Source organism: Rhinolophus ferrumequinum, chromosome 20 (assembly GCF_004115265.2).
Source record: "Rhinolophus ferrumequinum isolate MPI-CBG mRhiFer1 chromosome 20, mRhiFer1_v1.p, whole genome shotgun sequence".
Classification (NCBI taxonomy): Eukaryota; Metazoa; Chordata; class Mammalia; order Chiroptera; family Rhinolophidae; genus Rhinolophus; species Rhinolophus ferrumequinum.
The window spans coordinates 11,457,983-11,527,448 of record NC_046303.1 but is presented as its reverse complement, the minus strand read 5'-3'; the positions used below and the strand labels follow the sequence as shown (position 1 = coordinate 11,527,448).

Below are 69,466 nucleotides of genomic sequence, written 5' to 3'. Positions count from 1 at the left end.
CTCTCAGCACCCTGAAAGAGCTTGGCAGTTTAAAAGGTCCTTTACAGAACTTGACCCTGTGAGATAAATAGTATCATCCATCAGTCACAAGTGACCCTGAGAGTGACTTGCTAGAATCCTGGGGCTGGTGAGTTGTGAATGGGAGAGAGGCTTAAACTCAGATCGCCAGATGTCCGGTCTAGAACAGTGACATCCATTCACTTCTCTTCTGTCTGCATCATTTCCGCTGGCAGGTGTTCAGGTTAGTTCCCGCCGAGGTCTTTCATTTTACTGGTGGTGTATTTTCCTTTTCCCTTTCCCCACCAGGTTCTTTAGAACTCTGCTTTTGCTAAATTTCAACTGTTCCATGCATGCATCAGCTAATTCACGCTAAAGTGTTAATGACTGATAATGGTTCTCAATATAGTCCCGAGGGGGTGGGTGTTTTACATATTTTTAAATTGAGTAATAACAATAACAAAAACTCCTCTTATGGGTCCTGCTCTTGGAGTTTTCAAAAACATCTATTTCCACTGCCTTAGTTCAGCTCAGTCCTTCCTCATCTGTCCTCAGCACTATAGATTTCTAACTGATCTCCTTGCCTCCAACACATGCTCTGTCCTGCTGTCCAAATGATTCTGTTTAACATCCCATGCTTTAAACCCTTCCCTGGCTGTGCGTCTTCCACGAATCAACCTAATCTCTTGGTATAGTTCTTCTTACACCCCATGCTGGGATGTGTCTCTGTGCTGTCAGCTGTCAGTCTCTGTGTTGCCCAGCTTCAGGGAGAATTGCCAAGCTCTCCAAGGAAGTCCCTTCAAGCTCCTCTCACCTGAGGGAGGTGATGGAAAGCACCTGTTCCTACCTGCCTTCCCTTGGGAGCGTCCCCAAATGTATCCTGACTAGTTTCTCTCTTATATCCTGAAGTTGGTTGGGGGATGATATTGGATGAACCGTTTAGAGGCCATCCCTTTGCAAGTCCTACATGGACAATCTCTTCAAACAGTTCTCAAGAGGGTAGAGAATGGGCAGTGCTGCAAATGCATAGGAGTGTTTTTAATGCCACAAAGATTGGGCAATGTCTCTGGCATTTAGAACTGGACTAAGGATGCTAAATGGTTTGTATCGCAAAGGTGAGCCTGGCAATAAAGAGGAAATATCCTAACCCAAATGCCCTCCTTGAGAAATAAGTGTGGGGCTGTGTGGCAGAAATATTGGTTAGAAGCAGGGCTGTGACCCAGATGGAATGCAGGTCTCTCTCCATCACACAGGAGCTCTCCGTACTGCATATTCCCACTTCTCACCAGAAGAAAATGAATCACCGTGGAGAGATTTGGGTGAGGCACTGAACCAGGAAGATTGGTGGGGGAGGAGAGGGTCTTTCTCTGTGACCCTCACATCCTGTGGTCATATGGACAAGTGAGGCTGGTCACACTGCCCCATTGTAGTGTAGCTGGCAGGGCACCCGGAATATGCACTGCGGTTTCCCCCTTCTCTGTCTAGTGATTGTAGCTCTGAAAGGTCTGTGGGTCCGTCTGTCCTTTCTAGACAGGACTCCCTTGGCCTTCCTAGGAGTGAGCGGTGTGTGTGTCAGACGTGTTAAGGGCCTAAGGGAAGCCTCCAGTTCTGCTGTGCAGCCATGTTGGCGGGAAGAAGGCAGCTGTCCGTCTCCCTTGGAGATGCTAAAAAAAGAATCAGGGAGCACACAAAGACTCAGATTTATTGGTTATTGGGATCGTTACAGAGTTCCTCCTCAAAGTAAGGAAAAACAATGACCTATTCCAAGGCGAAGCCAAGACAGTGGGGGGCAGCAACAGAAAGGAGGAAAGGAGTGAAGCTGAGGGAAGAGAAGAAAAGTTGGGAGACCGCAGGGGGTCTGTGGCTGCTGCCAGGCTCCCGGGTGTTCATCAGTATCACCATCGCCATTTGTCAGAATCATCAAGGACCCGCCCAGCTATCCCCACCTTCAGCACCACCAGAACCACCGCCACAGTCACTCACTCAAGTCTCACCACAGTCAGAGCATCTCCACCTCCCGCAGTGTCTTGACTCGGGGTCAAGTTAACCCCTGGTCCACTGACCTCCTTCCAGATTCTCTTTCTATCTTGGAAAGAGCTCAGGGTGGAGCAGAGCCACTTCTGGACAGAAGACCCCTCACCAATGAGACGCAGAGTCAGCTTGCTCTGGGCTTTGAGAGGGAGTTCAGGGCTCCCAGGGCTTTGGAGCTGCGCATTTCCTAAAGCCAGCGTGTCTCAGGGGGCTTTATTTTACCATTTTAAGGAATCCTACTGGCCTTTTGGGTTCTTTGGGGTGAGCCCTACTTTCAGAGACGGATGGGTCATGAAGCATCATTTGGAGCAGTCTGTAGCTGGGATCACGGCTTGGTTTTGGGTTAGGGTGATAGGTTAGAAGTCAGTCTGTGGCCAGGGCAGTGTCTCCTCTGAGACTGCGATTAGGGGCTAATTTGAAACAAGGTCAGAGTTCAGTGTCCAGCCTGGGTCAAAGCCCTGGCTGGGGTTGAAGTAGTGTCAGGTGTCCATTAGTTGAACTTCCATTTTATATCCAAAATTTCTTGCAAAGTACCACACCGGTTTACCCTGGGTCAGCCCATTTTCTTGAGGGATTCCTACACCCTCCAGCCCCCTTGCTACCATCCTCCTTTTAGCCCTTCATGCCCTGGGGGCTCAAAACACAGCCCACAGCCACACTCCTGCTCTGGGGTATGGGCTTCAGAATAAGATGGATGACCTTCTGAATTCAAAGCCCTCTGCAGCTTGAGCCTGCAACTGCAGGAGAGGCCACTGCCAGGCTTGGTGCCCAGCCAGCCCTGGCAGCTGTGTGGCTAGCTATAATGGGATTAGGGCTGGCCATGCCCGCCCCCCCTGCCTGTTACCCAAACCCCTCCCTTTCTACCTCCCCCTGTGTTCTCATTAGCATGCAGGCCTCTGCTCTACCTACCCAGCCAGCCTCATTGTCTAGGCCAGACCCGGTGCCTAGCAACCCTCACTGGGAGCCCTTTCCCACCGCTGTCCTGGCCCCTGGCGCTGCCCCTCCGTGCATGTTGTTATTGCTGCAAAGAAGCCAGTGAAGTGGAGCCAGCTGGTCTCACGAGATTCTCCCAATGACCCGCTTCCAAGAGTGTCTTCTGAAATTCGGGCCCCCTTTCCAAGATTCCTAGGTCCTATCAGTAATTCTCAGATGACATGAGGAGATTCCAGAGTTCCCTTCTGGAATTCTCCAACTTCTGGAGTCTATTCTAGGCATCCATGAATTTTAGAATTCCTGGATTTTATGACACGGGTCTCAGACCGTTTAATTGTATTCTAGAATTTGGTTATCATGTGACAAAGGGGTCTGTGGTTCCAGAAATGAAGTCTGTGGTCGCGAACAGGGGTGACGGAAGTTAGAAGATGATGAGGGCACGGAAGTGGCATGTTTATTTCCTTTAAATTAGAACTTATGAAAGGTTCAGAGAGAAGTGAAACTGCTTTCTGGGAAGAGGGATGGTAGGATATACTGACTGATTCAACAAACACTGTCCAACTCCTCTGGGTGCTGGAAATAGAGCAATGAGCAAAGAAAGACCCTGCCCTCAAGCAGCTTCCATTCTCTTAGGGGAGACAAATACGAAACAAATAGACAAATTATATGCTGCGTGTTAGATTGTGATGGATGCTGTAAAGAAAAAGAGTAAACAAAGGAATAAGTCTGACTTTACTCCTATTGTTTGTATTTACTCACTGTACTCTGTGCTAAACACTGCTCTAAGGCTTTACACATATTAACTGATTTAAATTGTGTAATATGAAAAATGAGCTGCTATTGTGTAGTTCCTCTTTATAGATGAGCAGACTGAGGCACAGAAGGTTAAATAACTTGTCCTGGGGCAGAGCCAGGATTTGAACCCGACAGTCTGGCTCCAAATCTATGCTGGACCACTGTGCTGTAATGCGGGGGAAGGGGGTGGGGAGTGATGGAGTGAGGGGACTGTCACCCAGGGCGGGCAGGGGCATTGGAGCACAGACTTATAGAAAAGGTGAGGGGGTGCTACCTGTGCATATTTGGGGAAGGACATTGCCTCCCGGGATGAGCCAGATGCCAGGGAGGACCTGTGTTCTCTCCGCTCTGAGGCTTCCTCTGGGGAGCGGGTGGGAGGGGCCGGCTCGCAGAGATGCTCCCCTCTGTGATCATAAAAGAGCCCTTTGCCCGCTGCCCGCCCAGCCGGTCTCCTGTGCCCTCTCCTTCCTGGTCATGTGGACGGCTCCCCTCCCTCCTTTGCAGAGACGTGTCCGCAGAACACAAAGGAAAGAACTAAAAGAGACAATCCCCATGTGACAGGACTAATCGGGCTGGCTAATTATGAGTAATTAGAGACACACCCCCCCCTTGTCAGGCCCAGTGTGAAACAGAGTGATGACTTAATCCCCCTGGGAAGGAAGGGGGAGCGGTGGACAGAGGCACAAGGGAAGATGGCCGAGCCTCCTGGACCATCCTGCACTCCTAGCCTCCTGTGGCAACTCCCAGTCTGTCCTTCCTGCAGACAGAGGCAACCCAGCGTAGAAAAGGGAGCCTCAGGCACATGGGGACCAGGCTGAGTCCTGGCACTGTGCTTGTGCTTGTAGTACCTTCAGGCAAGTTACTTCACCTCCCTGAAACTCGGTCTCTTCATCTATACACCCGGGGTCATCGCAATCCCTACTTTATACAGCTTTATGATGATTCGAGGAGCTAGTGAGATATCCCAACGTGGTTCCTGGCATGTAATCTGTGCTCAGTAAATGGCAGTGGTACCACGGTTTTCAACTTCAGTTGTCTGTTGCCTTGGATGACCTGAAACAGTGCTTTCCTTTCTCCAGCCTTGGTTTTCCCACCTGTACAATGGAGGTAGGAGCTGGGGTCTGACTTATTTAAGGAATCAGTAGTTCTTGAGCTTCCTGCCAAGCACTGGGGATGGAATACGACGGTCACAGGCTCTGACTTCAATGGGTTGTCCCCACCCCATCCGTCATCTTCCAGCCTCTAGGTGACAGGGATTGCGAGACAGAATTGTAAGTCCCATAATTCTTGCTCCCTGGAGTACAAGCGCGTACAAGCCCCTCCTCTTGAATGTAGACAGGACCTATAGATATAATGAGATTTGACTTCCCTGGGAGGCTAGTTAGGTGGCAGAGGGGAAGGGGTTAAAGTCCCTAATGAGTTGACTTTAAAGTTGTCGAATTTAAAATTTGCCTGAGAGGGTGTGAGCTAATCAGCTGAGCCCTTTCAATGAGGGTCTGGCCATCAAAGGCATAGAGACAGCAGTGTCTCTGCTGTTGGCCTGGAAGGAGTAAACGGCCACATGGTGGAAAGCTGAGGGCCGCGGCCCAGAACCACGAGCAGCGGACTCTGCAGCTCCACTGGGAGAAGACCCTGAGCCTCCCATGAGACCCCAGGCCTGGCTGACACTCTGATTGCAGTCTTGTGACACACTGAGCAGGGGACCCCCGCCTGCCCGCCTGCTCCGAGGAAACGGAGATAATCAGTGTGTGTTGTTTCAAGCTGCGAGGTTTGTGGTAACTTGTTACACAGCAATTGAAAATGATACACAAGTCCTGCCCCTGAGCGTGTGCAAGGACTCGGACGAGCCCTGTCCCACTGGCTTCAGTTATCTTTCCAGGCCCTTCTCGGGGCCTAGAGGACCCCGTCCCCACCCAGTGCCCCCAGTGAATTCCTCGCCAACAGTGATCCCATCAGCTGTGGCAGAGGATTGTTTCATCAGCTGCCACCTGCTCCCAAAGTTGGTTGTCAAATAACGTTCTATTTGCCCTACTTCTAATATAATTATTAGCCTCGTTTGCATATCACCAAGTCAGGGCTCAGCCTGTCACAGGCCCCGCATTATCCTGAGACGCTTTGTTAGAAATGGCTGTATCCGTGTGCCTCGTGCTTGCTGCCTCCTCCCACATGAATTACCTGTAATTTCCACACCTCCGTGCTGGCTGGGGCCCTGTGTTAAAGCCTGCACTCGGGGCTGAGCACACTGCTGTCTTCAAGGCTTCCAAGACAGGCTCTGAGGAAACCAGAGCAGCCGCACGAGGCCTGGGCCTGACTGTGGGACCCGCCAGGGGGAGGGCAGGGCAGGCAGAGGGGGTGCAGGCATCCACCCCTACAGGAGCTGGAGCCAGATGGAGGGCAGTGAACAAGCCCTGAACGATCAGAGGGCATGTGCAGCATGGCTCTTGAACACACACAAAGTGGCCTGTTTGTAGGATGCCCAAGAGGGATCATTTCTATAGCAGAACACCACACACCATGGTTGTCCAGAGTAGGAGAGGCGGGGAGAGAAAAGACAAGAAAGCCCTGTGGATGAAGAGTTGGGAATGACAATGGAAACAGTGCATTCTCCTTTGACCAGGGACCACTGCAGCGTATCCAGCTCCCTGTAGGGTAAATGACTGAGTCCCTGGGGAGGGGACTATGCAAGGTGGATGGGAAGTGTCACTGTCTGATGAGACTTGCCTAACAGTCCTGAAGCTTTGCCTCTACAGGGAGGCCCACTGCCTCCATGCAATTCTGCAGGAGAGAAAATATCTCTGTCTTGATAGAGAAGACGTACTTTCATACTGCAGAACTGTGGATGGCATCCTTGTGTGTGCACATGTGCGTGTGCGTGCTTGGACCCGGGCCTTCGTATTGGATGGACATGCACGTGTGTATGTGTGCAGAGTACACTCACGTGCAACAATAAGTGTGCCTATCTGGACACGAGGCTGCATTTGAGGATTGATGTACATCGGTCAGGAGACTGAGGGCATTTGGCTCTTCTCAGGTACTTCTCACTTTTACTCCAGGTTGTAAGAGATTACTCCTTTTGCCACCCAATTCCCAATACACCTATGCTTTCCAGCTCCCTGGGAGTGTGTCTTCCCTTCCAAGAGTTATCATGTTTCAGAGCATAGGACTAAAAGTGCAGAGACCTGGTATGTGGCTTCAGCTCTGTCAGAGTTAGCCTGGTCCCTGTGAGCCAATCATTTCTGTTCTCTGAGCCTCATTTGCTTCATCTGTGAAATGGGGTGATAAGCAGTCAAGTGGGCGCTTAGAATTTGGGGTTCCAAATCCCTGATCCCACTCCCCTACTCTGGTCAGTCCTCCCCTTGCTTATCCTTATCTATTGCTATGTCCTGTGGGGGCAGGGCAGAAGGACGCCGGACTCCTCAGGTCCTTGCTCCCAAGCAGTTCTTTAGATGGCTCTCCCTTCTGCGTGTACTCCAGGCTTCTGGTGAGGCATCTGCAAGGATTTCTAGATCTCCTGGAACACAGCTTGAAACCACGGATCTAGGCAGCCTGACATTCACTGCCTTGGTTTCTCAGAGAATCCCCAGGGTCCGGAGGCCCAGTGTCTGCGGTGTTCTAGGTGGCACGGGTTCATTGGATGAGGATGCTGCCCCCTGGATGACAGGGCAGAGGATCAGAGCACATCTGATCTGCAGTACCTGCTTCTGAAGTGGGTGCCCTCCCAGGGGAGCCCAGGCTCTGTCACCTGGAATGTCCCTGCAACCTGTGGATCTGTGGGAGAGGGGACTGATATGGTGCGATGGGTGTGGCTCACACATTTTAGGGACTCAGGATTCCCAAGCCTCCTACTGCTGCCCTGCTGTGTTTCCAGGCCTTCCGGGGGGCGCTCCCTCAGGCACCTCCCTGGTGGTCTGACTCCCGCACAGAGGCAGGAGGTGATCAGAGGGCCTCCTGAATCGAACTTTAGCCAGAGCTGCACAATCTAGGCCTCTGCTTCCCACTGGCTCAAGTGAGAAGTGACCCAGGATCAGCATTTTGCTCCTTCATAGAAAGAAACACTTATTCTATAGCCTGGCATTCAAGGCCCATGACATTTCCCAGATGTGAATGAAATGGGCTAATACATGTACGGCAGTTACTCGTCATCCTTTTTATGTCCCGGAGAAGCTAGATACAAAGATTAGTATAGCTCCTGGGGCAAATAAAACAGGCTGCTTCTGGATGCCCACGGGGCTGACGGACAGTGTCCCAGCACTCCTCCAACGGGTTCTAGACGTTCGAGCCTGTCACCAGCAAAGCATTTAGCAAAGCATTTAGCAGAGGGCCTGCAATAGTGATTCTGAACCTTGACTGCTCATTTCAATCCCCTGGGGAGCTTTAAAAAAACTTTTGCTCAGGCCTCACCACAGACCAAGTGTCTAATAATCTTGGGTGGGGAGGTCTGGGCGTGGGCATGTTTTTTAAGCTCTCCAGGGGTTCTGTAGCACCAGAGGGTGGAGATGCACTGGCCCAAGACAAGCGGAGTGTCCAGCAAATGCCAGCTAATTCCGATAAGAACCCCTAGGTGTCCTGCAACGTGCCGTTCTCCTTGCCTGAGCAGCGTTAGGGCTGTGTGGGGTGCAGGACTGACAGACAGCACTGTTGCTCAGGAGAGATGAATGCTGGGTAGGGCGGCCTGGCATCCATCTCCCTCAGCCACGTCTTAGAAAATTGAATTAAAATCCATATTTTTTAGCTGCTGCCCGCCTGGCTGGCTGGCTTGTGGACAGGAGCTGAAGCACTGGGCACCTTAGGAAAGGGAGAAACTGTTGAGGAGATTCCCAGTCCCCCTCTTTAGGGGACAGAAGGCGATGCAAGGCGTCTTCTGGGAGAAGACCATTCCCAAGGGTGGTCCCTCGGCCTCTAGTCCGCATGCAGCCAGGCAAGTAGGGTGAGAATGGGTGGGCTGGTTTGGACGAAGAGGGAGGTTGAGGTTCTGCCCCTGTCCTTGGGGACGCCCAGTCTGGGGCATCTTTGTTCAAGGAGAACAACGATTGATTGGCGGGACCACACCCACATGCCTGATCAGGCAGAGAATAGCCCAGGACACAAAAATCCAGCCTGAGCCTCCAGCAATGGTGAGGGCAGCCGACCAGGTAGCACAATGCTAAGCTGGGTACCAGGACTCGGGCTTCAGTCCCCAGTCTGATAAACAAGTTACCCCTATGTCCTTGCCCTAGTCTTGTGACCGTTCTGGACTCGCATTTCATTCACAGAGGAGGCGACTGGACAAACCCTTGGATCCCAGCTCTGATGTTCATTCCCATGCGTCCCCCAGGCCACTGCTAGAGGTGGAGCTCACATCTGATCCACCTGCCAGGACTGCTAGCACCTTGTGGAGATCAGAGAGTTTCCCCCTCCAGACTAACTAGGAAAAGTGCTCCCTTTGGGTAGACTCTGCATGCCTGGCAGTGGGCAGAGCTGGAGCTGGATTTCTAATCCCACTTGCCCCTTGGCCAAGTCCCTTTGAGTGGGGCACAAATTGCACAGTGGTACCTGGAGCCCTGACTGTCCCCTGGCTGTGGTCAGCTAGAGGCCCACTCTCTGGCCAGGGGCCTCAAAACAAAGGGAGCCGAGCATAGCTGGGATCCTCCCCTGGCCGGCTGTTGCCCAGGCAGAGAAGAAGGTGCGTCCAAGTTGTGTACCAGGCCATCCTGCTCACTGCCCACAGCATGACACACATCTGGGGCAGAGAACAGGGGCTCCAGAACCCAGAGTGGGACCTGGAGAACTCAGAATATGGAAAAGGAAATAAACCTGGAACTGAATGTAAAACCTCAGAGCCCAGGGGACCTCCTGTAGGGGCCTGGTCATAGGCTTTTCCAGGGGAAGCTGGCCTGCCCCCCTTCCTTACACTCCTGGGCCGCCAATGTCCCTCACTCCCTGCTTCCCTCCTGACTCTGAGGCGAGGCTCCTGACAGCTTTTCCTTCCCTCTAATAACATTTCACAGTTTACAGCGCACTTTCACAAACAGCATCTCATTTGATCTTCACAACTTCCCGGTTGGAGGCAGATGAAGGAAGCAGGCTCCCAGGGGTTAGGGCAACAAGCTAGGAGGGGGTGTAGCTGGGTCCCCAGGGAAGTCCTGTCTGTCTGTCTGTCTGACTCTAGAATGACACCTCTTCAGAGGGGTCTCACTCTTTTATGATAGAGGATTGCTGTTCTTCTCTTCCAGGAAGCTTTCCTGGATTGAAAGGAATGTGAGTCATGTAGACTCACAGTGTGGTATCCCTGTGGGGCCAGTGCTCACTGTTCAGTAACAGGAGACTATCAACTCGCTGTGTGGACCTCGGAAAGTCCTCATTTCTTTCTGGGGCCTCAGAGACGTCTTTAAGTTTCCATTATGGTCTCCCGCTCTGTCTTGCAGTCCTCTTCTCCTCAGTTGGACTGGAATCCCCAAGGAGAGGCTCAAGTCTCTTTCTCGTCCCTCCTCTTCTTTGAGGCTTCCTCAACTAGGTGGCCACACCCAAGATTTGGACCCACAGCGGAGGCTGGACAATAACTGAAGTGAGCAGGGAAGGGCAGAGCCTGGCTGTAGAACAGTGGAGGCAGATGTGGAGGCACCTCTTGGGATGCTGATGTCATAGAGGTGACCAGGGGCAGGTGGCTGCTGCGGGATGGCCGGTGGGGTGCACAGAGGGCACGTGCTTTGCCTGGGAGTGGGTGCTCAGACATGGCTCCACCATGGACTGGGTCCATGACCTTGACCTGTCTGACCCCTGTCAGGAAGCCTCAGTTAATTCATCTGTACTAGGAGCAGGTTCAGCAGGATCACAATGCGAGTAGCTATAGTCATGTATTCATCAGTGAAGAAATAAAATCAGTGAAAAGCTACTGTGGGGTGTTTGTAGCATTTTTACTTAATGCTGCTGTCAAGACAGGTGGAGAAGCTGAGGCTGGGAGAACTCAAGTCATCTGTGGGGTCTGGAGCCCAGAAAGTCTGACTCTGGAGCAGTGTCATTTTAAGTTGCTGTAGGCTCCCTTGGATGCCCCCACCCCATTTCTGGGCATAGAGGTGTTCTCCAGGAGATCACATTTGAAGACATCCAGGCAGGCACCCCAAAGCTGGCTGAGCTTCCCCGGCCAGGACTTTGGGGGTAAAGAAGCCCCAAAGAGAGTGTAGGACTTGCCCGGTAAGGAAGGCTTCGCGGAGCAGGAGAAACAGGCTCTGACAGACAGAGACAGAATCGTGAGGATGTGGGAAGGAGAAAGAACAGGGCTTTCGCGCTCTGGGTATCTTGGGGGAGGGTCGAAAGGAGAGCGTTGAGCCCCGGGGAAGGCCCGACTGGGAGCCCCGAAGCCAGGAGACATAGGTGGGGAGGGGTGGTCGCCTCCGCAGACTTGCTTCCCAGGTGGGCGCTGCAGTTTCTGCTGGTGTCTGCCTCCCGGCAAGGCGAAAGCAGCGGGCTGGTCGGCTCCCCTCTACCGACACCCCCGGCCTAACTCCTCCCCCGGGCGCTCATTGGCCTGCACCCCACCCCCCGGCCTGTGAAGTGCAGGGGGTTGCGGGTGAGTTGGGGGTGGTGGAGGTGGTGGTCTGTCGCCTCCCTCCAGCCCCAGGCCTGGCCTCTTCGCAGAGGCGGCGCCGCCTCTCCGCAGGGCAGACCCGGCTGGGCGGGCGCTGGACCGGGGGAGGGCGAGGGCAGGCGGGGGACGCGGCGCGCGCTCGGCCCCGGGCGTGACTGACAGCCGTGGCTCTAGGCGAGCGCGGATCTTGCGTGCGCACACTCACACGCCGCGGTGCAGGGACCCACGGCCACCAACTGCCGGCGGACAAACGGACGCAGAGACCCGGGCTCGGTGCGCGCTCCTGGGCACACGCGCTCTTCATCCACCCGCGGCGAGGGGTGCAGACTCGCCACCGCGCGCCATCCCCGCCGAGTCTGCTCAGACCGACCTGCAGCCCGAAGCCCCGCGACGAGGCCCCTCCGGGAGCAGGTAAGGGCCACCCCGCAGCCCCTGTCCCTCCCCGCCAGGTCTGTCCTCTCCAGACTCCAGAACCTTTGCCCCTTGGGGACTGCAGACCCTCTCCTCCAGCTCTGCGATGTCCACAAGCCGCGCCATCCACCGACGAAGAGCGGGCCAGGGCTGCTACGGGCCATCCTCCGAATCCGAAATGAAGCCCCCTCCCACAGCTGCTCCCTTTCCGCGCGACAGTCTGACATCCTTTCTCACCAAATGTCCGGGGCGATCGACCCCTGCAGCCCTTAGGGGGTGGGGTTGGCCTAGCTACGTCGCACCCCTTCTGGTGCCGGAAGGGAGGACCAGGGGCTGGGAAGGCGCTACGGCTGGGGGGAGACCCATAGCGACGATCCATAGGGACCTGTCTCCCTACTCCTAAGGCAGATGGAAGCGCCTACGCGAATTGGGAAGGTGACGCTGGAGGGTCCCTGGGGGCTGGTACCGCAGTGTTCAGGGTGTCTGAGGGGTGAGCAGGCCTTGTGCTCCATAGGGTGTGGGGTAGGGGCGGCGTAGAATGCCCCCCTATAGTGACACATTTGGGATTGTTCCAAGGAGCAGCGTCTCTCAATTTCCCCTGCAGCGTGGAAGGGCTGGGGTCTGGATGGCTTTGGTAGTCCTGCGAGGAAACGCCCTCCTCGGGCTTGTGGGAGAAGACACCTGCCTGTGGGACTGAGGTGGGCACGCCGGAGACCCCTGCCAGGTGCCTTAAAGGCACAGGCTCCTGCGACAGCTGACTGAGGGGGCCACATCCTGGCGGGAGTTTGGCAGCTTAGGGAGTCAGAAGGAGCCAGGGCGCCAGTGGTTGGAGCTAGACGCTCAGGAGGGAGCTGGGCCAGAAGCTGATTGCATTTCACATGGAGCTGGGGAGGGGGCTCACACCTTTGGAAGGAGCTCAGGCACCTTTTAGAAGATGCTGGGGGAGGGTGGTAGAGTCCTGATAATTCTCCAGACCATTTCTGTGTTTTCAGTGCAAGTGTGTCAGTTCCCCTTCCTTAACTGCCCCAGCCTCACAGTGGTCCACAAAGCCACCCCTTCTAAAAAACCCCACAGAAACAAAACAAAATAAACTGACAAGCATTGGCTTTCACTGTGGGCAGCCCTGTGTGGGGTAGAGCTGGGGATGGGAGGGGCTACACACAGTTGATGGAGGGCAACTTGCCTTGGAATTGTTGGGCAGAGGCAGACAAACATCCTGAAGGTCAGGATGGGCTTTGGAAGAGGATGAAAAACTATTTATCAGACTTGAGGTGGTGGGTAGCAGTGGCATCTAGATTTTCCCAGGAAACCCCAATCGGAGTTCGGTGCTGGATGCAGGTGGGGTTGGGTTGGCAGAGTCCACACTTCCAAGCTGAATCTGGGGCTACTGCTCTCCATTGACCTTGGGGAGGGCAAGCAGAGGCGCCAGTCTGGACACAAGCCGAAATGTGAACGTACAAATTAGAGACAGAACACACTGGCCAGGCCCTGGGCCAGATCTTCCAACCAATCCATCAACAAGTGTGTGTAGGGTGACCAGGGAGACGGCGGGTCCCTTCCCTCCCCCTCCATGGTCAGTTCATTCGTGCTTCTGTGTCTGGGACAAGACCCGAGAGTCTGTTTGCCCCCGTGCACGAGGGCAGGTGCCCTGAGAAGCCTGTAGAAGAACCTTTTCCTGCCTTCTAAGGACTAATCAGGCTAACGGTTCTGTTTTGTGTAAGGTTCATGCTGGCAGGGGGTTGATTGCAGAAAGCTTCAGAACGCTTTCTGCCATCCTCCTACTTTGGGACACTCCCTGAATTTATGTTGAATAAACAAACACACAAACTGGGTGTTTACAGATCAGTATATGCAACAAAGAGGCTCAGAAAGATAGGCGCTAAGGCCACAAGGTGGCTTTCTTCCTGGGGACGTGGCCTCGGGTTGAGTGTCCCAGGTTTCTGGCCTCCCAGGGAGGAAGGTTTCATTGACCAAGGACTGGCACTGGTGAAGTAGAAGACACTTTTTGCTGTCTTCTGGAGGGTAGAACCAAGGTGTGCCAAAGGCAGAGCATGAGCTCAGCTCAGTGCCATGAAGGCCTTCCTTCTCCGAAAGCCACTCAGCATGGAGCTGACACCTGGGTAATGGGTTTCTTGTCACAGAGGGATGGGAGCAGAGGTCCCATGCCCCAGACTTCGGCTGTGTGAAGGGCTTTCTATGCCGGGAGGGCTAGAGGCCCTGGAAGCCTCGGCCACCTTTGAACAGAGAAATCAGAGTCCAGGGTCTGAATGACTGGGCCTAGTGGTCCAGCTGCCTGGCAACACGCAGGCTGGCAACTCCTCAGCTGCGACGTGTTTGTGCTGAGCTCTGGATGCCGTCAGAGGCACACGGTGACAGCCACCCCCACAGTGACACACAAAGAGGGAGTGACACACAGCTGGGCAGGCATGTAGGCTTCCAATGACACCTGCCAGAGAACTGTGGTAAAACATGCAATCGCTGAAAGACAAACGGACATTGGGACACACACCCTTATACAGATCTGGACATACCTGGGGACTCCGAAGGTTGCCCAAGGAAGGTCACAGAGTCCTTATGAATGAAAGTCCAGATGCATGTGGAATTGAGTGGAAAGTGCATGGACTGCATGAGCCTAGAATGAGGATTGGCAATGTTTCCGTAAAGGACCAGATCGTCGATATTTTAGGCTTTGCCAGCCACACATTGTCGCAGCTACTCAATTCTGCTGTTGTAGCGTAAAAGCAACCACGGACGATACGGAAACGAACAGGCCTGGTATGTGCTGATACACTTTATTTACGGACACTGGTATTTGAATTTCATATAATTTTCATGCGTCATGAAATATGAGTCTTTTAGTTTTTTTCTGACCATTTAAAAATGTAAAAAACCATTCTTGGCACACTGGCTGTACAAAAATAGGTGACAGGCTGGATCTGCTCAGCCAGAAGTGTTTGCCAAGACTTGGCTGTAAGGGGAGAGTAAAGAAGTGGTTGAAGAGGTGGTAGAAGGGAGGGCCTGAGTGCTGAGAGCCGAGCTGCTCTAGGGGGCTTCAGATGCTGCCCTCCACTCGCCTGGAACTCAGCGTGCCCTGCTGTTTAATGGGTCAGTGCCAAGAGAGGCTGCCCTCCTGGACTCAGCACCCCATCCCACCCCACACGGGCCCACCTTGTGTCCACCTGATAAATCTCCCACTCTAAGCAGACACCTGGAGACCACGCTCATGACGGAACATAAAATGACATCACATCACGGGAGCTCACACATAGGTCTCGAGCCCCTTTTCCCATTCACCTTCTCTGCCCAGGGCTGTACCCACCTCCACCAGGAGGGTTTCTATGGGGAAAACTGGACATGCTCCTTGTTTTCAGACGAGACGTGAAACTCCCAATGAGCAGGGTGAAACCTGAAGCAGCCCGGGAAGGATTGAGGGACTCTGTCTGTGGCTGGTGGTTTGCAGAGGAGATTGGGATCTAGTGGAAGCAGGTGCAGCCAAAGTGGGCTTCCTGGAGGTGGTAGTAAGAGGTCGGCTTGGTTTTGAGAAGCACCTAGACACTCATCCCAGCTCCATGCATGGCATTAATTGTCCTTACCTTTCCCCTCTGACAAATGGGCACAGCAGAGGGTTGACTGAGATAAAGACTATATAGCTCCTTTGTAGGCACCTCCGAGTGTCCCAGCTTCTGATAAGGCTGTGCGGGAAGCCAGGTCCTGCCTTTGGTTTCTTCCTATCCCTCCTGTTCCCTCCTCCCATTTCCTTCCTGCCTTTCCTTGGAGGACCAGGGACACTTTCCTCTCCCATTTTCCCAAGTCTCTGGATTCTGTCCCCGACTTTGCATGCCAGGTGCTCTTCCCCACCCAGGTCCCATCCGGATCCTGAATCCAGAAAATGGCCTCAGTTTGCATTTTGGCCTGCACTTGAACCTTCCACTGAGACCCCCTGCCTTCTGAGGATTAGTCTCTAAACAGGAAGCTTACCACTTCACTCCGCTGTTTAACACTCTCCCACGCTCCCAGTTCTGCCCCATGGAAGCGCCGCAGTGTCCTGGCATCTGCAGCCAGCCCTCCACTTTCTTGTGCAGCCCCACGTCCTGATATCTTGCTGTGCCCCTCCACACCTCTAAGTCACCTTCCCAAACCCATCCAGCAGGCACTCTTACTGTTTTCTGGGCCCCCACCATGTGTCCTGCCTGTGCCAGGAGCTGGATGCTTCAGAGCTGGCCCTCCCTTCCAGGGGCTCCCACCCATTCAGAAGGGACTGCTGATTACCAAGGGTCAGGCAGATGGAGGGGTGCCCTCAGGCCAGCTTTCCCTGAGCCACACTCCCTGCCGGTTCATGCTCCGTAAACATCCACGAACAAGTGTCTGCTCCTAGCTTCCTCTCCCCCTGCCTCTGCCCTCTCGTTCCACAATTCCTCCCGCCTTCTATCCTTTCCCTTCCCACCTTTCTCTCTTCCCTTTCTTTTGTCTTCCGCTTCCTCCTTTCCTCTCTTCTCCCCTCTTCCTCTTGCCTGGCCCAGGAAGCTCTCCCTGGCAGATAACTCCCTGACCTCCTGTAGGACAGGAGATATGCCTGGACGATCCAGTGTGGAAGGGCTTTGCCACTTGAGCTTGGGAAAGACTCCTGGTATCCTGGGGCCTCCAGCCCTCGCCAGTGAAATGGGTAACAGTACTAAATGTGCACGTGTGTGTTCTACTCAGCCCTTCCCTGCCCTGAGTCCGGATTCCCCATGTGTAACACGCCGGGCTTGAGAGAGATCATGGCGCCTTCCAGGGACCTGGCTTCTGTCACTGGGGTACAGAGGGCCCCAGTATCCATGCTCTGAAAGGGGAAGGTTTGAACACCAAACTTTCTGCGGTTGTCAGGACGCCCATCACCCGGTGTTGGGCCCTGCCTTTCCTCCGCTCTGACTTGATTGAGCAGGGAAGAGGTTTTGGAGATGTCCTTTTCCTTCCCAGAAGCAAGGGCAATTCCCTCCCTTTTAGGGGTGCACTGGGGTTGGAGGGCAGTGTTGCATCCCTCAGCCTTCACTCCCTGGCCCCCTGCACTGGGAGGGAGAGGAGGAATGGCAGGGTGGCGGTGCTCAGGTTTTATCAGTAAAGGGAGCAGGGGGAGAGCAAGGGAGGCCAGTGATCCACTTCTCCTGGGTCTCGTCTGTCTGGTGTCCAGGCTGGGCACTGCTCGGTGATGGGGAGGGAGGCTGAGCAGCTGGAAGGGTCCACTAGGACATGGCTCAGCCGGCTTCAGCCCCATGAGGGCAGGAGAGGGACCCAGGGCTGTGTGGCTCAAGGGAAAGAGAGGGTGAGGCGCTGACGCCCCGCTGTCGCTGTCGCTGTCAGGGCTTCCCTGAGGCAAAGGATGGCCTGGTGGTACGTGGTGGAAAGACATCAGAGCTTCTCCCCAGGGGGCCTGGGTCAGCTGCTGGAAAGGGGTGAGCGCCCCATCCCGGGATCTGAGCCATCCTCTGCCGGGGAGCTGCACAAAGGGTCCTGCAGGGTGGGGGGCAGGGGGGATGGTTGGAGGGTCCCTGGATCCCCTCCCACTCCATGCGGAAAGTCGGGAGCCCGGTGAGTCACCGCTGGCTCCCGTGTGCTGACTGATGACGCCGGTTTCCTGTGTGCCTGGCGCAGTGGCTCATCGGAGCACAAGGCTGCACCTGTCAGTTCCTGCTCCCGGTCGGTCCGTGGGCTGATGGGGCTGAGGAGGGCAGGCCCTCCTGGGTCTGCAAGGGGGAGCAGACTCCACTGCAGTCCAGGTATCTGTCACACATCCATTCCTGCCAGGCAGGGGTCCGGGACTCTCCACGGTGTGAACTTGGGAGGTGTCGCCCCGCTATAGTCTCAGTTTCCCCACAGCTAGCTCAGTACTACAGGGCCTTTCAAGTCCATTTCGGGTCTGACATGCTGTGTTATAATTTGCTCTTCCTAAGGAGAGTACTTCAGATGTAGAAATACGGGCAGGGGGTAGCAGAAGGAAGGCCTGACCAGTCCCCAAGGGTATGGGAGGGATCACTAATGGGGTCCCAGTGGGTTCTGAGCTGATCTTCCTTTCACTAAGAACAGAGGCTGGCAGAGCCTATGGAGCCGGGAGGCTTGGGTTCACTTCCCAGCTCTACCACATATTTGCTGTGTGATGTTGGGGAAGTTGCTTAGTCTCTCTGTGCCTCAATCACCTCAGCTATAGAATGAGGATAATGCTTGGCACTACTTCCTAGGTTTGGGCAGGTGAAATGAGTTAATGCATATTTATTGCTTGGAAGACTGCCTGACACATACTGTTTAATAAACGTTAGTCATTAGCAAAGAAACGTGCAGCTGGCCTGCCGTTCCCATTTTGAATGGGACACAAGGCTATGGGAATAGAGGTGACAGCAAGATGGTGCACAAACCTGAGCACAAGTGGTAAGATTATACTAGTAGAGAGCACACGTACATCCCTCACTGGGAGCCAGGCTATATGAGGTCCCCTATAGTTTACTTATATAAATTTGTTGATGCGTCACAATAATGTCTGAGAGATAGATATTACTATTGTTCCCATTTTACAGATAAGCAATTTGAAGCACGGAAGAGCTCAGTGGTTTGCTTGAGGCCCCAAGGCTAACAGCTCTAGCAAAATGGTCCCAAGTGCATCACGATAAATGTCAGAAGATAGAGTTTAATTGTCCTCAGATCAGTTGCAAAAGCCGTTTGCCCAGCAGAGCCTGGATCCGAGACAGCCTGGGAATGTTGGTGACCGGGTTATCCTGAGCCACGTGGGTGGCTGGGCTAAAAGTGCCCAGGGTCCATCCTTAGGGAGGGGAGCATCTAACGCCAGGTGGCAGTGGCCAGACCCTGTCCTGTGAGGCAGTCACTGGCAGCTTGGGGAGTCCAGAGGACGGAGGCAGGCAGGATGAGGAGGAGGGGCAGCGGCTGACAGGGCTGGGGGGTGGGGGGCAGACCCAGGTGCGCCTCCCAGGGGCCAGAGGAACCATGCCTGTGGCCCAGAGCAGTACCAGATTTGGAGCTGGTGGCCTAAGACTGTAAACTCGGAGTGCTGTCCAGGAAGGTGCCAGGAGGGCCTCAGGAGATCACCGCCCTGTAGGGCAGGAGGTGATCCCTGAGGTCCCCAGCTCAGGTAGGAGAGTGGGAAGGCCAGGGCCTGGGGGCTCCCAGATTCTAACTCGCTGGTGTGTCTGTGTCAAGTTGGGCAGAGGTGGACTGTAGGGCGGGGAGAGTGAACAAGTGAGGACAGCAGTGGACAAAGAGAAGATATCTTAAAAGTTCTCATCACAAGAAAAAAAAAATTGTACCTATGAGTGGTGATGGATGTTAACCAGACTTGCTGTGGTGATCGTTCTGCCATATGTACAAACATTGAACCACTATGTTGCATGCGCGACACTAATATACTGTTGTATATCAATGATGTCTCACAATAAAGGGAAGGCAAGCATGAGAATCTGCAATTCCGGGTCTGGCTCCATGGGAGGCTGGTGTTGAGAGCAACCCAACGCCTCCACCCTGCCCCTGGGCTGGGACCACACCTCTCTTCTGGCTCGCCACATTGCTAAGCAGCTTGGTGACAAAGCAGAGAGCTGGGGCCTGGCTGGGCAGGGGCCGCCGCTACAGCGTGGTGTCAATCCAGTGCAGCTGTGGCTGCAGAGCTGTCCTTCCGGCGAGCAGGGGTGAACATCCTCATGTGAGCGTGTGTGCGCACGCGTGCACGTGTGCCTGCACGTATGTCTGTGTGAGCACCTGCGCCTGCATCCGATGCCAAATAGATCGAATCGCCTCTGTGTAGCTGAGTGCCTTTGCACAAGGAATGTGTGTGACGGGGATTATGTGTGGATCAGTAATCTGATCAACACACCTGAATATATAAACTGCGGTGTGATTGCGGCTGCAAACATCTTTGTTCTCTGTTCTGTGAGCTGCTTCTGCATTGCTGAGAAGGAGGGAGGGAACGAGGGAGGGAGAGAGAGAAAAAGAGAGAGAGGGAGGAAGAGAGGGAGAGGGAGAGGGAGAAGAACAGGGAGAGGGAGAGAGAGGGAGAGACACTGTCAGCTCCTGAAGGAATCTCTCCCTTTGTGTATTCCACACGTGGCTGTTTGTATCAATACCTTCAAGTGGGTGCCCTGGGGATTAATGTGTCTAATTTGTCTCTGTGGGGTTGACATGTCTTTATGCTCTTCTCTGTGGACCTGTTTCTGTGTGTGTGTGTGTGTGTGTGTGTGTGTGTGTGTGTGTGTGAGAGAGAGAGAGAGAGAGAGAGAGAGAGAAATCAGCCTTCCCTTAAAACAGAAACTCCTTCTCTGCTCGCCCGCAGCCACCGACTTGCCCTCTGTAGCACCCAGAGCTGTGGAAGGCAGTGGCGCTCCTGGGCCAGCTCTCTTGGTTCTAAGAAAGGTTAAACAAGCTTCATGACCCCGCTCTACGTGAGACTTACCTGGAGAGCTTTACACACCACGAGGCCTGGGTCCCAGCCCCAGACAGGCCGACTCAGTTGGGCAGCGGTATTTTCAAATGCCCCTCCGTGGTTCTGAGGGCAGCTCAAGTTAAGCGCCGGGCTGATAAGCGCAACAGGTCTTGGAACCAGGGTCAAGGGGAGGAGGCAGTGAGGCTTCATTTGGGGAAGCCCAGTCCTGAAGGAGGGGTAGGGAGTGCTGTTGCCATCTCAGGATGTAGCTGAGAGCAGGGAGCTCTGACTTCATCTGAGTGTTCGTCCCTTTTCCTAGGCGTCCTCCTCCAGGAAGCTTGCTTGCCCCGTGTCCCAGGGCAGAGGTCTCCCCCAAAAGACAGAAGCAGTGGCTGGCTGAGGTTTCTGGCACCTTGCTGGGAGTACAAGGGTGACAGTCCTTAGGAAGGAGCACTGTGTGTCCACTTGGAGACACAGGCCGTGCCCTCATTGCCCACCTCTGGCTCCTGTCCGGAGTATCTGTGCCTGATGTGGCCCTGAGGTGGGCCAAGGAGGGAGCTGAGAGGAATCCCCTTCCTCTCCCTGTAGAAAACTGACCCCCAGAAGCAAAGGGTCTAGATTGTGGCCCAGAGCCCAGGCCCAGGATGCTGGCTGAGGCTGCTGGCACCTGTGCCAGAGGGGCTGATGGAGGTGCTGCTGGCCCCTGGCAGTGTCCTGGGTGGCGGCCTCCCTGTCTTCACCTCTCACCAGCCTCTGGCCTGACGTTGTCCTGTATGTGGGAGAGTGAGCTCCAGCTCTCGGAGGCCTTCTGCGGCTGAGAGAGGTGGGCAGGCATTCCTCTGTCCCAGCCAGGCAGGTCAGACAGGAGCTCAGACTCCCCAGGGAGAGTGGAAGTGAGTGAGCCCCAGGGCCAGGTAATGCCAGAGGCAGCCTGTGACCTCCAGGGGTGTGGAGGACCCTGGGAGGAGGGGCAGAGACCAAAGCCTGAGTGTCCGGCACAGCCGGTGCCCTCAGGTGCTGGGGCCAGGGCTTCCCCAGCTTGCACAGTCCTTCCTGAACCTCAGGAGAGGCTGAGCCCGCATCCCCTGGCCGCCTGGGCTTCCCAGGACTTCTCTCAGAGATACCTGAGGCCTCTATCAGCATCTCTGAATGGGCCCTGAGCAGAGAGAATGGCAGGTGGGTAAGATGGGGCTCCTTGCATTAAGCCTTCCTGTGGCTGGTTTTCTTTTGCCTTTTTGGGTGCTTTTTTGTCACCCAATTGAGCTTAGAGAAGCCCAGGGAAGTTTGGAGAGGCAAGGAGAGAGGGAGGGAGGTGTGGGTGGAGAGAGAGCCTGGGCACAAAGGCCCCCAGGTAACGGCTGCTCTGCCCACTGGTGCAGGTGTGCGAGGACCAGTGGTCCGGGTGCAGCCCCCTGGCCTCCTGAACCCGGTGCCTATGGCTTAGTGGGGGCCCTGACATGGGCCTGCTCAGTCTTTTAAACCACTGAATAGTAATAAAAATAATTTAAAAGTTACTGTGTAGTATTCCATGGTGCAGCTATGCCAGGGCCCACTAAAGGTGCCTGCCTGATGCTTTGTTGCCCTATTTTTTTTTTTGTTTTTGTTTTTGCTGTTGATGCCATTTTAAATGATGCTGCAGTGAATATCCTTACATATGCTTCTTTTCGTTATTTCTCTGGGACAGAGACCCAGATATGGAACTGTGGGATTGAGGGAAATGTGCGTTAGTGAGGAGTGTTAGAAGCGGACCAGACGCTTCCCCTGGGGATGTGGTCCCATGGTCCCCTCCCTGACCCCCCTCCTGTCATCCCCACTATTGCTGGTCCTCGAGGACCTCCCCTCTTGGAGCTCCCGCCGCTCCCTCCGAGGCCCCGGCACACTCTTCAGCAGCTACTTGTCTGTCGCGGAGGTAAAGGTTTGGTCCTGGTGGCCCAGTGGGCTGAGGCAGGGTGAGAGGATCTGAGTTTGTTAGAGGACCAGGCTGCGCAGCTGAAACACAGCGGCCCTCTCTGAGTGAGCAAGTGAGAAATGTGGTTCTTTCTCACGCGGCGGCCCGGCCCCGTGAGCTCCCTCGGGCATCCTGTGTCCTTTCCGAGTGTTGCTCCCCACACCTCAGGTGTGCTCCTTGCTGCACTGTCCAAGCCAGGTCGGGCCTGGCATTTGGGAGGCCGCAGGACCAGAAGTGGCGAGTGTCCATGCCTTACGGACACGTGGTGCGGAAGTTGCCCACTTCACTGCCACCCTCCTTCCATAGGTGGGAGCTTCCTCACACGCCCTCACCTGAGAGCAAGCGGTGCCGGGAAATGCCCTCTCCAGGTGGGCACACGTGTGACAGCTAAAACTCTGTCACTGTGGAGAGAGATTTGGGGAGAAAGCCATGCAGACCATCCCAGGGGTCCGAGGGGGGCCTGAGCCAGTGTGCTCCCCACTGTATCCCCTGTGCTTAGCACCGAGTAGGTGCTCAGCAGATGTGTGTGGGGCAGAAGAATCCAGAACAGCATGGACCAGAGCACGGCGTGGCTCGCCTTGGAGGCTGAGAGCCTTGCTGCAGGTGCGGGAGGGGTCAGGAGGAAGGGCAGGCTGTCCCTGCCCCCCCCCCCCGCCCCTGGACCCGCAGGATTCATGCCTTGTCTTTCTCTCTAGCCCCTGACACCGTGGGGCTGCTCTGAGTGGGAGGTGAGCAGTGCTGGCCGGAGCCTCCTTCCGGGCTGAGAAGCATCATGGCCAGCGTCGTCGTGCAGGCTGCCCTGGTAGCTCTCCTGCTGCCCATGGTAAGGACCCAGGACTCTCCCCTCCATGACCAGCTGCAGCCCCAGGCTCACCTGAGCCCCCGCCCAGAGCACCTGTGTCTTTTGTGTGCCCTTAGTCAAGCTCAGTTCACTTGGCTGATATCTCTGCCAGCATCTTAGAATTAGAAAGGGTGCCCCTTCTTCAAGTTCCTCCATTGATTTGACCAGAAATTGTTACCCAGTTTACAAATCTATTACGATGGTGACATGTGTGGCACTCTTTAGAGTTGTGCAGTACACAACCTGCTCAACTGTATGCAGGGGCCCTGATCAGGGCTGCAGAAGGCTCTTCTGATCCCAGGCCCCAGCCCACAGTCTCTGCCACGTTAGAGCTCAGAAGCCCACTCTCTGCTCGTGTCTCTCCCGGAGCAAGCAGGGTGAGCGGCCCCTGCCCTTCAAGCTGGGAATTCAGACCAGCAGTGGATGCAGCTGTCGTAAGAGCCCTGGATGTGTGTCCGGCCTCTGCCCTGCCGTACTGTGGGACCGTGCACAGGCCCATCCCTGGAAGCTGCCTGCGCGTCTGTGAACAGTCCGGGCTGGACTGGATCCCTGAACACTGCCCTTGGCAGCCCAGATGGCCTATGCCTGCCGCAACTTGCCCACATCCCCTTAGAGAACAATTCCTGCCATGAAATTTTGAGTGAGTGACAGCATTGGGATGCAGCTGTCATGATAATTCGTGGGCTTTGAAATTATTTGGTCCTGCGGATACTTGAATCCAGTATCTGCCACTAACTGGCTGTGAGACCTTGGGTGGGAGTTTCTTAAGTTCTCTGAGCCTCAGTTTTCTCTGGTAGAAGGGGGCAAGAGCAAATGACAGCGGCTGGTGGGCCCACTGAATGTACCTACCTAGGGTACATCCTGGGGGTGCACCTACCTCCTGGGGGTGCACCTACCTCCTGAGCCCCCAGAGGAGAGAGAGGATGAGCTCTCTCAGCCCCTCCTCTCTCCCACCCTCTGCTTGCTCCCCTAAAGTGCAATAGTAGCTTTGTCGTCTCTGGAGACAGACTGACTGGGTTCGAAACTTGGTTGTACAGTCTACTAAGCTGTGTGACTTTGAACCAGTTACTTAACATCTCTGTGCTTAAATTTCATATCTATACAATGAGAAACGGTAAAAATAGTACCTGTTTTGTACTTATATATATATATATGACAGAATAATGCATGCACATAGGAAAGTGCTATATATATATTTGCTGTTATTTTTATAAGACATGGAAACTAAGACCCAGGAGGGGTTGGGTTCCCCCAAGGCCACAACTTGAGTTGAGGAAGAGCCCTAATGGTATCTAAGACAAAGAGATGTGAGGTGCCTGCGGGCCCTGAAGACCCTCTGTCACCATCCTTTTCCTGCTTCTGCCCCACCCCCACCTCTGCGGCTTAGGGAGCCGCTCTTATAGCTGAATGTCCCTGCTCCCTCCCACCGTGTCCATCCCCTGCTTCCCGTGTCCCCCGCAGATCCCCGCCATGCACTCCGACTGCATCTTCAAGAAGGAGCAAGCCACGTGTCTGGAGAAGATCCAGAGGGCAAATGACCTGATGGGCTTGAACGACTCCTCCCCAGGTGAGCAGGGTGGTGAGGAGGACGTGGCATACCCAGCGTATCAGGCCAGCCTTTAGAACTGGTGTCCCAGCCCCCAGCCTCCTGGTAGAGAACGATGGAGGGTACTGCTCCCGGGGTCCTTCAGAAAGTCCTTTGGGGAGATGGAGTCCTGGATCTGCTCTGAGCAGTGACACTGGGGGTGCCCTCCTGGGGACAGCCTGCCCTGGGTGCCTCACCCTGGAAGGGGCTGGTATGTGTGACTGGATGTGGCCCCCTTCGATCCCGTGGGAGCTGGGATAGAACTGGCATCTGGGCCAGCCAGTGGCTGTCAGAGAGCTCGTTGGCAGGCCGCCTGGGTCTGGTGGCAGCAGGGACACAGCTGTTGCCAGTGCTCAAGCTGGAGGGTACCTGGTCAACTCAAGGCAGGAGGTGTGGGGTCCTTTCCCTCCTCCTCTGCTCACTCCACCAGAAGCCAGAGAACGCCTTGACAGCCACGGGAAGCCCAGTCCGAAGTCCTCTGCTGCAGTGCTTCTTTAGGGGCTGCTGTTAGCATGGGGAGGGGGGCTGCCTCCTTGAGCTGGAGGGGACCAAGCAGTGCAGGCCAGTAAGCAGCCTTAGCTCTCCTCCTCAGGTGCTCATAACACCCCTGATCCCAATGACAACCCAAAACGTCTCGCTGCGTTTCCAAATGTCCCAAGGGAGTGACGTGGCCTCTAGCCGAGAACCAGGGGTCATGTGTAACCCCCTTCTCCTAACTCCCCCATTGTGCAGATGGGACACTGAGGCCCACAGGGAAAGGTAACCTTGGCTTCCTGACCCCCAGTGGGGCCAGGGAGAGGGTCTGTGTGGGAAGTTGGGGATTTGGGCGTGGGGGCATCTCTGGAGGCCGTGCCAGCTTCACTTATGCCTTTGTAGCTAGGGGGTGGGGCTGTCTGCCCAGACTTGAGGAATCCTCTTTTCCCTCCAGACCCTCCTCGTGCACAGGGAGCTCTTCTGAGCACCATCTGTTTAAATACTTGATTCATCTGCAGCCCAGTTATGTGTAACGGTCCCTCCGGGCCAAGCTTCCCGGCCAGTCAATGAACATTAACTGGTAATGGAGCTGCTCCTTGCCATGCTGGCCTTTTCCTCCAGCCGAGCTCTGGCTCAGCCCTAACTGAGGCTGAAAGTGGATTCTAGGCCATACAAGCCAGGGAAACTGAGGCAGGGGGCCCAGATGGGCGACCAGTTGCAGGAAACCAAAACAATGTGTGGTACAAGGTTCTTGCTTACGGGATGGGAAAGTGGAGGCCCGAAGTGGGCCTGGAACCCAGGTGTCCTGCCTCCCAGCCCAGGGCCACTGTGCCTGCATCACAGGTGGCAGATGCATTTGGGGTTGGGCAATAAGAAGCATGGAGGAGGGAAGAGTAGAGATGAGAGGTGGGGTTCATTGCACGGTCGTTCATGGAGCCCGGGGCTCGGAGAGCACAGGAAGGCACGTGCCCCCAGGCGTGTCTTGGCAGACCAGTGAGCGAGACAGAGGTGAGGATGGAAGCCTCCTAGCAGGGGGCAGGCCAGTGCTGGGAGGGGGGGCTCACCCCCAGGCATGCTCAAGAGAGGAAGAAAGGAGTTCTGGGAGATTCAGGGAGAAGCTGGTATTTCAACCAGATCCTTGGTTCTCAAACCTGGCTGCACATCAGGATCGCCAGAAAAATGTCCTCATGCTACAGTCCAAACCAGTTACAGCAGGGCCTCAGTCCGTCATAGTCACTATGAATTTTAGAGACTCCCCAGGCGATTCTGATGAGAAGCTGGGCTCAGAATCCCGGAGCTTAGCCTTAGGGATGAGGAGGCACTTGACAGCAGGTGAGAGCTGAGGGATGGATGGATGGGGAAAATATTAGGCTGAGGGAACCACAGCAGCAAGAGGTGCGGGGGAGGGGAGTGAGTAACTCCCTGTATTTGTAACCCTGAGTTGGAGCGGGTGGGGTGGGCCAGAGAGCAGGTATGGCTGAGGGCCCAGGAGTAGGTATCCGTGTTCCAGATTCATCTCCACTGGAGTTGGAGGTAGGAGGGGATACCAGTGGGTGGTTTCCACTGGGCTGGTATCCCTCCAGTGTCCCCCAGCACCCTACCTGGTCCCCCTCGAGCCCATCCTCAGGTGCCCTGTGAGTCAGGGCCAACCACAGGGCATCCCCCCATTCCCTGCCAAACCTGAACTTGGGTGAGGAACCCCAAGCCTATGGAATAAATTCACTCACCCAGCCACTCATACTCACTCACTCGCTCACTCACTCACTCACTCATTTATCTCTTCCCCCTTAAACTCGCTCATTCAACTCAAGTGACAAGCTGGAATTTTAGGTGTCTGGCCCAGGTGAAGTGAGGGCAAGGCCGCAGGTAGGAATCTACAGAAAGAGAGGTTTGCACTCTCATAGTCCTGATTGCAATTCAGAGACTAGTGCCAGTGGGGAGAGGTGGAGCTGGTGCTGTGGAATCCAGTGAAGGGGAAAAGCCCTTCCTGTTGGGCAGGTTGAGTGTAGGTAGTGAGATCAGGGAGGGCTTCAAGGAGGAAGCGGTATTCAAGCTCAGCATGGAAGACCGCATGGAGTCTTCTGGAGGCAAGAGAATAGTCGTCCTTTAACCCTGAGTGCTCAGAGCAGAGAGGAGGCTGCACCCTCCCGTGGTCTACCCAAAGAGAGGTTCCCCCGCCTCTCGCTTTGCCTCCACTTTGTGTCATAGGGTGTGGCTTTACAGGAAAGAGCTGAGACCTAGTTAAGCAGAGTCAAAAGGCAGCTATCAAGTGGAAAGGAAGATGAGACTGTGGGCCCAGCTAGGCCACCATCTCCTTGGCCCTTTCCTGCTCTGTGCCTCAGAACCTCTGCTGTTACAATGAGGGTGTGAAACAGATCATGTGAATAGCCAGCACTTACACAGACTTACCACGCGCCAGGCACTGACTAGTGCTTTTTCCTCGTACTGCAGAAACCTAGGGGGTAGGCTCTATTATTACCCATTTTACAGGTGAGAAAACTGAGGCACGAGGAGGTTATGTACCTTGCTTAAAGACAGTGCAGCAAGAGGCAGAGGTGGAACTTGTATTCAGGTGGTCTGTGCCCTCGACCACTGGGATGCACGGCCTTAGAAGATGACCCACTCTGAGCCTCAAGTGCAGTTTGGAACAGGCTGGAAAGGCTTTCTGGAAGAGTGAAAGGTCATATGGCAGAGGAAGTTGAAATGAGGCTGGAGAGAGGAGTTGGGAAGGAGGGCCCTAAATGTGCCCCCAGAGGCCTGCACTTTGCTTGGCTATGCAAGTGCCAAAAAGTGTTTGTGTGTCTAAGGGCCAGGAGAGCGTGAGGCTGTGACCCGCTTGGCCGGGTCACCCAGGCCCCAGCTCCAACACAGCGGAAGGAGAGGGGCAGGGCGACAGGAGGCCAAGGAGTGTCCAGCTCTGCTTGCTTCAGGCCCGTGGTCTGCAGGGGCTTTCCACTGAGTCCAGCACTGTCACGTGACACACAGAGGGATGAGGCCAGAGGCTGGGCAGTACCTTTTCAAGGGGACTTCAGAGCAGGTGGCCTCTGGGCACCTTTCCAGTGCTGAAGTTCTGGGAGAGAGTTGGCCATGCTGCCAGCTGCCAGGCGAGGTTTGCTAGGGCCTGAGAGAAGCCTCGGCAGGTCCTTGGGGCATCCTTGAGTTCAGGTTAAACATGCTTGGTCCATCTCATTGTGCTGAGTAGAGCATTAGGGCTCCTGGGGGCATTACGGATGCCCTGCCCTGACAAACAAGGTCAGCGCTGTTGAGGGTACGCGGTAAAAGCCTCCAGATGATTCTAAAGTGTATCCAGGTTTGAGAACCACTGGTCTGGCTGGAGAAGAGCTTCCCCTGGGGAGCCTGTGCTATCTCCAGCCAGAGAGCAGCCCACAGGGCGCAGGTAAACCAGGCTGGGAGCCAAGAGTCAAACTGGAGTGTAACAAAGGATCAGCAGTTGTGCGTTCTGTTAGTAATCTGTGCTTGAGGTGCGTGGAGAGTGGCCAGCCCTCCTGCTGCACCCCTTCTCTGCACCTCCCCTTCCCCTTCTGTCCCCAAGCACACACACTGCGCACAGAACACTAGCCATAGGTCAGCCAATGGCCCTGGAACACACTGGAGAATGAAAAAAGAAAATTTGTTCCAATGACTGCGAGTGTGAGCTCCCAGCAAAGCTTTTATATATTTTTAGGTATTTATATACATTTTGTATATCTCCTGTGATCCTTTAACGTGAATAAAGTGAGTGCGTTGGAATGAGGACGCTGAGCTGTTAGAGATGAGGTGTGTCCACGGCCTGTGGTTGGGGGACGGTCGGGGCTCCCGGGAAGGCACCTGTACCTTTCAGATCCTTGTCCCTCACTGGTGTTGGGACCTCCACCCCTCAGGGAGCATCGAATGGTGATGGGTGTCATGGCTTTCAGAGTGGAAGCCAAGAAGCAGAGGCACAGGAGCTGAGCAGGCAGGAGTTGGGGGCAGAAAATATGGGTAAGGCAGTGGAGAGTGGAGCAAGCTTTCTGACTGGGTAGTTTTGTCTGCAACGCCCTTGGCATGTTTTAAGGATGTTTATTGCGACCGCTGTTGAGGAGAAATATTAATGGTTTGGTCCCTCATTCCAAACTCCTGAATCCTAAATGGGATTTGAGACAGCACCGAGTCCAACTCTGTCACGGGACACACGGAGGGCCGAGCCAGCTCTGGGACAGGACCCAGGTCTGCCACCCCAGTGGGGGCTAGCCTTTGTGCACAAGCGCGCTTGTGTCAGAGAGAAGGAAAAGACTCCTGCGCGTGGGAACCTGAGTCTCCACTCCTGAGGGTCCCCAGGCCCTTGCAAATCACAGGCACCGCCTGCTGGGCGGGCCGTTTTTTCTCTCTGCTCAGTCCAGGTGGCCTGCCTGCCCAGGGTGCGTCCAGCCAGCATCTCCTCTTTGCAGGCTGTGGACTTCCACCAGCCTGGAGGCCTTCCCTGCATTTATGAAGGGCTGGTTCGGTGTGGTCCTCCTTGGGAAGACTCTGGAGAAGATGGAAGAGGGAGGGAGGCCTGTAGCCGCCTTGGCTTGTAAGGAAGATGAGGAAGCCTGCTCATTGCTATTCTGACCCAGCCTCCGAGGCCTGTCCAGGGTGCACAGGGCCTCATCCCAGGCCCCACCTCCACCCTCACCAACACAGGAAAGGCCTGGAAGAGGGGAACCACTGCAGGGCTGGGCTCAGGCTCCCCATCCTTGGAGCGAGATCAGCTTCTTATCTGCGTGTCTGCTGAGACTGAACCAGCACCCAGCATGGGCAAGGAGTGGGGTGCAGGGACGCTCACTCTGAGGGCCTTGCACCCCAAATCTGACTTGAACCTGCATTTGAACTTCCCAAAGGCGTGTTAAGGCATAGATTGCTGGGCCCAGCCCCTGGGTTTCTGACTCAGTGGGTCTGGCTGGGGCCGGGTCATCTGCATTTCTGACAAGTTCCTAGTGGTATTCCTGGTCTGGGGTCCACACTTGGAGAACCACTGACCTCTGAGGGGAGGGCCGCAAAGTGAGCCCCCCTGCCCCCCACGGAGCTCACAGCTCGCCCTCGTTTCACAAATCAGAAACATTGGCTGTAAAGCAAATTTCAGTAAATTGGATCATGTTTTACCCTTGAATTGTATGCTAACACGAGGGGTCTGTTCTAACAGTACCCGGCCTCCTCGGGTGGCTTTCGAAAGGGAGAGCTGCGTCTTTGTCTGATTCCCCTCAGTGCCCCGGTCTCACTGTGGGTTTTGAACACCGAGTGGAACTGCACAAAATCATCACTATGACAACCTGAGATTAGCTCCTTATTTTGTTCCAGTCGAGGCTAATGGCTCTTGCGTTCTGTCTGTTCAGCCTGCCCAAGTGGTCTTTCCCCCTCCTGTTGTTACAAGGTGCTGCCTCTCCAGGGCTGCTTTGTGCAGTGTCTTAGTGGGAGCATAGCCTTCTCCCCCTAACCAGGAATCCCCCCCGTGCCTGAATTCCTCTGACCACGTTCCACGGAGGCTTTTGGTGGGACAGGTTGAGCCAGGAGGGCACAGGCAGACGCAGTGTAGAATTGGGGTACAACCAGAAGGGAATGGGGGGATTGGGGTGTCCAAGTGGAGCGTTCTCCCAGGGATTTCTGATCTCCTCTGCCAGGAGAGGAAGAGGAGGGGAACTTTTTCAACCTCTCAGCAGTGCCGGATGCACTTGACATCTCCCCCTTGAGGCCTGTGTTCCTGGCTGCTGTGCCACGAACCTCTCTCGGTTTTCCTTGTGTTTCTGGACTCCCCTCTTCAGTCTTCTTTGCCAGCTCCTCTTCTGATGTTGGCATTCCTCCTTCTGTTGGGGCCAGGCCCTCTTCTCTTTTCTTCTCCGATCGACGCCTTCTCACTAGACATGTCACCCAGGTGCACGGCGCTACATGGACTTCCTGGGCTGACCACTCCCCATTATCTTTCTCCAGTTCTCACTTCTCCTGTGGACTCCGCGCTTTTATCAAACTGCCTATTTGATATCTAGCTCCTCTCGGCTCTTTGCCCTGTCTCAAACGAAACATATCCCAGACTAAACTCTTGAGTTCTCGCTTGGGTAACTCCCCCCACTGTTTGGCAGAGGTCAGGGGAGGGCGGAAGGGCTCAATTTGGAGCCTTGGCAGCAGAGATGAAAAGCAGTTCCATGTAGGAGAGTCTGGAGGTGAGTCTTAACATATCTTAACATATCAGTCCTGCCCGCTGTGACGAATGGCTCATGCATCCATGCATCCAGCCATCCAGACAGTCAAGCCAGAGCGCAGATGCCATCCTACGTGCCTGTCTCCCCTTCACTGCATTAGCCAGGCAGCGTAGACTGTGCTGCCATAACAGACAAAGCTTCTCATGTCAGAGACTTAGCACGATGACATTTAGTGCTTGCACGTGTCCCAGGCCAGGGTGGTCACCAGAGACGGGAGGTGGAGATGGTCTCCACATGGTCATTCAGAGATCCAGGCTCCATTCATCTCGGAGCACTGCCACCCTCTGGCCTCCGAGGATGCTGCAGCGAGGAGAGAAAGCAAAAGGGTGTGGAGCCTGTTGGGCATGTCCTTGAGACTAATTCATCACTTCCCCCATCTACCGTTGGCGAGAACTCAGTCACGTGAGATAGGGGAGCACCAATAGTCCCTGGCACATTTGTCGCTGTCTCCAGCCAGTCTGTCCCCAGGCCCTGACAGTGCTGCCTCCAGACTCTTCCGTGGAACTCCTTTTCATCTCTGCTGCCCCGGCTCCAAATCGAGCCCTTCTGTCCTCCCCGACCGCTGCCATATCCTAACAGACACGTCCCCATGTGTGCTTTCCTGCTCTTGAAATCGATTGAATCCGATCATGTGACTCCTTGTTTTAAAATGCACCTGTGGGAAGCAGAATACTGCCCCCACAAAACATGCCCCCGTCCTCATCCCCAAGACTGCGAAGTGTCACCGTATGTGGCAAAAGGGATTTGGCAGGTGGGAATAAGTTAAGGGCCTTAAGATGGGAAGAGTATCCTGGATTATTCAGGTAGATTCGGAATAATCACAAGGGTCCTTATAAGTAAAAGAAGGAGGCAGGGAGGTCAGGGAAGAAGAGAGATTTGGGAATGCGAGGCGACTGGCTTTGAAGATGAAGAAAGGGGCCACAAAGCAAGGAATGTGTCCAGCCTCTTGAATCTGGAAAAGACAAAGAAACAGATTCTCCCCTAGAGCTTCTAGAAGAAACACGGTCCTGCTGACACCTTGATTTTAGCCCAGTGAGACCCATTTCAGACTTCTGACATCCAGAAATGTAAGGCCTGTGTCATTTTAAGCCACTAAGTTTGCTTGGTTACAGCAGCCATAGGAAAGTAATACACCATCCAGGGGCTTCTCTTAGCATTTAGCATAAAACCCCAAATCTTTCACATGACTGCCAGACTGTAAGTTCTGTGCAAGTAAGAGAGTGGGGCTGTTTTAGTCACCCCTGTGTTGTTCTGCTGTGTCTGACTTATAATAGGTTCTTAGTATTTCTTGAATAACTAAATGAGTAAGTAAGAGGGAGGGGAAGGGGAAAATGGGAACTTTTACAAAGGGTAAAAAGGAAGAGGAGGAGGAGAAAAGGCATCTTGAAATCTTCCAGGCCCAGCAAAACTAAGCTTTGTCGGGACTGGAGTCTGGAATACATGGGGATAGAGAAAGTGAATGCATTTGGTGGGAGTGGAAGGAGAGTAAGTTGCTGTCCTTAGTTAGAAAAACCCAGGGATCTCTCAGGAGCCCAAATCCTGTCCTTGTCTCCCCAGAAAGGGTCCCTTGGAGGACTCAGCTTCGAGACCCCTGAGACCAGCACAGGTCCCATCAAGAAGGGGAAAGGAGATACAGCCTGCATCTCTTTCCGTCTAGGTCAGGCCGGGAAACAATAACTGCAGGAGACATATGAATGGGGCATTCTGGGAAGCTCTGAGGAGGTGACTTGAGTCTCCTGTGACCCCAGTGATGCAGGCTAGAGGGCTGTGAGCTCCCGAGGGGGTCAGAGACATTGTCCCTAAAAGGAAAACTCGTTCTCTGCTCCCATGTCTGACACCAAATATGCGGGTTTTCCACACCAAGCAATTCTCCAGTTTTCTGCAGACACCAACCAGATGTCCCGACAAATCAATTCAATTCTGACCCAAACCGCCTGGAGTTAGCACGGACCCCACAGGTTACGGGCTCAGCCTCACAAGACGGCCCCTTCCCAACGTCAGTCGTGGGTCTGCCAGTTGCCCACACTTCTGTCTGACTTAGCTACAAATCAGAGATTTTGTGACCTTCTCCGTGAGTTCAGTAATTTGCTGGAATGGTTCACAGAACCCAAAGAAACACACTTGACAGTTTACTATAAAGGATATAAATCAACAGCCCGATGAAGAGGTACACGGAGTGAGGTCCACAAGGGTCCCAAGTTCAAGAGCTTCTGCCTCTGTGGGGTGTGGGGTGTGCCACCCTCCGGCATGCGGATGTGTGCACCAGCGCAGAAGCTTTCCCAACACCGTTGTGGAGAGTTCTTATGGAGATGCCATGGTGGAGGCATGATTGAGTCAATCGCTGGCCATTGGGGATTCACTCAGTTTCCAGCTCCTCTCTTCTCCCTGGAGGTTGAAACCCTCTAATCACATGGTTGGTTCTTCTGGGGACCAGCCCCCTTCCTCCAACAGCCGCTTCGTTAGCAGGTACGGCTGAAAGGGGCTGACGAATAGCAAATGGTGCTCCTCTTACCCTACCACTCAGGAAACGCCGAGGGTTTTAGAAGCTCTGTGTCAAGAACGCGGGACAAATATCAAATGTATAATTCTTATTCTATCACTTTGTCTCAGTCCTCTACACCCAGAAACCGAGATTGGGCCCTGGAGTTGTGGGTTCTAGTTCTAGGCTTCCCATCTGCCCTGTCCCTAGGACCCTTAGTCTGTAGAGGGGACCCAGGCTGGGAACCGAAGCAGGCACCAGGAAGGCTTGCAGTGTGGCAGGCCATGGGGTGGGGTTGGGGCGACCTTGGCAGGTGCCCCTCAGGAAATGTCTGTCCTGTTAGTGGGACCAGGGACGGCAGTCCCAGCCTCCCTGGCGCTCCTCTGGGTACCGGCAGGTCCTGAGTGAATCTCTGTTCCAGATTTGAGCTCTAGTCACTGGAGTTGGGAGTATCCTCAGAGACACCCAGCCTTGGGATACACACAGGGAAACTGAGTCAGGGTGGCGGGGTAGAGACTTGCCAGTCATGCAGTCAGTGAGGTCTTGGCGGAAGTAGACGAACCTCAGGTCGTGTAGTTGCTCTGCAGGTGCTGAGGGGGCCCTCTGGCCCCCCCGTCCCTCTGCCCTCAGACATAAACTCCCCAAATGGAGTTTCTCCACCTGATGGTGAGGGCTCGGGGGGCTCTCAAAATAGGTAAGAAGATGTATCCCTGCCCTGTGTCCACGCCTCTGACCGCCAACCCAGGAGCCCCATGTGCCATCGCCACCCCTTAGCCCCCGTGACTGCTCGCCTCCATGTAAAGTGCCCAGGACCTCAGGATGTCAGGGGACAGTAAGCTGCCTGTGCCGGGGCCGCTGTTCCATGTTAAGGGATCATATGTTAGCGGGGCTCCTGGGACGTGGGCCAGACATAGCCGTACTCCATGGACGTTCCACGGTCAACATGGCCATGACAGCCGAAGATGTGCTGTTTGACCTCTCAAGGACCTGATGTCACAACCAGCCGGATGCAGGCTGGAGTCCTGCTGTGATAGGTGGACGGGATCGTCACTAACTGGCCTGTTGCTGTGACACCTGGGACTCGGCTGCCCTCATGTGGCCCCCAGTGTCCTCACCTTCCCGGTTTGTTGTGCTCAGAGCTTCCTATGCTGTTTCTGGCTCCCAAATCCCATCATTCCAGAAGACGGATGCTACAGGCCACTGTGACTGGGTGAATTCCATCATCTTCAGGTCTGAATTCTGAGAGACAGACCCGTTCTGGTCCAAACAGCACCCAGACGTCAGTCGTGGACCCCAACAGACAGGCTGTGAGCTCCTGAGGCCTGCCCCACTTCCCCTCCCCCGCTAGCGCCCATCCGGGCTCCCTGTGTGCCCTGTTAGCGCCCTCCGCTGGCCTTTCTTCTCACCTTGCTCTGGTTGGTCTTCCGGTCCAGGCCTCCCTCAGAGGAATGATTTCCAGGGACACCTCGCTGAAATCATGACGTTAGTGATGACAACAGCAGGGAGCGTGTGTTGAGGGAGCTCTTCTTCATGCATGAACTTACTTCATGTATGAACTTACACGTATGAGCTCGTTAATCTTCTGCAGCCCCAGGAAGTGGGACGCTGTCGGTCACGCACTGGCTGTCCCTTATCTGAGAGTAAGAGAGTAGCGCTCTTCATAGCCGTGTTTATAGACCCCTCGGCAGGCTACGGGTCCCTCCACCGTCCTCCACCTTTGCCCCTCTGTCAGGACCGCACCACCACAGACACTTCCTCTGCGCACCCCATAAATAGGGGGTCTCCTCCGCGGGATACATACAGGGTTCCCTCCTCCGCGCTCTTCTTGCTTCATGTCCTTTCCCTGGTGAACTCCCATCCCATTGCACTCCCCACACCCGTTATGCTGCAGTTAAAGCAAACGCCGGGCCTTAGGGACCGTGTTAAGGAATGGAGGAGACAGGACTACTGAGAGGTGCTCCCTGCCGGGGCCTGCTCACCGTGGCTCTCTCCCCATAGGCTGCCCCGGGATGTGGGACAACATCACGTGTTGGAAGCCCGCCCACGTGGGCGAGATGGTTCTCGTCAGCTGCCCCGACCTGTTCCGAATCTTCAATCCAGACCAAGGTGGGTTTCTTCCTTTGGGCCCCAGACCTTCCTGGGAGACAAGCACCAAAGACCACCCTCCAGGCAGATAGTCCCTGTTCCAGAGCTCACCAGTGGAGGGGATGGGACCTCAGACCTCATGCACACAGGGACACAGGCTTCCCTCAGACGTGGCTCCCCACGTGGAGGTGTGTCGCTGTGGGAGGGATGAGCCTGGGCTCTCAGACATGGTGTCGGTCACCTACCCAGCTGGGGATCTTGAACAAGGCACTCACCCCTCTGTCCCCTGTTCCCTGTTCTGTCAAATGGGAATGCGGCCTGGTGACTGGGGAACGGAGCGATGCACATGGAGTCCCTTGGATCAGGACTGGGCATGTTTTAAGGTTCCGTGGTAATTGTTAGCGGATGTTATTGTCATTATCACTTATATAGAGATGCTCCGAGGCCCAGAGAGAAACACACATGGGGACACACAGGGAGACGCCCTCAGGCGGCTGGACACAGGCGCTCGCCCACCTCCATGCTCGCACACCCTCGCAGTGGTCAGTGCACACCTGGGTGCTTTACGCAAAGCATGTTCTTGATCCTCGCTGCCCTCGGCCAGCTACGAGGACTCAGGAGAGGAGTTTCTGGGGTTCCTGTCCCTTGGGAGCTCCTGGGCTGTATGTGAGAGGACACGGGACACACAGGAGCCCTGTGACTTGTACATGCTAGCTTGAGTGACTGGCGTGGGATGGCACCCTCCCTGCGAGGGCAGGCTGTGTGGGCACGGTGTGATGAAGAGCTGAGTTTGGATGTGTCTGAGTTTGATGTGGAGTGGCGAGCTATTGAAGGGCTATGGAAATATTCAGGGGCCCCCGGGCCGATGGAGGGATCCTTGGGTTGGGTGGTGGCTAAGCTTTGTGACTCAAGATACAGGGGTGTGGGGCCAGGGAGAGGGCAGTGCTCTGCCCACAGGCACGAGGCCTTAGTGAGCACATCTCCGTGGGGAGGGGTCTAGGGCTGCATCTTTCCTTTGGGTGTGAGGCTGCGTGGCTCCACAGGCCTATTTCCGCCTTCAGCAGAGGCCTTGTGGACTCCCAGCAAAGCTGGAGTCTGGCCACCACACTGCCCCAGGGAAGAGGCTAGAGTCAGACGCTGGTCCTCCACCCTACCCCTGTGAGTGTAAAGGGAAGTAGAGTGGAAAGCCAAGGGCACTGAGCTGGCGCTGGTCGAGGACAGATGCCACCATAAGGCTCCAGGAAGGCAGGCCACCAAGAACCACCCACTGACCACTGAGCCCTGGGTTGGGGCCTTGGTTAAAGGAGGGGTGTCCTGGGTGGCCATGCACAGGTCTCTTGCAGCTTGGGCCTCAGCTGCCTCCTTCACCCACCTATGGCTTCAGCTAATGTCCTTCTAGAAGTGGAAAGTTTCCAAGCTCCACTCCACTATGGTGTCCTGCCTGCCTCCATCCCCTGTCCTGTTTGTGAGAGAGAGAAGGTAGATTCTGTTTTACACCTGGAACTCCACCAATCTTGATTCTACTTGGAGCGGAAGGTGCTTGCAGGAAGTGTGGCCACGGGACACAGTGGCAGTGTATTGGGGTGCCAGGCCCCTATCTCAGGCACCCATCCCAAGATCAGAGAAGACAGGGTTTAGCTGCAGTGTACCCCACCTTCCTCCCCCTACTTCCCCTTCTGGGTTCTTTTAGCCACGCCTCCCACCTCCATACCTCCTGCCAGTGCAGAAGGAGGGTGGCTGTCAAACTCACCCCTCCTGACATCTCGGGGACTGGGTGAGACCACTTCCTGTCCACAACAGGATAGGAAGTGAATTTTTTAAGAAGAGACATACAAGGGAAGAGCTGAGGGAGAAGAGGTACAGAGCGATGGTGGGATGTCAGGATGTGATGAGCTGTGATTCAGCCCAATCTCTAATTCATTCCTATAGAAACCAACTTAATCACTTCCTCCACTCATGTACTCCTTTCATTCATTCATTTATTTAAAGTTTATTGAAAACCTACTCTGGGTCCGGTACCCCAGCAAGACTGTTCTTCTCAACAACAAAAAAGGCAAAGTGAATCAGTGGTAAAATAAGATTTTCTTAAGATAAACTTTCCTTCAGACTCTCTCCCTCCCTCTGGCAATAGCACAATGAGTGTGTTATTCACATCTGATTCTTAATGGTTCATGAAGGCAGAGCCTTTTAGCGTCTCTAATCACAAGTGAGACTTGCCTTAAATCCTTAGAAAGTTGAGAACGGCGGCGTTGCTCCTCCTAGCTCTTGGTTCCCAGGGCTGGATCTCGTGTTCATTGGGATAGCTGTTACTTTGCCGGTTATGGAGACACAGAAGCCCTGCTCTCTCTCCTCCTCTCAAACGCCCTGCTCATGTCTCGTTATCTGTGTCCAGTCCTGGAGGGAGAGGTAGAATCTCCAGTGTCTGGCCAGGCCTCAGCTTGTAGTCCTGAAGGCTCTGGGTCCCCGGCAGAGACTCTCTCCAGAGTTTGGGAGTCGGGACGGCGGGGGGCCGGGGGGTGGGGGGGACGGGAGTGATCCGCAAGCCGGTGAGAGCCCACCCAGCCTCAGTCCCCTTGCTCACCTCTGCGTCCTATCTCTCTTTCTCTGTTTCAGTCTGGGAGACAGCAACCATCGGTAAGAGGAACCCCGGAGAGGACAGACTGCTGATCATTTGTCCATGTGTCCATCCAGCAGGAGCCCAGTTCTGCCTGTCGGGAATGGGTGGGGGTGGAATGAGAGGCTCCTCAGGGACCAGGTTCTCCGCTTCTCATCCCTCTCACCTCCCCCCTTGGCCATCCTAGAGGGTGTGGGGGATACAGGAAGATGGAAGACACAGCCCTTAGTCTCAGGGTGCACCTGGGCTTGTTGTATGGGAGGACGGGACTCCCCCACGGAGGGGTTAGAAAGAAGCCTGAATGTGTGCGTGAGCCCACACAGATACTGCGTCCTCAGGTACCCTCGGAGTTGGAATGTACAGCAAGCATGGGGACAGGAGAGACCTAACGAATTGTATGCAGGCAGAATCATGTAAAGGTCGGGGGAGGCTTCCTGGAGGAGGTGGCATGTCAGCTGGACCTTGGACAAAGGAGGAGTAGAAGGGAAATGGAGTTGATTTTTAGTAGAGGAGTCAGTGTGGGTGGAGGTGGGAATAAAGAGTCAAGAGGGAAAGAGAAAAATGTCTGAGGATGAAGTCTTTGGAGTTTCCTGGTTGCCTTTGATGAGAGCAGTTTGGGGGCTGAGCTGGAGGGGTGAGCACCGAAGAAGAAACCCCAAGCCCAGGCCTCGTGTTGCTGTTCCTTGCCGTTTCCTTGAAGAGGCCCAATCATCCTTTTTCATTGCTCTCCCACGCTGGAGGGCCGCCTGTCATCCTGGCAATACCCCATTTCCACTTCCTGTGGTCCAGGGGGCAGAACTGAGTCATCGGCCATCATTAACATCCCAGAAATACAAAGCAAACGAGATGGGCGTTAGAATGTGCAGTGTGTCAGAAAGGTGCGTGGCTCTGGAGTGAGAGGCTGCCTCTTGGCCGAGACCCCACCCCTTGTCCTCGAGACCAGGGGTCGCCTTGGCCTTCCATCCTGGACAGTCAGCCGTGGACACCCTGGCATGCTGATGGCCAGGAACTCTGACTCATGCCCATGTCTGTGTTTTGCAGGAGAGTTCGGTTTCGTGGACAGTAACTCCTTGGATCTCTCAGGTAAGGGCATCAGCTGGGGTCAACTGTGGGCTGGCTGGAGGGAGGGAACCTGCTGACCTGTGAGCACAGGGACCCCACGTCCAGGCCACATATGCCCCTCTGCCGCTGTGGGATCTTTGGCAGGTCGCTTTCCTTCTCTGATAAAGCTGTGGGTTTTTTCTTTATGGAAACTTGCACTCAAGTTCTCAGATAGAACATCATGTATCCAATTCCAGGGGCGCGCAGATCTCTCGGAGCTCCCCTTGTGGACTCCAAATAAGGTACGGCATTAGGTCGCCCCTGACAGTCTTGAACGCCCAAGTATAGAATGGTGGTTCTCACACTCTTAATTGTGATTGCAGTCACCAGTGGGCTTGTTCAAACTCAGATTCCTGGGCCCCACGCCCACAGCCTCTAATTTATAGGCCTGGGGTGGGGCCTGGGGATGTGTTTGTAGCCAGTCTCCCAGGCGATGCTGATGGCTGGTCTGGGGAGGACGGCCACTTTGGGAACCACTGACCAAAGATCCTACGATCTTTGGGTCCTACGAGGTTGCTGGGGGAAGGAGCCCAGGGAAGACGACACTCACTGCGGGCTCTGACAATCTGGAGAGTGCTCCATCTCCCTCTCAGAACAGGAGAGTGGCACATTCGTGGGCTAGTGCTGAACAAACAGGCTCATGCTTTTCTGTGTTATAAAGAGAAAAAGAGAAAGGAGAATAAAAGGCTTCCCCCTCTAGGACCACGATCCCTGGTGATGGGGGTGTTGGATCCGAAATCTGCGTTTGTGATCCCTGCTCACTGGTCTTTGATAAGTGAAGACACAGGGCCTAGGGAAGGTGCTCAGGCCTTTCCCTGGGAGCATTTGCCAGTTCCGGAAGCTGGGGCGGGGGCATGGCGGTGGATTCAGCCTGGCTCAGTCTCTTCACCCCCGTTAAAAGATCAGCTTGCGCCTTGTCCCCACCCCCACTCACCCCCCTCGTCCGTTGTAAGGGCCGAACTCCAGGGCATTGGCAATCACTCTTTGCCCTCCGACCGTGGAGGATTTCATGAACCTTGACTCGCCAGGCTTCTCAGATGCGCATGTGGGTTTCCAGGAATTCCCACTTAAGAAGTAACTTTTGAATAAGAAATTCAGGACCCCCTTAAATCATTTGCGTGCCTCCCTGAGCTTTCCTTCTGCCGCAGACATGAGGGTGGTGAGTCGGAACTGCACGGAGGACGGCTGGTCAGAGCCGTTCCCTCATTATTTCGATGCCTGTGGATTTGATGACTATGAATCGGAGCCTGGGGACCAGGTGAGTCTGCCGCCACCCAGAGGCTTGGAGGTGGGGCTGAGGAGGCAGGTGGAAGGGTACGGCCACCAGGGGCCTTGACGTCTGATGGGACTACAGGAAGCTGGGGTCCCCAGGCAGCATTCATGAGCACCTGCTGTGTTCCCACGCCTGGCGCTAGACGCAGGAGGACTTTCATTCACTCATTCTAGGCTGAGAAGCAGCTGCGTTGCTGCCTGAGCGCCTCCAGCCCCCACCTGGACCCTTTCCCATGCTAAGGCTGCTGCCTTTTCTCATTGGTCAGTGCTCCTGTTCAACAAGCATTTCCTGAGCGCCTGCAGCCCCTGTGCTCAGGGGAGGAAGCAGCTCAGTGGGGCTGGAGCGTTGGGGAGGCTGCGTGGGAGAGGCAGGCACTGACGGGGCAGTGGAGGAAGAGAAGCGAGGAAGGAGGACGTGGGCAGCGGGCCGAGAGGGGGGCAGGCCCTGGCCTGGGAAACTGGGTGCAGTTCTGCCGGGGGTGGGGGCTGGGCAGGCCCCACCTGGAGCCCTCCATGTCTGTGCCCGCTCCAGGATTATTACTACATGTCGGTGAAGGCCCTGTACACGGTTGGCTACAGCACGTCCCTCGTCACCCTCACCACTGCCATGGTCATCCTGTGTCGCTTCCGGTGAGGTCCCCAGCAGTGTGGGAGTGAGGTCAGCCCACCCCAGCTCAGAGCCCGTGCTCGTCTCCTGGGTGTCAGTCCTGCAGCTCCCTTGGAAGGCATTTCCCCCACCCCAGATAACAGATGGGAAGCTTGACCCCAGAGAGAGCTACTGGCCTGTCCAGGGCCACACAGCACGGCAGACCCTGCCCAGGCAGAAGCCACGCTTGTGTCTTCCTAGTCTTGATAGAGAGGACACAGGAGGGAGAATTCTGGTCTCAGGAATAATGGGGCTTAGTGACAGGGGCTTGAATCAGAGAGGTGGGAGGGAAGAGGTGGTCTAAGTAGGAGGTTCCCCTGAGACAAAGCCGTGCATTTGGCCCAGAGCAGACCTGAGAGGGTCGGGGGGTTGGAATGCTGTGGGTTCCCGGCCTCAAGGCCTCTTCCTCCATGGCCGGCTGGTGTAGGAAGCTGCACTGCACCCGAAACTTCATCCACATGAACCTATTCGTGTCGTTCATGCTGAGGGCCATCTCCGTCTTCATCAAAGACTGGATCCTCTATGCCGAGCAGGACAGCAACCACTGCTTCGTCTCCACTGTGAGTGAGCTGAGCCTGGCCTCGCCGGGAAGGTGCCCTGGCCTGCCAGGACTCCACCTCCCCAGGACACCCAGCCTTCAGGGTGTTTTCCTGTAGGTTCAGGCAGTGTCCCCAGTGAACATGGAAATCCAGGAGTGACCATGAGGCTACTGGTAGCCAGTGATTTCCCAGTATGATGTCACTTCCTGTCCCTAGTCTTGTGTGTGCACTTGGCAGAACTGCTAAGGAAGGTCAGGTGCAAAGGCCAAGTGCCACCTGGCTGAGGAGCACAGGCTCAGAGAGAGAGTTTGCCTGGACCTGGTCGTTTAACGTGCCCCCAGTGGAGCTGGGGGGCTGATTGGCTCGCATTCTTCCCCGACCACCTCCCTGGTTCTCAGACTTGTGGAGGGAAGCAGAGGGGATCGGCTTTGATGGAGCAGGATGGAAAGAACAGTGCAGAGCACAGAGCCTTGACCTGGGAGGGCACACTTAGAGGGGGTCTCTGTGAGATTTCTGGGGGGCCAGGACGATTCCCGCTACCCCGTGATGTCTAAAACCCTCATTTCACCAAGGGGCCTCCTGCGTGGACCTCCCTACTCACCTGGCCTGTGGGAGCCCATGGGAGAGGGGAAGGGACAGGATGATGGGGGAGGCGGAGCCTGGGGAGGGAAGGGCTTTGTGCTCACCCCCCACCCTGTCTTTTCCAACATGGCATTGTTGCCTCCTTGGACAGCTTTGACTCAGAATCATAGGCTGCTACAATTGTAAACTCTTCAAATCCAGGAATGTCAAGTGTTTCAGACCCGTGGGATGTGTGAACCCGAGCATGCCATCGCTGAGGGGCCCCAGGACTCTGTGTGGTCCCGCTGGGCTGGATGTTCAGGGCTCCCATGGGGCCTCACGTCTCCCACACCCTCCCGCGCTCTCTGCAGGTGGAATGCAAGGCCGTGATGGTTTTCTTCCACTACTGCGTCGTGTCCAACTACTTTTGGCTGTTCATCGAGGGCCTGTACCTCTTCACCCTGCTGGTGGAGACCTTCTTCCCTGAGAGGCGATACTTCTACTGGTACACCCTTATTGGCTGGGGTAGGTCACCAGCTGTGGCCTGGACAGGCCCACGCCTCATGGCCAGCTGTGTCCTTGGTGCTGCCGTCAGGGAGTGTCCCGTCAGAGGATGCAAGCACGCTCCTGCCCCTGCTTGTGGCACACACTCCTGGTTCTTGGGCCCTTTCTTGCTCTTCCTGCCCATAGGAAGCCGATTGTCTGAGAAAGGATACGCTCAGGAATCCTTCTGAGAGGCCAGGTCATCCGTGGTCTGGGGGAGACGTGAACCCCTCGGAGGCCTGGTGGTGAGGGACAGTTAGGGTCGCCAGGACTCCAGGTCTGAGAGGGAGACATGCCCTCTCAGAACCCCAGAACCCCATGTCTGTGTGCCAGACATGTGTGCCAGAACCCCATGTCTGAGGAGGGATGATGGCCACCAGGAGCCCCAAGTCTGAGGGGGACATTGGACCTGTTGGGTGTTCCTGTTATCACAGAGCTCCTTTTCCTGCCTTTCCAGGGACCCCAACTGTGTGTGTGTCGGTGTGGGCCATGCTGAGGCTGTACTTTGATGACACAGGGTGAGTATGTGCCCGAGAGCCAGGCTGGAGCTCTGAGGAGGTTCTTACACATGGGTTCTCGGTGGCTGCCCTGACGCCACGTTAGCTGTGCAATGCCGGCCCAGACTGCAGCCCCCGCCCTGGGTACCGGCTGCATCCTGACCCCATCACAGGTGGACGCACCCAGCCACCTGTCAGCCTGCAGGCAGTGAGAGAATGCATGGTTTCAGAGCCCAGCTCTGCTCTTGGGCCCAGCTCTGAGGGGCTCTTTTCCTTGGACGGAGGAGAGGAAGAATGTTCAGGGGAAGGTTTCACCCCAAGAGCCTTTGGTCTGAGGGGGGAGTGTGGCCCTTGCCTAGGAGTCCCTTGATGACTCTGACTCTTGGGCTCCAGTCGCTGCCTAGACAGGGGAGCAGAAAGAAGGACCACAGCACTTGAAGAAGTAGGGCCAGCAGGGTCTGCAGCCTGCCTGAGAGCTCTCCTTCCAGCTGCCCTTCCTCGGGGGCTGCAAGAAACGAAGCACCACCCAGGGGCCAGGGACATTGTACTGCAGGCTTCTGGGCCCCTGAACATAACCTCTGTTCTTTCTCTCTGTCTATCTGTCAGCTGCTGGGATATGAACGACAACACAGCTCTGTGGTGGGTGATCAAAGGTCCTGTGGTTGGTTCCATCATGGTGAGTGTCCTTGGGGGAAGGAACAGGGGAGAGATGGTGGCCTGGGCCATACGGCAACACAGGAGGGGAAATAAGGGGGTCACCACCCACACCAGCCCCTTGTTCGTGGCTGCTACGTGAAACGTTATTTTCTATTCTGCTAGTGTTGGCCATTTGTAATGTCCCTTTTTTCCTCATCACGAAAGATCCTCCTAGGAATGGTTCTGTGCATAGTTTTGAGCACAAGCGACTATTTCTTTAGAATTAATCCTTAGAAGTGAAATTGCTGCATGAAAAAGGGCACCCCAAATCACTGTCTGCACCTGTAATATCCATCATTTAAATTTTTGCACAGTCTTATGGGGGATAATGGTCGCTCATTGTTTTAATGTTCATTTCTTCATGTTGCTAGTGGCACAGAACATTCTTTCCAAACATTTATTGACAATTTGTTTTTATTCTGGTTATTACCTGTTTATTTCTTTTACTTATTTTGGTAACCCGTTTGTTGTTTTTCTTACTGTTTAAAGGGTAGTAGCGTTTCACCTGGTATATATGTTGTGAGTGTATTTCCAAGATGGCAAAACTCTCATAGAGTCAAACCATCAGGCTTTCTCTTCGCAAATTCTGAGCCTTATTTCTTGTTTACAGAGGACTTTCCCAACCTAAGATATAAAAATATGCTTCCCAGTCGTTTCGTAACATTTTTGTGGATTGGGTTATTACATGCTTTAATTCAGCTGAAATTTTATTTCTTTGATCTGAAATAATACCTAACTTTATCTAATTTTATTTTTTTAATGGACAGATGTTCCCCTCTCTCATTTTTTTTTTTTATTGAATAGATCAGCCTCTCGCCATTAGGTTGAAATGTCATTGTAACGTAATTACTCAGTGTACCCTATTTGTATTTAGTTCTAGATTTTCTATTCTGTTACTAATCTATTAGCTTTCTCCATGGCCAGTACTCCATCATGCTAGTTACTGTAACATTGTAGCATGTTTTGATATCTGGTATGCTAATTTCCCCTTCTTTATTCTTTTTTCTTCAAACGTTTCTTGCACATTTGCTTTTTCAAGTAGATTTCTAAATCCCTTGTCAAGTTGCAAAAACAAGGCTAATTAAGATTTTATAGGAATTACATTGAATTTATAAACTAATCTGGAAGACACAGTTGTTCCCCCTTATCTGCAGTTGCGCTTTCTGAGTTCGTATACCTGTTGTTAACCGTGGTCCAAAAATATTAAATGGAAAATTCCAGAAATACACAATTCATAAGTTTTAAACTGCATGTCATTTTTTTGTGTAGTGTGAGGAAATCTCACGCCATCCCATCCAGGACATGAACCATTCCTTTGTCCAATGTATCGTCACTGTATAGGCTACCCATCTGCTAGTCACTTAGCCTCCATCTCGGTTATCAGATTGGTTATCATATTTTGAGAGAGATAGAGAGACCACATTCACATAACTTTTATTACAGTATGCTGTTACCCTTGTTAGGTATTGTTAATCTCTCATGCCTAATTTATAAATTAACTCTATCATAAGTATGTGTGTCTAGGAAAAGAAACATAGTATATATAGGCTTTGGTGCTAGCTGTGGTTTCAGGCATCCATTGTGGGGCTTGGAAAGTATCCCCCATGGATAAGGGGGAACTACTGTGATTGATTTTCTTAAAATATTGAGTCTTCCTCTCCAAGAACGTGGCACAATTCTCCATTTATTCAGTCTTTCTCATAGAGTCATTTTGTACAGTTTTTAGTTGTCTTGTTAAATTTACCTCTAAGATAAATCCAGCCATTCTGTGATTTTATTGTGTCTAGGAATCATTCATTCATTATATTTTCTAGTAGGTTACTACTGGGGTGTAAGAGCTATTCGTTTTGTTTATGTTTTCTTGGTTACCTTTCAAAACTCTCTTATTCTCATCCCCTTTCAATTGTTTCTCGTGGATTTTCTAGGTAGAAAATTACATAATCTTTAAATAAAAATAGTTTATACTCCTTCTTTCTAATGTTTATACCACTGATTCCTTGGTTTTGTTGAGGATGATGTTTGCTGTAGTTTGGGGAAGTTACCCTTCAATTTATTAGGGAAGTTTCTATCCCTGGCTTGTTTCAGTGTGTATTTTTTTTAAAGTTAGGAATAGTCAAACACATTTGAATTTTATCAAATGTGTTTTGGATACATTTATTGAAATCATTATTCCCTAAGGGACAGACATTTCTAGCATTCCGTTTTTCTTCATTATGAACAATACCACAAAGGCTATATTTGTGCCTATCTTTGAGCATATGTGACTATGTCTTTAGAATAAATGTCTAGGGGTAGAATTTCTGGGACAAAGGCTGTGTACATTTACATTTTCATGGATATCAAATTGCCATGCATGAGCAGAGGGGAAGAGTGCTCATTTCCCATGTCTTTGTTGAAGTGACAATTACCGAGCTATTCGCCAATCTTATGGGGATCTCATGGAAAACAAGAGTAAATCTTTGTTTTAATCTGTTAATGTAGCAAATATTAATAGGTTTTTTTTTTTAATTCTTGGTGTAAAACCTTTATAGCTCTGATCTGTTTGTCCATTTAGTACACTGCTAAATTCTATTTGTTCATATTTTTATGGTTTTTGCATTGCTCTTCGTAGATTATCTGGATTTCTATAATCCAGCGGTGTGCCACCGTGTGTGTGTGTGTGTGCGCGCTTTGTAGCAGGGTTTTGTTAGCCTCCTACGTAATTTGGGAGCTTTTCTTTTTATTTGCTTTTAAACAATGAAGTAGTGTGTAAATTACATTTTCCTTAAAGGTGTTCTGAAATTGGTCTGTGAAGTGATCTGGGCCGGGTGCCTTTTCCTGCATACATCTTTGATTACTTTTTAAATGTCTTTTGAGGTCATTGTTCTGCTCAGATTTTCTTCATTTTCATGTTCTGATTTTGTTAATTTATATTTTTCCATTTTGTTTGATTTCTTCTGATGGTTTAAAATATTCTATGCATCTGTTGTTTTATCCTTTCTTTCTGTCTCTTTTTTGTTTGTTTAATTCATTTTCTCTTTTTGGATTGATTAACACATGCAGTTAGCAGTATTTACTGAGTTTAATTCTAGGTACTGATTAAACACTGGGCCAGTAGTGGGAGGCTGACAGACCCCTGCCTCATGGAGAGTGCTTTATCATTCTAATAGATCTGTGAAAGCAAACAAACAAATAAACAAAACAAGACAAAAGTAAAATTTATTTTCATCGATCAAGTCTATTTTTCCCCCCTATTTCTTTATAAGGAATATAAGGAATTTTTATTTTGTTAATTTTCTTCTCGTAGAAATTAAATTTGTGGTACCCTTTTTGTAGTTTTTGATTTGAATGCTTAATTATTTTATCTTCAATATTCATTATTTTTTAATAAGTGTTAGATGCTCCATTTTTTCCCCAAGTGCAGCTTCACCTACGTGTGGAAGATGCTGTGTAGACTTCTCATGGTGGTTTGTTTCTATTTATTTGCTTGCCTCCCTCCCCCTTGCTCACTGTACACACAGCTTCCCACTTTGTTTAGAGAACTTTTGTCCCTCATCTTTTTCTGAAGGTAAATGCCGCTGTTACTATTCCCAGGCAGTCCTTGAGTTGTAATAATAATCCGTATGGTTGTCAATTCCAGTTCCTCATATCCAGTGACTCTGAACTTGGAGTTGCTCCAGAGGACAGCTCTCACCTCTGCAATAGCCTCTTCTCTATCTGTCTGGCATTGTAGTTTTTCCATCATCCTGACTTATTTGCTCTTTCGCTTCCGGAAGTTGCTCCCTTTTCTGGGTCACTCATGATAATCTTTCCCATTTCTAAGTCCTCCTATGGAATTCTTATTCTTCTATCTCTTCCGTCATTTCAACAATACTGTGGGGAGCTGGGGAGACAAACAAGTGCTCTCATGTCGCCATCTTGGGCGACGAGTCTAGATGGGATCGTGACCGGATGGGGCCGGGAAGGCTGTTGGGGGAGCCACAGCCGCTGCAGAGGCAGGGCATGGAAAGCCTTTGCCCAGAATCACTTCCCTCTGCTTCTCCTTTGCTCCTCAGGTGAACTTCGTGCTCTTCATCGGCATCATTGTCATTCTCGTTCAGAAACTTCAATCTCCGGACATGGGAGGCAACGAGTCCAGCATCTACTTGTAAGTACCGCTGTGTGAGTGCCGTCGTCACTTCCGACTGCGGTGTGGGCCCTGCACTCAGGTCACAGGTGGAGAAGGCCCGGATGTTGCTGACAGGGTAATCTAGCCTGGGCATTGACAGGATTTCTTTCTGGTTAAAATGCCTTTAAAATGTCATTGCCCCCCTATCCTTCAGCCAACCCAGGAACTCCAAATCTACATGCTGATTACATGCAAGGGAAAAGAGAGAGAGGGTCACATGAGGAAAATCGAGATGGAAATCACCAGATTCCCTAGAGGAATCTCGGTTAGGGTCTCGGTTATTTAGAAGTCGGATCTCCTTTGGGGTTCCTTGGTTCTTTGGGCAGCTCACGAATGCCACTGGATATACACTGTTTCCTGATATCCCCACCCCCAGCCCAGTGTGTGTGCAAATTGCTCCAGCCCCCACCAGTGACTCACGTGGACATTCTCACTGCTCTGGGTACTAGAAGGGAGATTCTTTCTCATCACCTCCCCTGAGGGTCTGGTCCCCTCCCCCCCATCACTGCCCCCGCAACCCCTTCTCCCTGAGCCGAGGGACATCGGATATGTGTGGGATTGATGGGCTTCAGCCTGTTACCACCGAGTGCAGGGTTTTCTCCACTTCCACAGCCATTTGGTTTGTTGCCTACAAATGGTTTGCAGTCATGTCCCTACCAGCTTCTCCCTGGCTCACTCCGTCCCAGCCCTCTCCCAGCCCTTGACCATTCTGGATCAGATTGAACCCCTTCCATCTCACCCTTCTTACCTCGTGATCAAGAGCACAACCAGCTAGGTGTGTGGGGTGTGGGGACACTTCCGATGCGAGGTAGGAAGGTCAGTCCCCTGTGGTTGGCTGGAGAGGCCAGATGGGCACAGAGGACCCGAGGGCCGTCTCTGGAGTCCACTGGTGGGCAAGGTATCAGCCATATGTGTTGCTTCCTTGGTTTTTCAAGAAGAGAGCAGGTTAGAAGGCGCGGAGGGTCCTCTCGGGCTTTATTCTCATGGCATCCGTTGGGGACTTGGTCCTACCTTCCTCAGAGATACCAACTTGGGATTCAGAACTTTGATAGCTTCCCAGTGGACGAGCGGGATGACAGGGGCTCCCCCCACCCAACCATTCTCCTGGAGAGAGAGAGAGAGATGGCTTGGAGACCCATCCTAGGTCCTTCGCTGAGACTCCTCGGGGATTCTCTTGGGCTGTCTGTTCAGCCTCTGGGGACCTCCCCTGTGGAAGTCCTCCCCATAGGGGTGTGGGGTAAGCACCAGGCCTGGCTTGGTCAGCTTTGTTCTTTTCTGCATGGAGGATGATTCCATTACGTTGAGAAAAAACCCCCCACCCCCATTGGGCTATTCATTCACTGTGGGTTTTTCCCCCCATATTTTTTCAAGTTTTTACCAACCTCTGCTTATATATGTATGTTATGTAGTCAAAAATTGTTCCTCCACGTAAGTCATAAAGCCTCTGAAGCACTGTACTGGGGGGCCAGTGAGGCCTGCTGTCTGCAGCTGACTAACTGCCCTAGAGAGGTCAGTCCTGCCCTCGTCTCAAGGACTCACACAACGCGGCCCTGTCCAGCATCGGAAAGTGTCCTTGTGTGTGGTCCCAGTTTCTGCTGCTCAGCGGTGGGTGGGCTCCCATGCTGACCGCTGTCTCAGACGTCTGAAGTCAATGTGTAGCTGCATCAGCCCCATGTCTCCGCTGAGTTCTAGCAGCCTTGCCTCCCCGGCCCCCTTCTTGGTAGGATCCATTTCTTCTTCTGAGCTCCCCGGGACCTCTTCTCTGAGGGGCTCTCCCAACTTCCCGTTACTCTGTCTGTGCAGTGACATACCCAGGGGTTCAGCTTCGGTCTAAATGATGACACTCTACTGACCTTAGAACCACTTTACCAGCCCAGACATCTTGCCCCAGCCAGCGAGAACCCCCAGGGTCTGGTGGGAGAGAAGTGTGAGGCCAGGGTTTTCAGGTTATCACAGACTGAGAGCTGTAGATTCCTGCCAGGCCTTCCTAATGCATAGATAAGAACCATTTGTAATTAGCACACGGTTTATACAGGCACACGTCAGAGATATTGTGGGTTTTGTTTCAGACCACCACAATAAATATCACAATGAAGAGAGTCACACGACATTTTTGGTTTCCCAGTGCACATAAAAGTGATGTTTGCACACTACAGTAGTCTATTAACTGTACAATAGGATTATGTCTATAAAACTATGTACATACCTTAATTAAAAAAGACTGCATTACCAAACATTGCTAACCGTCATCTGAGCCTTCAGTGAGTCACAATAATCTTTTTGCTGCTGGAGGGTCTCGCCTCCACGTTGAGGGCTGCTGACCGATCAGGGTGGTGGTTGCTGAAGCCTGGGTGGCTGTGGCAATTTCTTAAAACAAGACAACAGTGAAGTTTGCTGCTTCCATTGACTCTTCCTTCCATGAACAATTTCTCTGTGTCATGCGATGCTGTTTGATAGCATTTTCCCACAGTAGAACTTCTTTCGAAATTGGTGTCAATCCTCTCAAATCCCGCCACTGCTTTATCAACTAAATTGTGTAACATTCTCCATCCTTTGTTGTCATTTCAACAGTCTTCACAGCATCCTCACCAGCAGTAGATTCCGTCTCTAGAAACCACTTTCTTTGCTCATCCATGAGCAGCAACTCCTCATCCATTAAAGTTTTATCCTGAGATTGCAGCAAGTCAGTCACGCCTTCAGGCCCCGCTTCTAATTCTAGTTCTCTTGCTGTTTCCACCACATCTGCAGTGACTTCCTCCACTGAAGTCGTGAACCCCTCAAAGTCGTCCATGAGGGTTGGGATCAACTTCTTATGAACTCCTGTTAGTGTTTATATTTTGACCTCTTTCCATGAGTCACAAATGTTCTTAGTGGCATCTAGAATGGTGAATCCTTTCCAGAAGGTTTTCAATTCATTTTGCCCAGATTCGTCAGAGAAATGACGATGGCAGCTGTGGCCTTACGAAATGTATTTCTTCAATAATGAGACTTGAAAGTCAGACCGACTCCTTGATTCTTAGGTTGCAGAATGGATGTTGTTGGCAGGCGTGAAAACAAGATTGATCTCGTTGTCCATCTCCATCAGAGCTCTTGGGTGACCAGGCGCATTGTCAAGTTTTACATCAGAGGGAACTGGGGATTTGTGAAATGCGATGAACCCAGTAGGAGAAGTGAAGCCATAGCTTCACCGTAGGCAGGCCATGGATACCAGGCCTGACTCCACCATCAATCCTGGCCTCCAGGAATTTCCGGACAAGAAGATGGTGTTAAGCGAGTATATAAGCCAGGCATCCTGGGAGAAGAGGCCCCTGTCGGTTCCAGCTTGTATAAAACTGCCCACTGGGTGGTGGAAGGTGTGCTGTGGGGAAGGGGGTACTGCACGGCATTGGAAAGCGCAGGACACGGTGGGAGAGGGAGATGTCAGGACTGTGCCCGAGTCCCCTTGGGCCACCAGAGGTATGTGTTGGGCCGAGAAGCCCTTTAGATCTGCCCACAACAGCTTTTTGATTTTTTTTCCTCTGTTTCCAGAACAAATGTAAGCCTGGGAGTCCCCAAGAAAGCCCGAGAGGACCCCCTGCCTGTGCCCTCAGACCAGCATTCACTCCCTTTCCTGTAGGTTGGTTCCAGCTGCTCAGGTGATAAGGGTTTCTCCTCCATAGACCAAGATGGCACTCCCAACGCAGCCTCAGAAGGACCTGTTGGGGGCTGGCTCCCTGTAGGGTGAAGTGGCACTGACCTACCCAGCCACCCACACTCTGTCACCTGATGCTCCTGGTAGAATGCCTCTGTGGGGTCAGGACTTGGGCGTGGACTGTGGGCCTGGGTCACGGCTTAGGACACGCAGGCTCACCTTGGTCTTGGGCAGGGGTTTAGGGCTCAGCCGGGCAGGGGTCGGGGTTAGCTGGCTTTCCGGTGAGAAGCCGACGGGCTCCGAGAGGGGAGGGGAGGCTCCAGGGCAGACACAGAATGCCCTGAAGGGGGGTGGCTTTATTTCCAGTGGTCTCCTCATTCAAGGCAGGCATGGGAAGCTGCCTCTTCGGCCTGGGCTGGGGGAGGCAAATCCCGTCTGTGTCCCCCTCAGAGAGTGGGTCTCCATAGTCCCTGCCGGTGAAGGAAGGAGAAGGGACCAGGCATAATGTCATCGTTGGCACATCAGGGCTGGGACATACCCAGTGTCGGAAGGATGACATTCAGCTCCAAAGACAGGATTTTTTTCTATGGCCAGGCAGACGTGTAACCAGGAAGTGTTTATGGTGGGAGCTCAGCCACTGCCTGAGGCTTCCAGTTCACCTGGGCTCCATCTTTCATTTTCGAGGCACCCTCTCCCCCGCCTAGGAGCACCCCGTCCTCCCAACTCCTGTTAGGGGTTGGCAGCAGGGATCAGTTACCCCCATTTTGCAGATAGGGAAATTGGGGCCCAGAGAAAGAAAGTGGCACCACCCAAGATCACCCAGCAAGTCAGTGGCCAAACAAGCTTCAGTTCAGGTGCCCCAACCCCCAGGCTGGCCAGGGGGCACAGAAGGCTGGCTCCTCCTTAGTGGCGGGGGAGGAGGTGGAGGGAAGCTCCAAGATGTGCTGAGCTGGCCTTCTGGCTGGGCCACCAGTGTGGTGCGGAGTGCCTCTCTGGGGACTGGGCCGTGTCCTGGGGGTGCTCAGCATCTTAGCTCAGGAGGGACCCTATGGAGAATGTTCAGCTCAGACCACGGCGTTCCCTGGTCCTGCTGAGTGTCCGGCACTGCCCTGGTCACTAGGATAAGAGTGAATAGACAGGAGTCCTGCCCACAAAGGCTTGCCCTCAGGGTTCTCTGGCTAGCGTCCTGTCAGGCATGTCCTGGGGCAACAGCCAGGCAGCCCTGCACACAGAAAGCACAGAAGCATTCATGGAGTGTGGCCTGAGACCAAAGTAGGGGCCTGAAGAAACCACGTTCTACATCCCTGTGTCATATGTGGGAGTGCCGAGACTCAGAAATGGCTTTGACCTTGCTGCAGATACACAGCCTTGGGGTATGGGCTTGGGAGCCAGGGCTCTCTGACTTCCTGCTGGGGGGTCTCCCCTTCTGGCTCTGGCTGATGCTCACAGCAGCCCCCACCCAGCACCCTTGTCTGAGTTTCTTATCCTTCCTTGGATCCAAACCAGGCCTGAGCGCATCCGCCAGCCTAGGTTTATCTCTTCCTCTTGATTAAATCCCTTTTCCCCTTTTCACTGATCGACTTTTCAGAAAATCTGCCATCTCTTTCTCTCTCATGCCTATCTCTGGCTTTCCTGCCACCCTCTTGTGTTTCCTTCCAGCGGGTCCTTTTGCACAGACAGAGTCATTGAAGATTTAGGGAAAAGGGAGAGTTTGGGAAGAAGAGCCCTTACCTTTGTTACCTTTGTCTCTAGATCCTTCTCCTGAGAGCCCTCCCAGGTGCCAGCCCTCCCCACCCCCGGGTTTTGCCCTCCCCCTCTGTCCCCATCAGAGGCCCACATGTTTAGCAGGAGCTTGATTTCCCAGCTAACTTCCCATCAAATAGCCTTGAGCATACTTTGAAAAAATCAAAGGCGTCTGTGTTTACTGTCTTCAGGGTCCAGGAAGGGCAGGGACAATTTGGGAGCTCAAGGAGGAAAGGTCTCAAAGGAGAAAGCTGAGCATGAGGATTCTGCCTGAGGGTTTACGCCCTGTGTAGGAGGCGATGTCTGAGGTTTGGGCTCTTAGGATCCTGAACCCTGATTTTTATGGTTCACCCAGGCCCAGGGGGAGGGATCAGGCCACTGAATGTAAGCGATAGTAGCCAACCTTTTAATCTGGCCAAGGTAGAAAATAAATTTGCAGACTAGGGTGGCTTCCATTCCTCAGTACCCAATTAAGCACTTCTAATTATTGAGAAAAACATACCTCGCTGTGTCCATCTGCCTCTTTGTAGGAGTACAAAATAGACCCTCGACATTTATTGAGGACACATGAAGAAACTTCTTAAATACAAGACTTCCGCACAGCAGTGCTTCTCGAGCTTTGATTTGCATGTGGGTCAGCGAGGGATCTTGTTCAAGTGCAGACTCTGAGCCAGCAGGTCGGGTGGGGGCGGGGGGCACCCAGGATTCTGCCTTTCTACACATCACTCCGGTGGTGCTGATGCTGCTGGTTTAGGGACCCGACTCTGGGTTGCGGAGCATCCTATCGCGTCTGAAAAATGGGCCAGTCAACTCACAGTGCGGTGTGAATTGAAAGGTGCTGTTTACGAAATGAGAACCACAAACCCCACTGAGGCACAGATGGTGGGGCGGGCCTCAGCTTGCTCCATCTTTGACGCGTATGATTCAAATATTTGCCTCCGCAAAATGACATGTCACCACACGCCTAGGGCCTTCAGACTTGCTCTCGAAGAAGAAGAGTTGGAACCATCACTAATGAATCCGTGAAGGCCCAGGGTCTGGTCTCTTCACGTGTCTCTGTTCTCGTTTGCATCAGAACCCCCTAAGGCTGGTCAGTTCTCCGGCAGGAGCTCAGTGCCACATGGTGCCCGAGGAGGGTTTGTGACGTAGGCAGCTCTGTTGCAGTCTGACAAGATGACACAGCTCTCAGGTCATCTCTCACATGTTTGTCAGAGAAGGACAGGAAGTGTCCGCGGCGTGTGCCATCCCAAGCATAAGCAGGACCGAGAAGGGCTTGAGGACATGGAAATTCAGCCTGAGGCCTCTCTGAGGAGCGGCGGATGTTCTGCCTCACACAGTCGAATGTCCAGCTGGACTGGCACCCTGGCCCTGGTGCCTGGCCTCCTTCAGATGACTGGTTTCTGCAGACAGTGAGGCGCTGCCCAAAAGGTGCCCCCTCGGCCTTCAGCCTCTGCCCACTGAACTTCTGTGAAGAAGTCTAGCCTGGCCAGCGCTGTGCAGTAGAACTTGTAGCCGTGATGGAAATGCCCTCAATCTGTGCTGTTCCCCGTGGGCACCGCTGGCCACATGTGGCTGTGGTGCCTTGCAGTGTGGTTAGGGGCCCTGAGGAAGTGGGTTTTTAATTTGATTTCGTTTTAATTCAAATAACCTCAGAGGGATAGTGGCTGTCGTCCTGGAAGTCTACATTAATAGTCTGTTCCGTCCATCCTGCGTATGCTCCCCCTGGGTGCCCACGTCAAGGTGCCTGAGGGCACAGATAGCGGAAGGTGCAGGCGGAAGAGGAGAGGCGTACAGGGGACACCAGTGGACACTAAAGTTGGGCTTCGTAATCGAGCTCAGAACTGGCCTGATTCCAGGCTTGGTCCGCCCAGGCTGGGCAGCACAAGGTGCATGGTGTGAGTGTCCAGCTGTCCACCTCGCTGAGTGACCTCTCTCGAGGCCATGCTCTGAGCCTGGAGCTGACTCTGGAGACAGCCACTAGCTCCCTGTGTGAACCCCAGCCCAGGCCCCACTTTCCAAACACTCGCGATCCCTCCAAACCCCCCTTACCTGTTGGTGGTCGCAGTGAGAACACTCGTGTATCTGTGCACACACGTGGACACGGGTGGGCATGCATTTCTGTGTCCAGAGCTGCCCCTGTCTTGGCCCTCGGCTTCCTCATTCTCCTCCATGTCACTGCCCGGCCCGTCTCCACACCCTCGGCTCCTCTGCCCTCCCTGTGACCCGTGTTGCTCTAAGTCCCGCCTCAGTTTCTTCACCGCCCGATGCCCCCAGCTGACAGAAGTGCTGATCTTGTTACACCCAGCAGCTGCGTGCAGAAATGCTACTGCAAGCCACAGCGGGCTCAGCAGCACTCTTGCAAGATGTCAGAACTGTCCACCATTACTCTGTAAGTGTGCGTGGCGTGGCTGTGGCCCCGTGTCCTGGAGGGGAGGGGGACGCATGCTGCTGCCGCTGCCTGGAGCCTGCGTCCCCTTGCTGGGCTGGAGGAGCGCAGAGAGCAGCCTGTGCCTCCAGCCCTGAGCCCTTTCCTGGCTGTTGCATGTTGACGTCTGTGTGTCTTGTGAGTTCTTTGCAACCTTGTGGCCAGGGGGTGGGAGGGGAGGTTATGGGGACAGAGCTGCAGCCGTTGGGGGAGCAGCTGGGGCTTGGCCGATGCTGAGGAAGGGATCCCGGAGCCTCTGCCACTGTGGCCTCAACGTGTGGTCTCCCCAAATGCCCCACTTCTCCGGACTTGAGTCTTTGGAGCTGCCAAATTATTCCTGATAGTCGTAGAGCTTCAGTTCATATAGACCCTGCCCCTACAGGGGACAGAGACCCTCCGAGCAGTGAGCCTCATTCATGCCTCAGGTGCCCAGTCGTGCTGACCCTCTTAGTCCCCACAAGCACCCTGTGAGGTGGGGCCTTGTATTATGTCCAGTTTAGAGATGGGAAAACTGAAGCACAGAGAGTGAAGTGGCTCCTCCAGGTCACACAACGGGCAGGATGAGGACTTGACCCCAGGGAGTCCTGTCACCGGGCCCCAGGGTTTCTCTGATGGGAGCAGCCACCTCTTTGGACTTCGCGTTAAGTGGGGGAGCCCACTGTCCTTGGGCAGCTCTGACTGTTGGAAGCTCTTCTTGGTATTTTTTTTTAGGACTTTTCCACTATTGATGTGTCCCTGGGGCTGGGGGACCGACGCCAAGGCACTGTGTCACTGTCTCTCCAGGTTAATCAGATCATAGGACGCCTCAAAGAGGCGTCCTGAGGCTCACACCACACGTCGTCCCTATTCCATGGCCTCTGGTCAGCTCTGAAGTATGGAGGCCCCAGAACTTGGCCCTAGTGACCTCCTTGTCTGCCCCCACTGCCCTGTCTGCCAAAGGGGTCTCTGGGAGGCCCTGGGTCCCTGGCAGGAGTCCCTGACCATTGTGGGCTGTCGCAGGGCCACTGGTGGGGAAGGTGCCTCTGGACTGTGCGATGGGATGCCCCCACTGCCACTTGCCACACTCGCCAGGGGCAGGGAAGGGCCGGAACCCAGGCCTGAAAGGTCGCTGTTTCTCGTGCATTGATCCCGTCCCATCCACTGCCACCACGAAAGCTGGAGAGGTTTGACCTTTTGGTTTCCAGAGCACTTTTCAAACTGCAGGGACAAGTCTCTGGAAACAGGCCCATTTGTGGGAGAAGAGGCAGGAGAGAGGAAGGCAGGGACCCCAGGCATGGCCCAGAGCCGTCTTCCCTCCCGAGCCCCTTCAGTGAAGCTGCTTTTGGAAAGTCGCCCCTTTACCCAGGGTGACAGAGGGGCCCCCACAATGTCCCCATGCCTGCATTTCCAGATCACGTTCCTCTTCGTTTCGGACTTTCGTTCTTTAGCCAGCACCCTGCTGCCTTCTGGTGCCAGGCTCCGGGCCCCCGGAGCAGGAGCTGAGCACCCAGGCCCTCTGCAGTTGTAAGGACTCTGAGGCTTTCATACCGGGCCTCTGTGAACCCCCAGATTCCTTCATGGAGGTACTTTCTGAGTGTGAGCTCCGTACCTGCATGCGCTGGCCACGGAAGGTAGCAGAGAGGGAGGTGCCACGCCCGCCTTCAAGGAGCCAAGTCTGAGACAGACCAGACAGAAGAGAGGAAGGGCAGGAGGGGAGCACTCCAGACGGCACCTGGGCTCAGGTCCTGTTGGTGCCAGCCCTGCTCTAGGGACCACAGGTCCAGCAGAACAGGCGCCAGCAGAGGGAGACTGGGTGGGTACCAGGCACTTGAGGGGCTTCTTCCTTCCAGGCATGAGCTGGGTCCACCTGGAGGCCTCCCCAGGCAACGCTTCCCCTTCCTCCATGTCTCCTGGTCTCCTCCTCTTTCTTCCTCTGCCCCCTCTCTCCCTCCTTCCTTCCTTCCTTCTCACTTGACACTGGGACACCAAGGGTAGCACTCAGGCTCCATGGATTTGCTTCTTCTGAGATCTGCTGCCCAGATTCAACAGAACATTCTCTCAGAGAGGCTGGGTTGGGAAAGAGGGAGCGGCACATGGTGAAACTGCCCCAAATCAAATGGCTGCCCCCACGCCTAGCTGTCTACCCTGTGGACCGAGCTCTGCCAGGATATGGGGAGGCTGGACCTCCCACCTGCCCCCTGACTCACCTGCAGGGCAGATCTCCTGAGGAGCCTGAAGGAACCAGTCTGCGGGGTGACTGGAGATGGGCTCTCAGAGAGCCCCTGGGAGCCCCTCTCCTGACAGGGCAGGACCAGAAGTGCATGCACAGTGCATGCTCTTGACGTCTTACTGTGGCTGTCTGTGGCCTTCCCTCAGGACAGAGTCCCACCCCACTGGCCAAGCAGCCAGCTGCAGGCAGAGGGACTCCAGAAGAACTGGCCTCGGGGGGACAGAGGTCCTTTGGGGCCTTTCTTCCATGTCGACTCCACCCCCGAGCAGACAGCTTTCTCTCCCTTTGACTCAGTTTCCTGGGTGGCTGTTTGTCCTGCTTGGATGGGGGTGGTTTATGCCCACAGTCAGTAAGTCCTTCCTAGCCTTCTGCCCGCGTCTCTCCTGTGGTCCTCACCGTGCCCCCACCCCACCTCCCTGTCGTCAGCATCTCCCCGTCACTCTCCACGAGTAACCCTGGCCCGGACTCAGGAACACCAACTACGCTTCCCAGGCACGTGGAGCTTCCTTGCAGAGCAGGATGACGTTTGCTTTGCTTGAGGACCTAGCACATCGCTCAAGCCTTCCACTTCCCATCCTGTATTTTGCCCGGGCTTCACTTCTCCCAAGGGTTTTGCAGCTCCCAGGAGGGCTATCTGTAACTCACATGCTCACATGTGCACGCTTAGTGGTTCTGCAGGATACTGATGAGGTCTGGAGGCATGGGTACCCTGGAGACTAGGGGACGTCCCTCCAGAACCTGCCCGGGACGGGGTTCCCATGCCCTGGGGGAGAACCCTGCAGGTGTCTGTGGACAGGGGCCCAGCTCTCGGGGAGAGGAAAGGGCTGGGCCTGGGGTCTCTGCCCGCCATGGCTCTGGTCCAAGCCCTGGTGGCCCCTGGAGCAGGTGTCTGGCTCTCTCCTGACAGACGGCTGGCCCGCTCCACTCTGCTGCTCATCCCGCTGTTTGGAATCCACTACACAGTGTTTGCCTTCTCCCCGGAGAATGTCAGCAAGAGGGAGAGACTCGTGTTTGAGCTGGGGCTGGGCTCCTTTCAGGTATGTGTGTTGTGGGGGGAGGCGGGGGGACAGGCAGTGTACAGTTACACAGAGCCCTGGCCCTAACCTGCTGGTGGTTCTAGAACCTTCTTTAACCTGAACTGGGGCTCCATGTTTCCGTCTCGGAAGTAAGAGTGCTAAAAAATAGAAGGGAGCTGGGAGAGCCGTTCTGCTGCCTCCGCTCTGGGCTTCTGTGAGGAAACGCACTGATGTCTCCCTGTAGCTGTGTCTGGGTGCCTGAGCCAGGTCTCCCTCGGGCCATCTAAGGCAGCTCACCATCCATCACCAGTGGCCCCAGGTGCCCTCAAGAGACCTCTGTGTCCACGTCCTGACTTCAGTCTGTTGGCTGTGCACCCCATAAGCACTGGAGCTCTGTCTACCCAAGTTGGGGTCCCCAGTACAGGACCTGGTCACAGATCGCTGAGTGAGCTGAACTGGTGGAGGAATACAGATATATAAATAAATGACCCGTGCAGTGAGAGAGTGGGTAGACTAGTGACTTCATGTGTGAAGGAATAAGTGGGTGGGTTGCAAACAAGTGAGTTGGAGCGAGGACGCATAGTGAGTAAATGATTAGAGGGGAGCATAAGTGGGTCGTGAAGGCAAGGCTGGCTCCCTTGAGTGTCCCCAGGATACAGCACCTCTCCCTAACCCAACTGGTTAAATGAGTATTTGACCTTGATGGTCAGAAAGTTCCTCTGTGTATCTGACTTGAGTCTCTCCTTTCCCCCATTTTAATTCTTAGCCTGGTGAGGCTGGATATTGTATAGACAAAGCCCCAGCCTGGGAATCAGAGCCTGGGGTTCCTATCTCAGCACAAGGAATCTACACGCAAAGAATGCGTGTAAAGAACACGTATAGGATCACTGAGCATCCCCTCTGTGCCAGGCACTCACTTACGTGGTGTCTGGGTGTGCCACGCTCAGGAGTGTCAGCCTAGGGAAGTGGAGTGGGGACTGGGTGGGGATAACACAGGTCTGTGCTGTCCTGGAGGGGTGCCGCCCTCAGGAGGCCTGCAGGCTGGCTGGGGAGCCCAGAGAACATTCTGGGGCATTCAGGGCGGTGGGGGAGGGGAAGCCTCCTATAGAAAGAGGGATAGACTTGGCCCTTGGGAATGGCAAGGATCTGACCAAGGAAATGTGAGATCCAAAGCCAGGTTTGTGTCAATGGGAAGGGACTCTCACCAGCCACTTGGCTTCATGGGTGTGGCCATCTTGGTGGAGCAGAACTTGTCCCTTCTTACCCTGGATTCCTGGGCAGGTAACCCCCGTTCAAGTTACCGTATTTTTCTGCCTCCTGGAGTCACTCTCAACTCCCACTGCCTCCCACACACCCCACGTGGAAGGTCTCTTGCTAGCATGCTCAGGTTTCTTTGCTCTCTCTCCCCAGGGTTTCGTGGTGGCTGTTCTCTACTGTTTCCTGAATGGGGAGGTAAGACCCTGGTCCTCTGGCTTCTTAGCAATGGAGGTGGGACTTGGTCAGGAGCAGACAGCGGTGTGGCCTGCTGGCGACACAGGGCTTATTCTCCAGACTGGGAGACTCCCAACACCTGCAGGAGTGGGGCAGCAGCGGCAGCAGGGTGTCCTGACAGCCTCCACCCTGTGCCAGAATCTTTCCCACAAGGCCCAGCCTCTGGAGCGGAGCTCCCCCTGTAAAAGCATCAGCTGCTGAGCGCAGACCCGCCTGGGAGGCTCTCACCGTAAGAACCACCTTAATAAAGAAGAAAGTGAGGAAAGGCAGGCACAAGAGATTGTACCTATGGTTCATGAGGCTGTGCCGGGCAGGGGTGCTGAGCGGGGAGCTGCCCAAGGTCAGCACTGCGCCCAGCAGGCAGCTTGCCTGCCCAAACCCATCCCCTATAGAGAGGGGACTGTGGGGATTTGGTAGAGACCATGGGGAGAGGCCTGGAACCTTCTAGTAATGCTCCGTTTCCAGAGCTATGATCTTGGACGTTCCATTCTAGCCTGTTGGGGCAATGCTTTTGAGCAGAGCCCAGCACAGATAGGAGTTTGCAGGCGGGTGGCTTTGGAGAGTGGGCGGGAGTCATTGCACCAGGGCTTGGGTCTTCACTGTGAGGCCTCAGCCGTATCCTCTTTTTGCATCTGAGAAACAGGAAGACTGGGCTCCGTGATCACCAAAACAACGTACAGAAGGGTCAGATAGGACAAATAAGCAGACAAGGCCCTGCAGGGAGTGGCTGGGAGACACAAGGAGAGGGAGTACATTGGGCTTAACCAGGGCCTGTTGTGGAAGTGGGAGCTAGAACTAGAGGGGGTGGGTGCCAGTACCATGTCCAGTTGTGCAGCATGTGCACTGCACAAAGGTGCTGGACTGAGGGGGCAAACGGAGGCTGCAACTGGGCGTGCCCTGCACACACCATGCTGAAAGCAAATGCTAAACGCACCAGAGGGGTGCGTGGTTTACTGGTTCTCAGCCCTGACTGCGTACTGGAATCCCCTGGGAACCTCACCACGGACATTTTGATGTGATTGTTCCGAGTATGTTCTGGGCATCTGGCTTTTTAAATTTCTCCGGGGAATTCTAACTGTTGGTGGTCACCAAGAATGGAGCTCCTTGCTCTGATCTGTCTGCCCTGAGGGCTGGCTTTTTAAAGATTCCCTGAAAGACCTAATGGGCTAGACTCTGGCTGTGGAACACGAAGGGCTGGGAGCCGAGGCGCACAGACTCCAGGAAGCCAGAGAGGGCCGGGCTCGGGCAGTGACGCGGGCTTGGGGCTGAGGTCAGTTCCTCAGAGCATGCCTTTCCCGCTGGGGACCTCAAGGACCGCCAGCTGCACTTTGGGAATTGGCAGGGTGCTGCTGAGGTAGCAGTGCCCATCGGGCAGGGCCCCAGGTGCCTGAGGTTGAGAAGACGGCCGCCTGGAAGTGACCGCCCACGTTGCTCCCCGCAGGTGCAGGCAGAGGTCAAGCGTAAATGGCGGAGCTGGAAGGTGAACCGCTACTTCGCCGTGGACTTCAAGCAGCGGCACCCATCCCTGGCCAGCAGCGGGGTGAACGGAGGCACCCAGCTCTCCATCCTGAGCAAGAGCAGCTCCCAGATCCGCATGTCTGGCCTCCCAGCGGACAACCTGGCCACCTGAGCTCCCCTCCCCCTCCTCTCCTGCACACACAGGCGGGGCTGCAGGCGGGCACCAGCCCACGCATGTTGCACCTCTTCTCTCCCTTCGGGCAGGCCCTGGGCTGGAAGCTGGGCTCCCCGAGGGGGTAGAAGGAGGCAGGGCGCAGATGGGTGTTTCCCCTCCCCGCTGTTTGCACTGGCCCCACCCACCATGGACCCCTGGGCCCTGCCCCAGACATGTAAATACTCCTCAGATTTGGAAAAGTTGTCTCATCCTGACTGAGTGTCCCCAGTGTCCCTGCTCCCCTCCAGTGGGTCCCCAGTTCCACCCCGCCCTGTCTCCTCAGCCTCTGTCATCATTTGATCCTATGTGTGAGGCTTCGTGAGTGAGGCTGGCGACATTGGCTTGGGGGTTTGGGTGACAGCCTCCCACAGTGTCTGATTCTCAGTGTCGAGTCCTTGAGTCTATTCGCACCCTGGGGCCCTCCTGGGGCCCGGCCGAGGCTCTGAGGCCGGCCAGAGGCCCAGCTTGGATGGCCAGAGTGTCCCTCGGTGCAGGCCAGACGTGAGCTCCCTCGTGCTCCCCAAACATCTTGGTCTCCAGGTGCCCAGCTCCTGGGTATCGGGGCAATGGGACAGCTCCAGGACCCTCAATCAGAGACTTCAGCTGGGTGTGGGGCTAAAGGTCTGGGAAAGTTCTGGTGCTTTTCATTCGGCCCAAGAAGAATTGCTGAGAGCCAGAAAGGTGGATGTGATTGAAAAGGAGATGGAAAGAGTTTAGGTGGACCCATGGAAGAAGAGCTTCACCATCTTCATTATTTTACCCTCAACTCGAGGTGGGCAGGGTTTTGTCTGGTTGCCACCCTTCTGTTCCTCCCACCCAGGCATCCGCTGTAGAAGGTGACGTCACATGGATGCCTCGGAGAACCTACTCTGCAACCATGCCTACCACCCAGGGCCCCTGAACATCCCGTTCTCCATTTCCCCGTAAGTCAAAGCCATGACTAGGACGAACCAGACTCCTTCCTGTGACGTCAGTGAGTCCTGAAGCATCTTACACCTCTGTGTGCCCAAGTCCAGGGCACACTCCCACCCCCACTCCCACCCCAGTGGATGATGAGGGAGCTCCAGCCACCAGCGCTTGGGGCTTGGACTCAGCTACTGAAATCTCGGAGACCTCTGCCAAGACATGTTCCTCAGCTTTTGCCATTGAATCACCACAGAAGGACACTTGGGTGCCCTGGGTATTGAGAGGGGAAGCCACGCCCCCCCACCCCTACGGCTGTTAGCAGAAGCTGCTGATGGAAAGTGTGGGCACCTGTCCTGGTTCCCCACAGTCTAATCATTTAAAATGGGCAGAACCAAGTTTGAGGAAAGTGCTAGAGTGCCATGGCCCCTGTGTGGGGCCTGCTTTGTTCCATGTCAGCTTTTGGTGTTCCTGTCCGTGTGTTTGTGGACTTGTTTTATGATCGTGCTCCGGAATGCTTGCAGCGTTGAGGTGGAGGGGGAATGCTGCTCTGCCAGGTTTTAGAAAGAGGAAGGGGCCTGGGGGCTTGTGGAACTGTTCGTTTCTGGAGAGGCCTTTGAAGTGACTGGAGCGGGGTGTAGCTGCTGGGTTTAGAGCCGAGTCCTGTGTCCTCGGCCAGTGAATCACTGTGGACCCCGGGTCTTCAGCCAAGACGGAGAGAGAAAGGAAGCTACCTGCCGTTTCCTGGGCACATTTGGCGACTCGGGCTGGCCGTGGGGTGCAAAGCGGCCCTCCCGTCCTGCACCTGGGAGACAAGTGCTTTCCCCAGGTGGCTGTCCACTGGCCACCTTGCACTTTGGGCCCCGTTGAGGGGCCTGCAATGCTTGAGAGGAGCCACAGGCTGGGATTCACAGACAGGATCTGGCCCAGTCGGGCTAAGTCCACTGAGACTGGACAGAGCACTCCCGGTCTGGGCCTCAGTTTCCCCTCTTGTGAGATGGGGCAATTTGTAATGCTTCTCTGGGCTCCGTATTTCAGCGATTCTCCAGTTCGAAACTGAGGCAGGTAAAAGGGTGTGTATCATTATTATGCGTGTCATCTAAGGTTTTGAAGTGTATGTCTATGTGTGGAGGGTGGGAGGTGCTGTTTCTACTTAGAAATGAAACATATGTCTCTCCCATTTGGATGCCACAGTGGAGGCTGGTGGGCTGGAGGGAAGGGTCATTCCCAGGACAATTGGACAGGTGCCGTGGGTGCAGACCCAACCCTGTCCCTGGCCTAAGGCAGGGTGCCACGACTGGGTGGGCTTTAGTTACCTCCAGATCTTGGGACTGGGCCCCCCGAGTATGGACCCTGTTTCTTCACCTTTGCCGCCACCAGCAGGTCTGCTTCACTGTGGAAGAAGAGGCTTTGACTTTGTGTAGAGATCATCACAAAACAGCAAAAAGAAAACAAGCCCGGATTCTTTGTGCTGCTGCCTGAGCCCTGGGCCTGCGTCCTCGTAGAGGTTCCAGGTTCCTGCTGGTTTGTGTTGATCTCTGAACGAATTATTGCCAGTCTTGTGAGCAGGTGTGTTCGATGTATTTTGGATGTTCCAGGAGGTTAGGCAGCTGGCCTTCAGGGTCACAGGCAGTGGGAGGGCAGCATGAGGTCTGGATAAAACCCTTCCTTCTCTGACCCTTTGTTTTCAAGTCTGTAAAATGGGCAGTAAGGCTAGACGATCTAGCTAGCTCATTGGATCTCTGGAATTCTCTGTCTAAACACCAGCCATCTATTGGGAATGGACCCCAGGCAAGGATTGTAGATTTGCCTGGTCCAGGAAAGGATAAGAAATCGTGCTCAGTAAGGAGGGGTTGAGGGCTTTGGGAATGGTTAGGTTGTTTCCTGACTCCATGTCTCTAGAGGGTTGTCTCCATGTCTACCAGGAAGGGGTTATTGTTCTGTGCAATCCCAAAGGACCAAACTCATCCAGGGGAGGCTGATTCTCCTTGGGATGAAGAAATCTCATCTTCTGTCATGACTGTCCTGCCATGGCAGTGTCAAGGGACAGGCTCCAGTCCTGGGGAAAATGGGACTCCAAGTCGGGGATACTGAGGCTGTCAGGGACCCTGTGTGGGGTCTGAATGTGGGATTTGGTGGCTCCAGTCCCCTGCATTGCAGGCCTCATGACTCCCCCCATGCCTGAGGCCAGGCCACATTCTGTCTCAGTGGGCAGCTCTGTGACCCTCCTTGACACATCCAGTGGCCTGCAGTGACTCCTCTAACCCCCTCCAGTCCCTGCACTGGCTTCTCTGGAGAATAGGGCCAGGGAACTGGAGCCAAAGCAAGGCTTGACATACCTAAGTCCATTTTCATCCACCTCCTTCATCTGACCCGTTCCCTTCCTGGAAGGAAAGCTAGAAGACGTTTCCCTTGTAATTCTGGGAGTACCCTTGACCCCCTCCAGGCCATTCCAAAGTGAAAGCAGGAAGTGCTTTGTCACCATAAATTCCTGTGTGCGCCCAGTGACCCTGGATGCGCTGGGCTTCTCCCAGCTTTGCCACTGACCTGCTGTTTGGCCTTGACTCCTTCCCCATGTACCTTGGGGGAGACGCACAAAGTACTAGAACTGGGAGGAGACTTAGAGATCTGCAGGTCAACCCTCCCACTGGGCTGATGAGAAAGCAGATGGGCCCAGCCAGGCGCCTGCCACCATGCTGGGATCCATACGCTTTGCAAACCTGACTGAGGAAGTGGGACCGACAATATGTGTCCATCCCTGCCCATGAGCCCAAACGAGGCCCTTGATAAAGCTTCTGTGCAGAAGACACCCAGCCTTGCCCAGGATGGGTGCGGCTACAGCAGTTGTTAGGACTGCAGAACACAGTGGGGCGATAGAGTCGGTGTGTTGCGGGGAGACCTGCATGCTAGCGTGGGCTTCACCCCTTGCTATGTGCTCCAAGGCTGTGCCTCCCTGGGCCTCTGCTTCCTAATCTGAGAAATGGGAGCACGTGAGTTGTGGCCTGTCCCAAGGGACCAGGAGGGGGTAGAAGTGAGATGCCCTGTGTGTGAAAGGGCGGTGGTAGCCAGATGGGGGGGGCGCTGGTTATTGGGGTGAAGACCCTGAGAGGGACCCTTTGCTGTTTGTCAACAGCTTTGAGCCCTCCTGGGTTAACCTTTGTCCCATTTGTTCCAACCACTAGCACTGGGGGCAGAAGGGAGGCCAGGGGCTTGGATGGACAGAGAATTCCAGGTTTATCTCCATCTGCTTATTCAGTTTGCTCTTCTGGTTAGGATGGAGAGGCTTCCATGTGGGTGCTGTCAGCGTTTCCATGCCACCCCCATGGAGACCCTTCAAAGATCTGGCACGTCCCTCAAGTGGGCCGAGTGCCATTCCCTCTCCTCCCCTTGAACTTGAGGTCCAGGGGTGTGTCTGTGCGTGGCCATGTGTGTCTTGTCCTGTGTCTGTCCTCTGTAGCTTTGCCCCTGTGAGGGCTAGTGGGGGGCAACCCCTGGCATCCCAGATGTCGCCGTGGGGGCTGGGCCGGCCAGGGTTTCATCTCCCACAATGAAGACGAGCCCCGTGGACCTCAGTGCTGCCGCTGCCACCATTAATGCTGTGCTCACAACTTTGTCTTGGACGTTAAGGATGTCAGACTCCTGTAGATGACTCAATAAATGTCTTATCATTTTTTCCTGGTGGCTGTAACTTGGCAGACATGGAGGGCAGGGAGGCGAGGTGGCGGAAGGGGAGGAAATCTGATCACCCAGCATAATCCTGGGTGCAGTGACCTTTTAGATTGCAGAGGAGAAGTGTGAGACTGGGTCTGGATGAGCTTAGGATGCACTTGGAAAAGTGAAGTCCTGGCCTGAAAAGGGACCTGCAGCATCATGCAACGTGCGTGGCATCAGGCCACTTGGATGTTTTGGGTGGCTAGATGTGGGAGCAGCTCACACACAGTCCTCGTTGTCTCATGGCCTCCCTATTGTTTTGTGACATTGGCCACCAGATATCCCTCAAGCTTGTCTCCAGTGAGCATTTCATTCCAGATAACCACAGGTGCATCACTGGCGGCCAGAGTCCCATCCCCTAATGCTGCTGGAATTTCAGAGCCATCAGACCCTTCCAGATGAGGTAACCAGTTCCAGGTAACCCCCATTTCCTTGAGGTTCTATTGATTGTCGCGCCTCAAGTGCCAACTTTTATATCAGTCCACATTGTTAGTTGCCAGCCACAGGAGATCCTTTCGGCTGATAAGGCAGAGAAGGAGGGAGTTCAGGAAGAAGATGTCGGGCAGCTCAGAATTCTTGGGAGCCTGAGGAACCAGAACTGATGACAAAGCTGTTGGCTGCCGCTGCCGCCAGCAGTGATGTCTCGTCTGGGCCAGAATTATTATTTCTGCAAGCAGATAGCTCTGCTGCCATTCTCACCAGCAAATCAGATTCCACATGCAGCCCCTTCGCCAAGTTGCTCATGTCTGAATCGAGGCCTCACATGTGTCCATGGGGTGGGTTAGCTGTGTTCTACTGCAAGGGAGGCTGGACATTTGGCTGTTCTGGATTCTACCTTGGGAGGTTGGGCTCAGAAGTCTGGCCATTTTCTAAACTTAACAATTGTATTAAGAAGTCCTGAAATAATAAATGTCCACCACCATGGGCCTGAGGAATACAGCAATGGCAGAGCAAGTGCCGTGATCAGGTAGGCCACGCTGAAGAAGTCAATTCAATGGAAAGGTGGCATGTGCGCCCTTCCCCCAGCTAGGCCACTTGCCACATGCAACCAGGTGTCTAGTGGGGGGTGTTACCAGGTGGGAGGCTGGCTCGTTCTGCTTTCTGAGACTCAGACTCAGGGGAATGTGAGAGAATGCCAAGCCTCCCTCCTTCTGGTTCATTTTCTTTTAAGAAGCCTCACATCTGCTTGCATCTCATTGTCCACCAGCTAATCACATGGCAACACTTCACCGGAAGGCAGGTAAGGTTATGCACCCCTAATAACATTGGAAGAAGAGAATGGATTCTGGCTGGCAAACAGTAGTTTGTGCTGTAGCCTCACCCCCCAGATCTTTGGGGGTTCAGGTGGTGCTCACTGGGTTCATCCAGACCTGTGAGAAACCAGAGGCTGAGTGAGCCCCTGGATGCCTCTCTGCTCCACTGGGAACAAACAAGGGGATGCAGTCTCCTGCCTCACCTTAGGGTGACCTTGGGGCATCCCTGGTCAGAACTCTGGGAACCGTATGCCAACCCATAGGAACTACTCAGGTGTGAGGGCGTGTCTGCCTCACTGCTGGTTTCCTCCAGCCTTCTTGCTCTCATGACGGCGTTTTCTGAGTGGATTCTGCTCTCTCGTAGCTTCTACGTTATTTAATTTCTTTTTCATTTGGGGGGTCATCAAAGTAATGATATAATTATGTAGTTCCTAATTTTTTGGTCTTTTAATTTCTGTCTATGCCCGTAAGTGAACTCACTTGAGGTGCTTCTGAGCTGGCCAACTGCCTCCTGGCTGCTCCTCGCAGGGGTCCTTCTGGTTTGAACACGGAGATGGCTTCCCTCCCTGTCCTGGATGCAAAGATTATGAATTTGACGTCTGAAACTCAGTCACCAAGAGCTCTTCTAAATTTCAGGATGCAGTTTTGTAAGTGCTTATATAGAGATAGTTTTATTTCCCTTGGCCTCTGAAATAGTTCTTTCCTAAATTCCTACAATGGAGAGGCTTAGGGCTGTCAATCTTTTTAGAAGGAGGGTGATGGCAAGAGGGGATGTGCCTTTCATCTATTTACTCAACAAATACGGTTGAGCATCGAACTCTTCACTTGACAAATATTTTCTGAATGCTTACTATATTCTAGGAGCTCTTCTGCCATTGGTAACCATCACAGATAAGGTCCTTGCTCTCAGGAGCTTACTTCTAAAGTAAAAAAGGAAATAAATGAGATGATTTCAGGTAGAGGAAAGTGTTATGAAGAAAATAAAGTAGCATTTGATAAGTAGAGGGTGCCGTGTGCGGGGTGGGCTGTGTCAGGTAGGGCGG

At 54.0% G+C, this 69,466-nt stretch overlaps 1 protein-coding gene across 4 annotated transcripts; it reads left to right on the top strand.

The window, feature by feature from the left end:
• Nucleotides 1-11,162: 11,162 nt before the first annotated feature.
• Nucleotides 11,163-65,368, top strand: ADCYAP1R1 (ADCYAP receptor type I). Of its 4 annotated transcripts, none has more exons than XM_033088542.1 (17): nt 11,163-11,731; nt 22,773-22,900; nt 24,380-24,485; nt 35,667-35,774; nt 38,367-38,387; nt 39,409-39,450; nt 40,617-40,726; nt 41,273-41,370; nt 41,814-41,946; nt 42,858-43,011; nt 43,487-43,547; nt 44,133-44,202; nt 48,257-48,348; nt 51,898-51,981; nt 59,285-59,414; nt 60,804-60,845; nt 62,326-65,368. In XM_033088542.1, exons 2-17 carry the CDS (start codon nt 22,850-22,852, stop codon nt 62,512-62,514), a joined length of 1,491 nt encoding a protein of 496 aa, XP_032944433.1. In that variant the 5' UTR covers nt 11,163-11,731; nt 22,773-22,849; the 3' UTR covers nt 62,515-65,368. The 4 variants fall into 4 exon arrangements, with proteins under 4 accessions (XP_032944433.1, XP_032944434.1, XP_032944432.1 ...); XM_033088543.1 differs by lacking the exon at nt 51,898-51,981 and adding an exon at nt 56,052-56,132 and having other exon boundaries at nt 11,169-11,731; XM_033088541.1 differs by lacking the exon at nt 51,898-51,981 and adding an exon at nt 56,049-56,132 and having other exon boundaries at nt 11,174-11,731.
• The last annotated feature ends 4,098 nt before the right edge of the window (nt 65,369-69,466 follow it).

Coding starts and splice junctions, on each gene's coding strand:
- ADCYAP1R1 (XM_033088542.1), top strand. CDS start 22,850: ATGGCCAGCGTCGTCGTGCAGGCTGCCCTGGTAGCTCTCCTGCTGCCC. Junction 41,371..41,813: donor GTCATCCTGTGTCGCTTCCG/GTGAGGTCCCCA, acceptor CGGCTGGTGTAG/GAAGCTGCACTGCACCCGAA. Junction 48,349..51,897: donor AACGAGTCCAGCATCTACTT/GTAAGTACCGCT, acceptor CTCTGTTTCCAG/AACAAATGTAAGCCTGGGAG.